This window comes from Lolium rigidum, chromosome 3 (assembly GCF_022539505.1).
Source record: "Lolium rigidum isolate FL_2022 chromosome 3, APGP_CSIRO_Lrig_0.1, whole genome shotgun sequence".
NCBI classification, from domain to species: domain Eukaryota; kingdom Viridiplantae; phylum Streptophyta; class Magnoliopsida; order Poales; family Poaceae; genus Lolium; species Lolium rigidum.
Window position 1 is genome coordinate 113,722,965 of NC_061510.1, and position 72,089 is coordinate 113,795,053.

A 72,089-nucleotide genomic window follows, 5' to 3' on the forward strand; every position below is an offset into this window, starting at 1 on the left:
GTCAAAGATAAAAGCATCAAAGTTATACCACAATCAATCATATTTTGAGACAAGCATATTATACTAAGAATGACAGTTGTGCTCTCAAGATAGTACTCAAAGAAATAATGGAGACTCAATATAAAAGTAAAAGATTGACCCTTCGCAGAGGGAAGCAGGGATTAACATGCGCTAGAGCTTTTCATTTGTAAAGCAGGAGTAAAATTATTTTGAGAGGTGTTTGTTGTTGTCAACGAATGGTAATGGGTACACCAACTACCTCGCCAACCGGACTTTCAAGAGCGGCTCCCATGAATTATTGCATATTTATGTGGCACTCCTTCCAACCTTTCTTACACAAACCATGGCTAACCGAATCCTCGGGTGCTCGCCAACAATCTCATACCATGAAGGAGTGCCTTTTTATTTTAGTTTTATTATGATGATGACACTCCCCCCAACCTTTGCTTACACAAGCCATGGCTAACCGAATCCTTCGGTGCCGTCCAACAATCACAAACCATGGAGGAGTGTCTATTTAAGTTAATTAATTCGGGACTGGGAATCCCATTGCCAGCTCTTTTTGCAAAATTATTGGATAAGCGGATGTGCCACTATTCCATATGAGAGTCCGTCAAAAGTAAATGACAAGGTTGAAAGCTAAACACCACATACTTCCTCATGAGCTATGAAACATTAACACAAATTAAAAAGCATTTTGAAGGTTTTAAAGGTAGCGCATGAGAATTTACTTGGAATGGTTTGAAATGCCATGCATAGGTATTTATGGTGGACACTCTGGAATAACTTGGTTTTCATGTGTTTGGAAGCACGAGCAGCGTTCCCGCTCAGTACAAGTGAAGGCTAGCAAAAGACTAAGGAGCGACAAATCAAGAGAGCAAGAATCGTCATAATCATGCTTGCGGCAAAATAAATTAACCGAGGCATAAAAGTGATACAAGAACTCTGAAGCAATGTAAATCATTAAGGCTTAATTGACTTTTGTTCAGTCATATGCATGCGTGAGCATGTGCCAAGTCGATATAAATGAATTATTCAGAGGAGGATACCACAATGCCATACTTACTTATGAATAAAACAATGCAAGCAAATATCCATGACATGCTACTCATATTAATAGATTGGAGCTAAACATGAGAGATCATAAACTACTAGACTTTCTCAAATAACATATACCTCACATGAACCAACTAAGCATGCTCACATGGATGAGTATATGTACAAAAATGAAAACAAATAGAGTTCATACCAGCCTCTCACCGCAATCAGATTGTCGTAGATCGTCATTATTGCCTTTTCACTTGTGTAGCTTGGATAATATGAAATGAAAACCACGCTCCAGCCACCGAAGACCATTGAACTCATGATGAACTTTACAAACCAAAGAAGAACAGCAAATATTTTTGGTGTTTTCGAATTTGAGAACAAGAACAAAAGGAAACAAGCAAACAAAGCAAAATCTTTTTGGGTTTTCTTATAACAACTAGCAACAGCAAATAAAGCGGAACAAATGCAAAAACCAAGATAAAGAAATGGTGAAGAGAAACAACAGAAATATTTTTGGTCTTTTTGTGTTTTGGGAAAGAAACAAAGCGAAAGCAAGAAATAACAAACTAAAAGAAACACAGAAAAGCAAGATGACAGAAATCTGCCAAAACCTGACAGCAGTACAGAAATCGATTTTTACAAAAATCTTACGTTGCTCAGTTCAAAAAGTGTTCAACTAATGAAAGTTAGATAACAACCTGGGGAACATGCACAAAAATTTTCAACTCAAAATACTGTTCTGGCTGGGCACACGAATTTTTACGGTAACAGCCCAGAATCTGTTTTCAGGCAGCACTTCCCCAAATATCATCTTCCTCTTATTAGAAAACCACTCAAAGAGACTAAACAAGTATACACCAGTATCCAGCAATCATAATATGCAAAGAATGAGTGATGCCGGTATACCTCCCCCAAGCTTAGGCTTTTGGCCTAAGTGGAGTTCAACCCCATCGAGGGTCTGGATTCCATGCCGGTGGATCATATGTGGAATAGTCATAATAAAGCTCCTGCGCAGAAGAAAAGCGTGGAGGCTCCGCATATCCATCATGTTGGCGCGAGGAACTTGCTGCATCGGATGATGAGTCGAGGTGCTCCTCGACCTCTATGTCGTCTCTTGCATGTTGGCCTCCTCTCTCTATATGTGCATCTAGTGCACCTTCTGTGACCGACCAATCTCCCCTGAGAAACTCCTTCCATCGCAAATCATCTTGTAAAGATCCGAGAGTTCTTGCGGCGATCCCCTTATCTTCTCGCACGACCCCCATTGCGGTATTCTAATTGCTGCACAAAAAGCACTAAATGGCAAGTTGACAGTTTTATTGTAAATTTTATACTGGACCGTGGGGTTAGATCGCGACCAATTAAACTTGAAGTCCTGCACAAAAGCCATAGTTGATTTTACATATTGTCTTGGTTCTCCTTCAACAAAGTCACTCAGCCCTGCACGAGAAATTAGAGTTTGAACATCTTCAAATATCCCCGCGCTTCTCATGAAATCCGCGCACGGGTAGTAAGAGGGGTATACTCCCTCTTCACGATTGACTATCATAACTTGTTGGACTTCCAACTCTTGCTGGTTCAAGTGGTATCTATTCCGTTCCATTTTCTGAAATTTCAACAAACAATATAAAACTTGATTTGGTGACATACAATTGAGGGAAACTACCATAAGAACTTGCTAGAGTACTAATCATGCCTCCAAACTAGTTTCTACCACTTAGAACAAGCATGCAAGCTCACTAAACATGTTACCTACAGCAGCAAAATATTCAAGATATACTCAACCAAACAAAATTCTACTTGGATGGGTGGAGGAGTCACATACCGAAGAGCAAATGTGCCAAATTTCAGACAGAAACTGGGCTGAGCAAAGAGATCGAAAAATCTGGAGCTCCGGAGCAAAAACGCGAGAGAGATGAACTTGGTACGAGTTTTTTCGGGAGAGAGAGTGTTCGGGCGAAAGAGATGACGAAGTGGGGCGGAGGGGAGCCCACACCACATGGTGGCGCGGCCACCTTGCGGGCCGCGCCGGCCTGTGGTTTGGCGCCCTCCGGTGCCCCACGAGTTATCCTCCGGTACTCCCAAGTGCCTCGTCGAAAAATAGGACCAACGGTATAATTTTCGCGAATTTTTGAAAACTTCGAAAAATGCACATTTTCTGGGTATTAAGTTTATTATTACTGGCCAGGAAAATTTTTGAAATCTCAAATCAATTAAGAAACTTTGCAAATTAAAAATGCTACAGCAACTAAAACAAGTGGAGGAAGAAAGATATGTTGTCTACCTCCTCTATGCATATAAAAGGTATTTGTTAACAAGGTTGATCAAGTCTTGCCACCAAATAAATTTTACATAGCATATGAAGAAATAAACCTCAAATCAATCATGTTACCTTGAATTGTATTGATATGGATCCAATAACAAGAGTTTGATATTCTTCTTTAGGCTCATATATAGGACAATCAATGGTTCCCACTTTGATAGTTCTCACATGAGAAATTGTATTAACTCCGCACGCTTTTTCAATCCTCTTGGGGAAATAGACGGTGTGTTCCCTATCATCAACATTGAAAGTAACCTTTCCTTTATTGCAATCAATAACAGCCCCTGCGGTGTTAAGAAAAGGTCTCCCAAGAATAATAGACATATTATCATCTTCAGGCATTTCCAACACAACAAAATCAGTTAATATCAAGCAATTAGTAGTAACTTGAACAGGAACATTCTCACATATACCAACAGGAATAGCAGTAGATTTATCAGCCATTTGCAAAGACATATCAGTAGGTATCAACTTATCTAAGTAAAGCCTCTTATAAAGAGAAAAAGGCATAACACTAACACCGGCTCCCAAGTCACATAGAGCAGTTTTAACATAATTATTCTTGATAGAACAAGGAATAGTAGGTATACTGGGTCGCCCAACTTCTTTGGAATTTTTCCATTGAAAGAGTAATTAGCAAGCATAGTAGAAATTTCCTCATTGGGGATTTTCCTTTTGTTAGTAACAATATCTTTCATATACTTGGAATAAGGTGGCAATTTAATAGCATCAGTTAAAGGGATTTGCAAGAATAAAGGTTTCATCCAATCACAAAATTTATTATAGTGTTCCTCTTCCTTTGATTTTAGTTTCTTAGCAGGAAAAGGCATTGGCTTTTGCACCCAAGGTTCTCTTTCATTACCATGTTTCTCAGTAATAAAATCTTCTTTAGTATACTTTTTATTTTTAGCATGCTTTTCGGGTTCCTTTTCAACCTCTTCTTTATCGGAGTATCATTCTTATCATTATCTTCATTATTATCATGTTCATTGCCACTTTCGGTTTCAGCATCGAAATAGAAATACTATTAGGATCATTAACGAGGTTCAGAGGATTCTACAACATTTTTATGTTTCTTCTTCTTTTTCTTCTTAGAATGAGCACTAGGTTCAATGCGTTGAGAATCTTGTTCAATTCTTTTGGGATGCCCTTCAGGATATAGAGGATCCTGGGTAGAGACACCACCTCTAGTTGTTACTTCATAAGCATGTTTCTCTTTAGAATTATTCCCTAACAAGTCATTTTGCACTTTAGTGAGTTGATCAATTTGAGTTTGAATCATTTGAAAATGTTTAACAAGCATCTTAACATCATTGGAGGTTCTCTCCACAATATCATGCAATTGACTAATAGCTTGAGAATTTTCCATTAGATGATTCTCTACTCTCATATTAAAATTTTCTTGCTTAACAATATAATTATCAAACTCATCTAAGCATTGCGCAGAGGTTTCGAATATGGAATATCTTCCCTAGTAAAGCGTTGAAGCGAGTTTACCTCAATCATGGATGAAGGGGGAATTATCTCACATATATCTTCTATTGGAGGTAGATTCTTCACATTTTCAGATTTAATACCTTTCTCCTTGAGAGACTTCTTGGCTTCCCTCATATCTTCATCATTCAATTTAATTAAACCCCTCTTCTTCACTATTGGCGTTGGATTTGGTTCAGGCGTATTCCAATCATCATAATTCCGGCCTATTTTAGCCAATAATTCTTCAGCGTCGTCTGGAGTTCTTTTCCTGAAAACACAACCAGCACAACTATCCAGGTATGCCCTAGAATCAATGGTTAGTCCACTATAAAATATATCAAGTAATTCATGCTTTTCTAAATCATGGTCAGGCAAAGCTCTAATAAGAGAGCAAAATCTTGCCCAAGCCTCAGGCAATTTCTCTTCATCTCCCTGATCAAAACTATAAACGCTCTGCAAAGCAGCATGTTGAGCACTAGCAGGAAAGTATTTGCGGAAGAAAACATCAAGCAATTCTTTTGGACTTTTAATAGAACCAGGTGGCAAATTATTATACCAAGTTTTAGCGTCATCCTTCAATGAGAATGGAAATATTTTAGCAACAAAGTAAGTACGCTTCTTAACATCATCAGAAAACAAGCTACTCAAAGTAGATAACTCAGTCATGTGTTCAACAAAGCACTTTCTTTTTCAGTACCACAAAAAGGTGTTTTCTCAACAATAGCTATATGAGATAGATCAAGAGAAAAGTCATAATCTTTATCCCTAATGTTTATAGGAGATGTGGCAAATTTAGGATCGGGAGACAGTTTATATCTAACGAGTGTGTTCCGCAAGCAACTTTTTAATTTTTCTTGCATCGGTAGTAGCATGGCATTTTTCAATAAAATCATCATCAAGCTCCACATAATCTTCATCAAGATCATCACTAGAATATTCAAGTTCGGGTGAATTAACAGGTGTAGTAACATCGAGAATTTCAGCATTTTCAATTTGTCTAGACCTAGCAATGGAAGCATCTAGAAAAGTTCCCAATGACCCACTATCATCAAGCACAGCAGAAATATTATCAGTATTATGAGAGTGTTCAGATTCAGCAGATGTACCCGCATGCGAAGCATGTGGCGGTGAAACAAGTTTATCAATCACAGATGGTGAATCAAGTGTAGCGGAGGTACTCGGAATTGTACCTTTTCTTGTAGTGGATGGTAATATGGCGATCTTAGTATCGCGAGTTTTACCCATAATGGAGAATTTGCAGCGAACAATATCAATCCAAGTGAACTTCCAAATAAAGCTATGCTCCCCGGCAACGGCGCCATAAAATAGTCTTGATGACCCACAAGTATAGGGGATCGCAACAGTCTTCGAGGGAAGTATTACCCAATTTATTGATTCGACACAAGGGGAGACAAAGAATATTTGAAAGCCTTAACAGCGGAGTTGTCAATTCAGCTGCACCTGGAAACAGACTTGCTCGCAAGAGTTTATCAGTAGTAACAGTTTTATAGCGATAGCAGTAGTGAAATAACAAGTAGCAGAGTAACAAAGACAGCGAGTAGTGATTATAGTAAACAAGCAGGATTAAAATACCGTAGGCACGGGGACGGATGACGGGCGTTGCATGGATGAGAGAAACTCATGTAACAATCATAGCAGGGCATTTGCGGATAATAATAAAACGGTATCCAAGTACTAATCAATCAATAGGCATGTGTTCCAATTATAGTCGTACGTGCTCGCAATGAGAAACTTGCACAACATCTTTTGTCCTACCAGCCGGTGGCAGCCGGGCCTCAAGGGAAACTATCGGATATTAAGGTACTCCTTTTAATAGAGTACCGGAGCAAAGCATTAACACTCCGTGAACACATGTGATCCTCACATCACTACCATCCCCTCCGGTTGTCCCGATTTCGTCACTTCGGGGCCATCGGTTCCGGACAACGACATGTGTATACAACTTATAGGTAAGACCATAAACAATGAATATCATGATGAAACAATAACATGTTCAGATCTGAGATCATGGCACTCGGGCCCTAGTGACAAGCATTAAGCATAACAAGTTGCAACAATATCATAAAAGTACCATCTACGGACACTAGGCACTATGCCCTAACAATCTTATGCTATTACATGACCAATCTCATCCAATCCCTACCATCCCCTTCGGCCTACAGCGGGGGAATTACTCACACATGGATGGGGGAAACATTGCTGGTTGATGGAGAGGCGTTGGCGGTGATGGCGGTGATGATCTCCTCCAATTCCCCGTGCTCCCGCGACGGAGTTTCGCGATGTGGCGGCGTTCTGGAGGGTTTCTGGCGACTTCGACTTCTCTCCAGGCGTTTTTAGGTCGAGGCGAATAAGTAGTCCGAAGGAGGGCGTCGGAGGCCGGCCGAGGGGGCCACACCACCTGGCCGCGCGGGCCCCCCCTGGGCCGCGCCGCCCGGTGGTGTGGGGCCCTCGGGCCTCCACTTCAATTGCCCTTCTGGCTCCTTTAGTTTCCTGGGAAAATAGGGCCTTCTGCATAAATTCCGAGGTTTTTCCCGAAAGTTGGATTTCTGCACAAAAACGAGACACCAGAGCAGTTCTGCTGAAAACAGCGTTAGTCCGTGTTAGTTGCATCCAAAATACACAAATTAGAGGCCAAACAATAGCAAAAGTGTTCGGGAAAGTAGATACGTTTTGGACGTATCAAATACCACCACCACCATTCTATCACATTAATTATATAAATGAGTTGCACCAAAAAGATTTTCAAAATTCGAACAAAACTTTCATGCGGCCATTCTGTCGAACAGTTGGCAGGCAGCATTTCAGAATTGTGTTACACCTCAATATCCAGTGGGTTTTGGCCTAAACCACTTTTAATTCGTGATGATGAGCATCTACTGCAACTCCTGCATCAAGCCCCGTCCTTGCCCTCTTCGTTTAAAGTGGAGAAAAGGGGAGAAAAGCTTCATGCCGTATCCATGCCGGCCCCAAAGCACTTGATCTCTCTGGCCTCCCTCTCTCATCAAATCCTTGTCCTGGAGCATCTACACAGCACAAGGACCCTGACGGTGCACGGCCCTGGCTCGCGCGCGCACGGCATTGGCCAGGAGAGGCGCGTCCAAAACCATGCCAGGGCATGCCAGGCCACGCGGTGAGTGTGCTCTGGACGCGCCAGAGCGTCGCGCGCTCGATCTCTCCCGTCCTCTTCTGCAAAGGCTACCGCTGCATCACCCGTCTCCTCGCCATCCTCTAGCAGCTAGACATCCTCCATAGCCCGCGCATGCACCATCGCCGTCGTCCTCATCAACTTTTGGCCGCGTGTACTGCCGCGATCATCACACGCTCCCGATCGATCCCATCCTCTTTTCTCTGCGCCAGCTGCACCTTGAGCATCGCCAGGATAACGCCTACGCATAGCCGTCCTTCACTTGCCTCTTCGAGCGCCGGAGACGTCGCGCCATGATCGGCTCTTCACAGCACCCGCGGCACCACCTCCAGCCTATAAATAGAGGAGCTCCGAGCACACATCCTTCACACAATCTCATCCCCTCTCTTCACTGGTTCTTCCCACACTGGTAGCTAGTCCAATTACACTCTACATCGCCGGAATTGCAAGATCACCGCCGCTGGAGCCCGCAGAACATCGCCATCGACTGGAGCCTCGCCAAGCTCCGCCGCTGTACCAGGAGATTCTTCACCCTCGCCAACGTCGCCTCGTACCTCTCCATCGACCGCCGGAGGCTTGGTACGCTCGCCGACCCCCTGGGCACGCCGCCAGCACGTCGGGATCTCGTCGGAGACGACGACGATCCTCGACCACCCGATCTGTTTCTAATCCGACGGTTTATATCACGCGTACCGTTTCGCTCGTCTAAGAGCCACTGACGGGTGGCCCCCACCTCGTCAGGGCGGCCCACTCGCACCAGATGCTTGTTGGGCTGCGCAGTGCTGTTTAATTTCGTTTCGGCCCATTTCCATTTCCCGCCTAGCCCAAGTATTCAAATATAGATTTGGGAATAATTCATATAGCCTGCAGATGCTTTAGTAAAATTTGAATAGTTTGAAATCTACAACTCCAAATCTAGCAAACTTTATATCTCTGGAAAGCTCATGAAATTCTCTACACTTTGCCACTGGTCCCACCTCCAAATTCGTAGTAGAATTAATCTGCTAAAAATGACAAGGCAGGGACTTGTGCAAATTGAAAATTTATTTAAAATTCAACCATAATTGATTTTGAGTTGTTTCCAACTCTCATAAATCACAAATGTTGTACTCTAATTGATTATGCAATAATCTAGCCAGGTTGTTTGTATGATCATGGACTAGATCAAAATAGTGGCTATGGAGCCATTTCTAGTGCATTTAAATCTTGGAATTCAAATTCTTTAAATAGTATGAGAGCTACTCTCGCATTTAAATCTTGATCTTAAGTAATACAAGAAGAGGTAATGAACTTAGGTTAATAAACCTCTCATTGCTATTACTTAGAGATTTGAAATCATTAGTATGTTAGTCTTAAATTGCATGAGGTGTAGCACCTCATTTAAATTATTGCTCCCTCATAATAGATATGAAATGTTGACCTTGGTCAACTTATATTTCATACCTTATTATTATTTGTGGAGATTAAATCTTGATAGGATTTAATGAGAGGAAATTATTTTCTCCAAAGACTTAAATAGCAAATCAAATCAATACTTATAATGAGAGGAAATTATTTTTCTCTTAAATAAGAACAAACCAAGTAATTCACCATGCCATGTTTGAAGTGATGCTAGAATTAGTTGTGTGAACCCTTGTGTGTGTTTTAGTCTAGCATGTAAGATTGGTTTGGTGATTGTATACCTCGTATTCGTATATAGACGCTAGTAACGAGGAGTATCAAGAGGAGGAAGCCTACTCCCAGGAGGAGGAGGAGAACTTTGACCACTACCCTACTCAAGGCAAGCTAAACTCTTGCCAACCACCAAGTGCATAGCTCTACAAGAGCAAGGCACCATCACACCTTATGTTATGTCTTACCTATCCCATATTTTTTATCTTGCAATTATTTTTGCTTATTTATTTCAAAGTACTTTTTGATTTATGATTCACTTGGTCTAGAGTAGAACAAGATTTAAAGTTAGCTTAGAACAAATCAAAGCTAGATAGCACCCCTCATGAAATAGTTGCTAGTGCTAATCAAATAAAACTTGACTACTCTAGATGGGAACTTGGTGAAGTGAAATGAATTTGAAAGAATGTGAATTTGAAGGTGACATGGTTGACTTGGTGAATTGAAATGAAAACTGATGATTGGGTTTGAATGCGATACCCTTCCAATTATACAAGTACCCCCACAATACCTGATTATGGGTAGGGCTTAACTAGAAACTTGTGTATTTTAGTATGGTTCCCTCTAAACAAGCATCATAGGGGTCATGCCGAGGCTGCCTCCGTTAAGTGAAATGATGTGAATATGAGGTGAATGTACGACCCAAGCCCTGTGCAGTTCCCGGGTTGACAGTTGGTTTTCACCGGGAGGCCAAGCTCATGGGGAGAGGTGCCTATACTAGTATATATAAGTGAAAGGTTAAGGTTGATGATCCGTGTACTGAGTTACGATGATTCGGGGTTATCCTCGACGGATGTAATCAAAAGTTGTGGCACAAGAGTACAACCTCTGCAGAGTGTTAAACCTATTCGAATAGCCGTGTCCACGGTTACGGACAATTGGAAAGACCATACTGTTCCGTTGTCAGAACTTTTATCTTAAAAAGGAATGGTGAATTGAAAGGTGATTTGACTTGAATCATATGTGAATTGTGGGAATGACACTAATGTTCCCACTTGAGTTAGTTAGTTAAAATGAGGAGTCTTTACTAAATGTTTATGAAGTAAACATGGCTTTACGCAAATAAACCTAGAGCTTAGCACCCTTTATTAATGTGATAAGTATTTACATTAGTATTAGTTTGCGAGTACTTTAAAGTACTCATGGCTGTGTCCCTGGCTATTCAAATGCCAGACTATGAAGAGGAGCCACAGTATCAGGATGACGGACAGCATGACGTCTACAATAACTAGGATCATCTTCTAACGACAAGCGTTGCCTGTGGAATAGATAGTCCACTACTACTACGCTTCCGCTACTTATTTGTGATGTTGAACAATCTATTTGTGTAATATTGGATCATGTGATCCATTGTTGTAAGACAAGTATGTGTTGTAATAAATGATGACTCTGTACTACTTACTATTATGTCTCGCAAAAACAATCTTCCTGGGATTGCGATGTATGATATAATAGGCATCTGGACTTAAAAATCCTGGTGTTTACAAGTTGGTATCAGAGCCATTGTTTGACCTTAGGAGACCCTAGTTAGAATGGACGATTGACAAATTTAGTTTCAGATTTAAGGAATTGAATAGTTATGAAAACATATTCACACCTTACCTTTGAGATCTTTTCAAATAGCAAATTCATGCTCTTTCTTATAAGTTACTTAAAATTTTGAACACTTGCACTTCTCTAACTTACTCATCAAATTCCTCTACAGATGGAGCCTATCATCCCGATGGAGCCTTTCATCCAAACCGAGGTGTACGCGCTGGGAAACGGGGGTGACATGATCTTTGAAAGGGACCTGCATGCCCTCACAGAGTTTCTTGGACGCTCGCCTCCTGTGTTCTACGGGGGTCAGGTCAATGACCAGCCCGGGGGACAGCTTCAATGGGTCAGCATGGCCAACCTCCCCGGAAAGCCCGAGTCACCCATGTTCCGGCAGATCCAGTTCTCTCTCAGGGAGAACAACTGGGCCGACGGACTCACACGCGCTCCGCGGAAGCCCTCGCTCGTCTGTGCGGGCAGAACTCGATGGCTATTGAAGGGGAGCGCTTTGCACACTTTGCAAGGCACACCTCTCTTGGGCTACCCATCAACCTGCCATTCCACCCCGTGATGAGACACCATGTGGATCATCTCGATTTCATGCTGTTCGAGACTCGCACCGAGCTGGACAACTCCCGCGCATACGCCAACCACACCTACCTCCAGCTGGCTCAGCAGGCGGAGACCATCAAGGTCATCGCCAAGGAGCGTAGGACTCTTCGCCAGCTGGTCTCGAAGAAGGACTACACCATCCACCGCCACAAGGCCAAGATCGCCGCACTGAAGGAGACCGTCGCCACCCAGGCGGAACAGCTCCAGGAGCTGGAAGGAGAAGGCGAGGGAGAAGACATCCAAGGGGATGGCTACTCCTACGTGAGCAACGACAACGACTATGAGGAGGAGGAAGATGAAGACCTGGACTTCCAGGATGGCCACGAGCACCTGACCGCCGGGATGGATACCACCTTCCCGATCAACATCGATGAAGAGTAGTCCCCCCTATGAGCACTTGCGTAGCATGAGTTGTATCGGTCCTTTGTATCACCCCCTTGTATCGTAGGTTGTTGAAAGGGTTCTTCAAACCCTCCGGTTGGTTGGTTTGTAATATTTGCTACTTGAATAATTATGTTTGTGTGTTTAATTCATCATATGAAGTTTTCAAGTTTTAAAATTTGTGAAACCTTATCCAAAACAAGCCATAGAAATTTCCCTCTCGTCTCATGATCTATATCCATGTTCAGATGGCACCCCCGACTCGCAATGCCAATCAGGATGCGATGATGCAAATGCTGCAAATGCTAATGGCAGATCGAGAGGTTGAAAGAGCCGAGAGACAAGCCAACATCGCTGCCATGCAACAGATTGCACAGAACAACCAGGGCCACGGAAACCATGACCACCCTGGGTCAAAGCTGAAGAACTTCCAGAACACAAATCCACCGGTGTTTAGCAAGACGGAAGAACCCCTTGACGCTGACGATTGGCTCCAGACTATGGAGAACAATCTTGAAGTTGCCGGAGTGGAAGATAACGACAAGGTGCTGTTTGCCACCCACTATCTGGCAGGACCTGCACGTGCCTGGTGGACAAGTGCCCGCGCATTGAATGCGGGGCAAATGATGACTTGGGCAGATTCAAGCTCAAGTTTAGCAAGTACCATGTGCCACCGGTTTTGATCAAGAAGATGAGGGATGAGTTCAGGGAACTGAAGCAAGGCCGTCTAACCGTGGTAGAATACCGCGACAGATTCCTCACCCTGTCAAGGTACGCCCCGGATGAGACCGACACTACTGAGAAGAGGAAGGAGAGATTCCTGAATGGACTGCATGATGAGATGCAGACTGTTCTGGTCAACATCCCTTTTGCTGACCTCGAAGCCCTTGTTGACTCCGCCATCCAGATGGAGGGGAAACTCAACCAAGCCAATGAGAACCGCAAGCGCAGAATGATGAATCAGAGTGGGCCCAGCAATACCCACAAGTATCGCCCCAGCTCAAGTGGCGGGTTCGCCCCAAGAAACAACAAGCCCCCGATGTAAACTTCACGCCCGGGTTATCAGAACCGGAGTGGAGGAAACCCTAGGCCAGGAGGCCACAACAACAACAAAAACAACAACAACTTCAACCGCGCTCCACCCCGAGCCCCCAACCACCACAACAACAACTCCAACACTGCTCCGAGGACTGGGAGCAACGCTGTTCCCATTACCCCCAAGGACAAGTCCACCATCACTTGTTACGAGTGCGGAGTGGTGGGGCACTACTCCAACGAGTGCCCCAAGAGACTCGCCAAGACTGCCGCCAACACCTCTGGCACTGCTCAGCAGCAACGCCGTGTCGCCAACGGCAAGAAGTTCACCCCCCACAACCCGAACAACCGCAGCGGCCGCCTCTTTCACATGAGTGCGGAAGAAGCTCAGGAAGCCCCAGATGTCGTGCTGGGTATGTTCTCTCGTTAACTCAATACCCGCAAGAGTGCCGTTTGATTCTGGAGCATCGCATTCGTTTGTTACGTAAGATTTTGCATGCACTAGTAAGATTCAACCCATCAGTTTGAAGCATGTCATGATAGTTCAAATACCTGGGTCAACAACTAAAGCTAGAAAAATTTGCAAAGATGTGCCTATCAGAATACATGAAATAGAACTTTATGCAAATTTGATTGTTCTGGGAACAAAAGGTTTGGAAGTAGTACTCGGGTATGGACTGGATGTCGAAACATCATGGACTGATTGATTGTGCCAAGAAGGCCATCACCATGACTAGTAGCACCGGAGTGTTAGTCGAGCACATATCCGAAAGATCGCCCGTAAAGTTTACTCGCAACCGCAGTTTAGCCAAACCCACCTAGGATCGATCGTGGTCGTTTGTCGATACCCCGATGTGTTTCCGATGATCTACCCGGTATGCCCCCGGATCGGGATATCGAGTTTATCATTGAGTTAATCCCCGGAACCGGACCTATAGCCCGGAGAGCCTATAGTATGAACCCGGCAGAGTTAGTGGAACTGAAGAAGCAACTGGACGATATGCTATTCAAAGGTCTGATTCGACCAAGTGCGTCGCCTTGGAGATCACCAGTTTTGTTTGTGGACAAGAAGGATGGTGCCACTCGTTTATGTACGGATTATCGTAAGCTTAACGATGTCACCATCAAGAACAAGTATCCTTTGCCAAAAATAGAAGATCTGTTTGATCAGCTGACCGGTGCCAAAGTGTTCTCGAAGATTGATTTGAGGACTGGTTACCACCAACTGAAGATTCGTGCCACCGATATCCCCAAAACTGCCTTCACCACCAGATATGGATTGTATGAGTACAATGTCATGTCATTTGGATTAACCAACGCCCCCGCTTACTTCATGAATCTCATGAATAAGATCTTCATGAACTTCCTGGATAAGTTTGTCGTTGTATTCATCGACGACATCCTTATCTACTCCTGATCCGAAGAAGAACATGAGCATCATTTGGAAGTTGTCTTGGATACCCTTCGGGAGCATCAGTTGTACGCCAAGTTCAGCAAGTGTGAGTTCTGCTTGAAGGAAGTAGGATTCCTGGGACATATCTTGTCTGCAGGAGGAATTGCCGTTGACCCCTCAAAAATCAAGACCGTTGAAGAATGGAAAGCCCCAACCACCCAGACTGAAGTCCGTGCATTTCTCGGATTGGCGGGATATTACCACAGGTTCGTTGAAGGATTCTCGAGCATAGCAAGACCGATGACTCAATTATTGAAGAAGGACAAGAAGTTCGAATGGACGGACAAATGTGAAGAGAGTTTCCAACAGCTCAAGAGCAGACTGACCTCAGCCCCAATATTGATCATGCCGGACATCACCAAGCCATTTGACGTGTACTGTGACGCCTCCAAGATTGCTCTTGGATGTGTGTTGATGCAAGAAGGCAAGGTGATATCTTACTTGTCAAGGCAACTGAAGCAACATGAGCAGAACTATCCAACCCATGACTTAGAGCTAGCAGCCGTGGTTTTAGCACTGAAAGTGTGGCGTCATTACCTCATGGGTAATCGATGCGAGATCTATTCAGATCACAAGAGCTTGAAGTATATCTTCACCCAGAAGGAGCTGAATATGAGGCATCGCAGATGGATAGAGTTAATCAAGGATTACGATATGGAAATTCACTATCACCCCGGCAAGGCTAATGTGGTAGCGGATGCTCTGAGTAGACTGCCGTGTCAGTTGAACTCCATGATCGCAATCGAGCAACCCAGCCTGTTTCAAGAGTTTGAACATTTCAGACTAGAGCTAGTTAGCGAAGGATTTCTCGCAAGCATTGAACTCCAACCTACACTGATTAGTCAGATCAAGGAAGCCCAGAAGGGAAATGCTAGCATTGATGGGATCAAGAGCCAAATAGCTGCAGGAAAGGCACCGGGATTCACCGAAGATGAAGAAGGAGTGCTATGGTATAACGGACGCCTTTGTGTGCCGTCAGATTCAGAGTTGAAGCAAGTTCTCCTGAAAGAGGCCCATGACACCCTTTACTCCATTCACCCCGGAGGAACCAAGATGTACCAAGACTTGAAGGAACAATTTTGGTGGCATGGAATGAAGAGAGAAATCGGAAGCTACATCGCCAAATGTGACATCTGTCAAAGAGCCAAGGCAGAACATCAACGACCTGCAGGACTGTTGCAACCCCTACAGATTCCCGAATGGAAGTGGGGTTCCGTCGGAATGGACTTCATCACCGGACTGCCCAAATCTAGTAAAGGGAATGATTCTATTTGGGTAGTGGTCGACAGATTGACCAAAGTCGCCCATTTCATCCCCGTCAAGACCACCTATCAAGGACCGAGACTCGCAGAGTTATATATCTCAAGGATAGTCAGCTTACACGGAACACCTAAGTCAATAGTGTCAGATAGAGGATCCCAATTCACCTCCAGATTCTGGCAGAAGTACATGAAGGACTCGGAACTTGGCTGAATTTCAGCACCGCCTATCACCCGCAGACGGATGGACAGACTGAACGAGTAAACCAGATCCTGGAAGATATGTTGAGAGCATGTGTGCTAGAGTATGGATCCAAGTGGGAAGACTGCTTGCCATACGCAGAATTCTTGTACAACAACAGCTATCAAGCCAGCTTGCAGATGGCCCCCTTTGAAGCACTGTACGGAAGGAAGTGCTGTACCCCTCTGAACTGGTCGGAAGTCGGAGAGAGTCAAGTCTTTGGGCCAAATATTCTCCGAGAAGCTGAAGAGAAGGTTCACAAGATCCGAGAGTACCTCAAGACCGCCCAATCAAGACAGAAGAGTTACGCCGACAAGAGACACCGAGAGATGACCTTCGAGATCGGAGATTTCGTATATCTCAAAGTGTCCCCCCCTTAAAGGAATGCAGAGATTCCAGCTTAGAGGAAAGCTTGCACCCTGATATGTCGGACCCTTCAAAGTCCTGAGTTGCCGAGGAGAAGTGTCCTATCAACTGGAGTTACCAGAAGAAATGTCAGCAGTGCACAATGTGTTTCACATCTCGTTACTCCGGAAGTGCTTAGAAGTACCAGAGAAGACCGAGGTTTTCAAGAACATCGATCATCGAGCTGTGGATATCAACTCCGATTTGACATACCGCGAAGTACCTATTCGCATCTTGGAAGAAGCTTTCAGAACCACCCGCACCAGAAGTATCAAGTTTCTGAAGATTCAATGGAGTAATCACACCGAAGAAGAAGCCACTTGGGAGAGAGAGGACTTCATGAAGACTGAGTACCCAGATCTCTTTAGTACCTAGTTTTCTTTAAGATCTCGGGACGAGATATTTTGTAAGGGGGAAGGGTTTGTAACATCCCAAGTTTCAACAATAATAAATCAAGAGAGAGATTTTCAATTACTCAAAATTCTCAACAAACAAAAACTTTTCTCATGCATATAGTGTTACATATAGTTTTATGCATAGTGTGCATTTCTATTGTGCAATTGCCATGATGAGTGTTTATTGTGGGTCAAGTGTTCTTAAACCCTAACACAAGATCACTAAACCCTAATTTGAGAAGAAGAAAGGATTTAGAAAAGAATTCATTTTCTCACTCACATACACATAAGGCCAATTTTGCAAATCATCACCAAAGGCCACCATTGCTTGATCTTTGGTTTGTAAAACACTTGTATAACATAAACAAACACAATTGCATCAAAGAACCCAGAATCAAATCAAAGAAAATCTCAAAACCATCATACATATGATAATGGTCATATGTCTCCTTTTTATTATCTTCACTACTTTGCACCCCTGGTTATATCTTTTCTAAAACCAAACTTGGTCAACCATTGACACCTCATCCAAGACCTTGTCAAAGTGAACAACTTTGTTGTTGACCACCCATGCATGCTAACTTTGACCAGGTTGACCAGAAACAATTTGACAAGATAGGACTTTGAAACAAAGTGAAGATGACCACATTTTGGAAACTTTGCAAATCAACTCCAAAATGAATACCACCACCACCATTCTATCACATTAATTATATAAATGAGTTGCACCAAAAAGATTTTCAAAATTCGAACGAAACTTTCATGCGGCCATTCTGTCGAACAGCTATGGTGCAACATTCCAGAAATGTGTTACACCTCAATATCCAATGGGTTTTTGCCTAAACCACTTTTAATTCGTGATGATGAGCATCTACTGCAACTCCTGCATCAAGCCCCGTCCTTGCCCTCTTCGTTTAAAGTGGAGAAAAGGGGAGAAAAGCTTCATGCCGTATCCATGCCGGCCCCAAAGCACTTGATCTCTCTGGCCTCCCTCTCTCATCAAATCCTTGTCCTGGAGCATCTACACAGCACAAGGACCCTGACGGTGCACGGCCCTGGCTCGCGCGCGCACGGCATTGGCCAGGAGAGGCGCGTCCAAAACCATGCCAGGGCATGCCAGGCCACGCGGTGAGCGTGCTCTGGACGCGCCAGAGCGCCGCGCGCTCGATCGCTCCCGTCCTCTTCTGCAAAGGCTACCGCTGCATCACCCGTCTCCTCGCCACCCTCTAGCAGCTAGACATCTTCCATAGCCCGTGCATGCACCATCGCCGTCGTCCTCATCAACTTTCGGCCGCGTGTACTGCCACGATCATCACACGCTCCCGATCGATCCCATCCTCTTTTCTCTGCGCCAGCTGCACCTTGAGCATCGCCAGGATAACGCCTACGCATAGCCGTCCTTCACTTGCCCCTTCGAACGCCGGAGACGTCGCGCCATGATCGGCTCTTCACAGCACCCGCGGCACCACCTCCAGCCTATAAATAGAGGAGCTCCGAGCACACATCCTTCACACAATCTCATCCCCTCTCTTCACTGGTTCTTCCCACACTGGTAGCTAGTCCAATTACACTCTACATCACCGGAATTGCAAGATCACCGCCGCCGGAGCCCGCAGAACATCGCCATCGACTGGAGCCTCGCCAAGCTCCGCCGCTGTACCAGGAGCTTCTTCACCCTCGCCAACGTCGCCTCGTACCTCTCCATCGACCGCCGGAGGCTTGGTACGCTCGCCGACCCCCTGGGCACGCCACCAGCACGTCGGGATCTCGTCGGAGACGACGACGATCCTCGACCACCTGATCTGTTTCTAATCCGACGGTTTATATCACGCGTACCGTTTCGCTCGACTAAGAGCCACTGACGGGTGGCCCCCACCTCGTCAGGGCAGCCCACTCGCACCAGATGCTTGTTGGGCTGCGCAGTGCTGTTTAATTTCGTTTCGGCCCGTTTCCATTTCCCGCCTAGCCCAAGTATTCAAATATATATTTGGGAATAATTCATATAGCCTGCAGATGCTTTAGTAAAATTTGAATAGTTTGAAATCTAGCACTCCAAATCTAGCAAACTTTATATCTCTGGAAAGCTTATGAAATTCTCTACACTTTGCCACTGGTCCCACCTCCAAATTCGTAGTAGAATTAATCTGCTAAAAATGACAAGGCAGGGACATTTGCAAATTGAAACTTTATTTAAAATTCAACCATAATTGATTTTGAGTTGTTTCCAACTCTCATAAATCAAAAATGTTGTACTCTAATTGATTATGCAATAATCTAGCCAGGTTGTTTGTATGATCATGGACTAGATCAAAATAGTGGCTATGGAGCCATTTCTAGTGCATTTAAATCTTGGAATTCAAATTCTTTAAATAGTATGAGAGCTACTCTCTCATTTAAATCTTGATCTTAAGTAATACAAGAAGAGGTAATGAACTTAGGTTAATAAACCTCTGATTGCTATTACTTAGTGATTTGAAATCATTAGTATGTTAGTCTTAAATTGCATGAGGTGTAGCACCTCATTTAAATTATTGCTCCCTCATAATAGATATGAAATGTTGACCTTGGTCAACTTATATTTCATACCTTATTATTATTTGTGGAGATTAAATCTTGATAGGATTTAATGAGAGGAAATTATTTTCTCAGAAGACTTAAATAGCAAATGAAATCAATACTTATAATGAGAGGAAATTATTTTTCTCTTAAATAAGAACAAACCAAGTAATTCACCATGCCATGTTTGAAGTGATGCTAGAATTAGTTGTGTGAACCCTTGTGTGTGTTTTAGTCTAGCATGTAAGATTGGTTTGGTGATTGTATACCTCGTATTCGTATATAGACGCTAGTAACAAGGAGTATCAAGAGGAGGAAGCCTACTCCCAGGAGGAGGAGGAGAACTTTGACCACTACCCTACTCAAGGCAATCTAAACTCTTGCCAACCACCAAGTGCATAGCTCTACAAGAGCAAGGCACCATCACACCTTATGTTATGTCTTACCTATCCCATGTTTTTTATCTTGCAATTATTTTTGCTTATTTATTTCAAAGTACTTTTTGATTTATGATTCACTTGGTCTAGAGTAGAACAAGATTTAAAGTTAGCTTAGAACAAATCAAAGCTAGATAGCACCCCTCATGAAATAGTTGCTAGTGCTAATCAAATAAAACTTGACTACTCTAGATGGGAACTTGGTGAAGTGAAATGACTTTGAAAGAATGTGAATTTGAAGGTGACATGGTTGACTTGGTGAATTCAAATGAAAACTGATGATTGGGTTTGAATGCGATACCCTTTCAATTATACAAGTACCCCCACAATACCTGATTATGGGTAGGGCTTAACTAGAAACTTGTGTATTTTAGTATGGGTTCCCTCTAAACAAGCATCATAGGGGTTATGCCGAGGCTGCCTCCGTTAAGTGAAATGATGTGAATATGAGGTGAATGTACGACCCAAGCCCTGTGCAGTTCCCGGGTTGACAGTTGGTTTTCACCGGGAGGCCAAGCTCATGGGGAGAGGTGCCTATACTAGTATATATAAGTGAAAGGTTAAGGTTGATGATCCGTGTACTGAGTTACGATGATTCGGGGTTATCCTCGACGGATGTAATCAAAAGTTGTGGCACAAGAGTACAACCTCTGCAGAGTGCTAAACCTATTCGAATAGTCGTGTCCACGGTTACGGACAATTGGAAAGGCCATACTGTTCCATTGTCAGAACTTTTATCTTAAAAAGGAATGGTGAATTGAAAGGTGATTTGACTTGAATCATATGTGAATTGTGGGAATGACACTAATGTTCCCACTTGAGTTAGTTAATTAAAATGAGGAGTCTTTACTAAATGTTTATGAACTAAACATGGCTTTACGCAAATAAACCTAGAGCTTAGCACCCTTTATTAATGTGATAAGTATTTACATTAGTATTAGTTTGCGAGTACTTTAAAGTACTCATGGCTGTGTCCCTGGCTATTCATATGCCAGACTATGAAGAGGAGCCACAGTATCAGGATGACGGACAGCAGGACGTCTACGATAACTAGGATCATCTTCTAACGTCAAGCTTTGCCTGTGGAATAGATAGTCCACTACTACTACGCTTCCGCTACTTATTTGTGATGTTGAACAATCTATTTGTGTAATATTGGATCATGTGATCCATTATTGTAAGACAAGTATGTGTTGTAATAAATGATGACTCTGTACTACTTACTATTATGTCTCGCAAAAACAATCTTCCTGGGATTGCGATGTATGATGTAATAGGCATCTGGACTTAAAAATCCGGGTGTTTACAGACGGTGTCACCTCACTTGGTGGCTTCTCCTCCGGTACCTGCTCGGTCTTCTTCGCTGTCGCGAGTCCGCACCTTCATGCAAGGTCGTACTCGACCCGTTCCTTCACGCTCCGCTACCTCGACCTTGCAGCAGGTGGCTCCGGTTCCGTCTTCTACTTCGACTCAGACGGGATCGGAGCATCGGGGAGTTTCGACGATGCCGATGGCGCCGCTGACTCTACCTTCGTTGACGCGGCAGGAGGCCGGGTCATCGGGGTCGCAGCGGCTAGCTGCGGGTCTGGCCACGCCGGGTCTGCTGCCGGCGTCGGGGCTGGCTACGCAGCCGCTGCAGCCGGCGTCGCCGGTTTTGCAGCTGCAGCAGCAGCATGGCACGGCCACGGTGGGGTTGCAGCAGCAGCCGGGTTCGGTACAGCCGACCTCGCCGAGGGTGCACGAGCAGCTGCCGGACACGCTGCTCGCGACGCAGCAGCAGCCGGGCACACCGTCGTCACTCGCGGCGTGGCAGCAGCCGGACACGCTGCTCGCGGCGCAGCAGCAGCCGGGCACGCCGTCATCTCTCGCGGCGCAGCAGCAGCCGGACACGCTGCTCGCGGCGCAGCAGCAGCCGGCCTCGCTGCATGAGGAGCACCACCATCCGGCCTCGTCGGCCACAGCCACGCCTACGGAGGCATCTCCACCGCGGTCAGGATCGATGCAGGGGGCTACACCGCCTCCTACCCCTGCATCGAATGACTCGGCGCCAGCCTCGTCGGCGACTTCTCCGCGCTCGACTTCACCTTCGCCGGTTCCCACCTTGGAGCAGCCTCGTCCCACTTTTATCCCACCTGTTGTTCAGCCGACGGTGCGGAGGAGTGGGAGGTATGCGCTCGCAGAGGACGGGACCGGGGTCACGGACGAGGACGTCATGCAGAGGGCCATGCGACGTAAGGCGGAGATTAATCTCGACACGGCAGGTACTAAACATCCGTCCAAGTCTAGTGCCCTTGGGGTCTCATTGGGTAATACATCCGATGAGATCTCGGTTTCGGTTGATGTGTTGAGACAGACGGAACTTGATCGTTTAACGGTTGTTCCGAAAGTTTCCACTGGGCCTGAAACGTCCGTGATAGTAGATGATGAAGAGGATGACATCCTAGATGGTCAGCTTCTCTCGGCTATCATTGGCAATATCTCAGAAGTAGACTTAGAACACTCGGAGCTTAGTTCAGTCTATGATCTAAAAGCTTCAGCACGTGGTTCTCGGTCTTCAGCTGGAAAGAAGTCTCGTAGATATTGCAAGAGTTCTAAATCTAAAATAGTTTCTCAATGAATGGCATGTTTCGGAATAGCAGAGGTCTTGGAGACTTGGCTAAGCATTCTCACATTGCCGACGGTTGTAGAGATTATGATTTAGATTTTATTGCAATATCTGAGACGGGTAGGCGGAATTTCTCACAGTGTTTCCTCGACCGTTTATCAGGCGGGATTAACTTTCAGTGGTTTTCTCGCCCGCCTCGTGGTAGGTCTGGTGGCATTTTACTTGGCGTCCGCATAGACACCATGACTGTTCTAGCTAGTTCTGATGGTGAGTATCACATTAAGCTCGACATCCAGAATAAAGCTGACGGATTCATGTGGAATCTGGTTGCTGTGTATGGTGCTGCCCAGGACGCTTTTAAGGCTGACTTCTTACGTGAGTTGGTAAATCTTACTAAAGATAATCCCTATCAGATTTTGATCGGAGGCGATTTCAATCTATTAAGATTTCCTCATGAAAAAATAAAGGTCTTTTTGATGGACATTGGCCTTTCTTGTTTAACGCTGTCATTGATAGCCTTGACTTGAGAGAGGTGTTTATGTCCGGTCGACAGTTTACTTGGGCCAACAGCTTGCCTGAACCCACATACGAAAAGCTAGATCGCGTGTTGATGGATACCGAATGGGAAGATAAATACCCTATGGTGCTTGTCCGCGCACTAGAACGTATTGAAAAATTGTCTGACCATGCTCCTATCCTCCTAACTACTGGTAATCCCCGATCTGTTTATAAGAGGCCATTCAAATTTGAACTTGGCTGGTTACATAGAGAAGGGTTCCATGAAATGGTTAAGACGGTTTGGGAAAGACCGGTTGGTGGTGCCACTCCTATCTTGAGATGGAATAATAAAATGCGCGCAATGCGCAGACACCTCTCTGGTTGGGCGGCCCATATGTCTGGTATTCTTAAGAAAAAGAAGACTCGCTTATCAACCTTGATTGATGAGCTAGAGGCGCTGGCTGAGGTGAGACCGCTGTCTTCGCATGAGATTGAACTTAAGAATCAGTCCAATGCGCAGATAGCGAGTATCCTTCGCGAAGAGGAACTCAAATGGTATCAACGTTCCAAAGCCCAATTCATATTGGAAGGAGACTCAAATACGCGATATTCTCATGGCATAGCCAATGGGAGACATCGGAAAAAACATATTCACTCTCTTATTCAAGATGAAGGGTTGATTGAAGGCCATGAGCAACTCAAATCTTACATTACAAATTATTATAAAGTCTTGTTTGGTCCTCCGGATAAAGTTCACTTTCTCTAAACGAGGACTTAACAGCTGATATACCCCAAGTTTCTTTAGAGGAAAATGGCTTACTAACTGCACCTTATTCTGAGGAAGAAGTGCAGAAGGCTATTTTCCAAATGGAATGCAACAAAGCACCGGGTCCTGATGGTTTTCCGGCGGAGTTTTTGTTATCACCAGATTTTGGCTAAATCAGGAGGTGGGCCGCGATCAAGATGGGCTTGGGAGGTTACATATGGAAGAACTATGAAGCGGCCTTGCACGGAGAATTTGGGCTAGTTAGCCCGTGTATCTTAATATAATAGATTGTGTATTGGTTTAGAAGTTAGAGTTTATCTCGTGCACGGTTTAGTGCACGCCCACGTTAGAAAGTCCGCTGGACTATAAATATGTATCTAGGGTTTATGGAATAAACAACAACTCACGTTCAACCCCAAAAACAAACCAATCTCGGCGCATCGCCAACTCCTTCGTCTCGAGGGTTTCTATCAGGTAGCGACATGCTGCCTAGATCGCATCTTGCGATCTAGGCAAGCACAAGCCCCACGTTGTTCATGCGTTGCTCGTATCGAAGCGTTTTTGATGGCGAGCAACGTAGTTATCATTAGATGTGTTAGGGTTAGCATTGTTCTTCGTTTAAGCATGCTTATGTAGTGCAACCCTTGCATATCTAGCCGCCCTCACGCCTATCTCAGGTGTGGGGGCGGCACCCGCTTGATCATTATTTAGTAGATCTGATCCGTTACGATTGCTCCTTGTTCTACAAGGATTAGTTTAATATCTCGCAATAGTTAGGCCTTACAAAGGGGGAGGATCCGGTGGCACGTAGGGTGGCGTTCGCAAGTCCTAAACGGGATGTTCCTAGGATCAACTTCATGTTGGTTTTTTGGCCTTGTTTAGGATCGGCTTACGAGCACCGTGCGTGGCCGCAAGGCCCAACTCTGGAGTAGGATGATCCGATTATGCGGTGAAAACCCTAAATCGTCGTAGATCTCATTAGCTTCATCTTGATCAAGCAGGACCACCAAGTATTCGTGCACCCCGTACGGATCATGGGTGGATCGGCTCTTTGAGCCGATTCACGAGGATAACCCGAGAGCCGATCGAGGCTCGTATTTAACGTTTACATGTATGCCCCTGCGGAAGCTAAGCGAGGCATCTTCATCACCTTCCTGACCAGGTATAGGTCAGGTGGCACGCCCTTGCACTTCGCAACGCCGCATGTGACCAGAAGAGCATTGCGGGCCGTCGCTCGGAGGGGTCTCAGCCAGCCGCAGCTCTAGGCTCTTCCCGGCTCTACGGTGTTGACAAGGCCGCTGCCCGCCGGTGGGTTTTGGCGAGTCAACACATTTCGGCACGCCCGGTGGGACACTCGTCTACATCAACCACATCGCCATCTACGTCTGAGATGGCGGACGGCGCGCCAGTCACATGCGACGAGATCAAAGCCATCCTCGAAGCCGCACTCTTCGGCTCTTCCCACCGAACCCACTCCCATGGCGTCAGGGGGAGGGGTTCCACGCCCGAAGGCGCACTTGATGGGAGAGATCTCTCCACCCCGTCGGAGGAGCACACCAGGTCTTTGAAGCATGGGGATCTGCCCAAGGAGCTCAGAAGGAAACATGACGGGATCAAGGCAACCCGTGGAACCGAACTCATCGGCTCCGCTGAGAAGACCCGGCCGCACGACATCAGGCTCGGTAGAAACCCACGTCCGGGTCCCGGTGTCGACACGGTGGATCTCAGCCACCCCATAGATCAGCCAAAGTTTTCCTTTGGTGTCAATGTGGCAGGATCTGCAAGCCGCCATGACAAAGAGGAAACAGAAAGCAGCCACTCCCGTGGCAAGGATGAAGAGGGGGCCGATCCGCGCGACCAACCCCGATGTGAGGACAGGCGGTACCTGGCAAGAGGGGGAATAAGGAGCATGCGGTATCAACGCCCACACTCCAAGCACCCTCTCAACAAATACGAGCAACACCACGACCGACGTCGGCGCTACGACGCCGACGATGAAAGGAATTTCCGGTCTGATGCCGAGGTCGGAAGGTACCGCCAACATGGTAGAAGCAACAACGGGTACGATCGTCGCGCCGAAGGGAAGCCAAGGGGCAGAGTGACATGGATAGGCACCGGGACTGCCCGTTCTTCAAACATTGCTGGGACTCAGGGATGAGCCGATTGCCAACAATCAAGGACTGCCCAGAATGCAAACAAAGGAAGAAGGGTGCCGCTAACGTGTCTGTGTTCGGCCGGCTAGGGCCTTTCCCGCATCGGAACAAGCGTGCTGAGTCCCCTCAGATGGAAGATCTCGAGGAGCTGGAGGACGGTGGTGAAGAATACAAATATCATCAGCCCAGATGGTGCCCTGATGGGCTCAGCCGTTCCCAGAAGCAAAAAGTCCAGCGTCCGCGTGAGTTGGAAGAAACCGAAAGATTATACCTGCGCACGCTAAGGAAGGCACGGCCTGATCCGGCCGCCAAAATTCTGCGAACCCCGGACGAGGAGGGTGAGCCACAAAGAAAAGAGTGGCGCCCGAGCGAGAGAAAAGCCGATGATGAAACATCGGCCGGCACAAATATGGTGTTTATCCTCCCGTCGGAGTTCGGTGCTCCGAGGATTAGATGAGACATCCGTGGCACAACTTGATCTGCGGCCCACGGCCGGTTATCTTTGAGAAGCCACGAGACGGGAGCTACGAGCATCCGAAGGCCCCGTACTTACGAGGATATATCGATGGGAGGCCTGTGAACGGGATGCTCGGTGGACACCGGAGCGGCGATTAACATCATGCCGTACTCTATGCTACGTCGGCCGGGGCGCTCGAGTTCGGATCTAATCAAAACCAACGTAACGTTGAGCGACTTCAACGGCCAAGCGTCCGAGGCACAAGGAGTTCTGAATGTGGATCCGACCGTAGGAAGAAAAACCATCCCTACGGCGTTCTTTATCGTTGATAGCACGAGCAGTTATGCTTTGTTTTGCTTGGGAAGAGATTGGATCCACGCCAACCGCTGCATTCCCTCCACGATGCACCAATGCATAATACGGTGGGATGGTGATGAGGTAGAGGTCGTCCAAGCCGACGACTCGGCCGAAGTTTCAACGGCCGGCATGAACGCATGGGAAGCAGCGAGGCCAAGAACCCCTCTCAGGCATCAAATTGGACGACTGCGAGCGCATCGACGTGACAAAGGGAAGGGTTAAGCTAGTTTTATCCACTGGCCTGACCATGTAGTTGAAGCCAAGCGATGTACAAGATTGTCAAGGCTGATCCTTGTGATCGGCCCCAAGGGTCTATGAAGGAACAGTACAAAACCTTCACTGAGCAAACAGCGTGGAGGCCGATTCCAGTAATCGGCCGTGAATATCCTCACCATCCATACTGCCTGGGTTCAACACATTCACGGTCCATCAGAGCCGATGTCATCAAATCTCTTGACAGAATCGGCTCGGGGGCGCCCAAGTGGATAAAACACGAGGGTATGCAGTAGAAGAGTCTCATCCTTTGATGGTGGATATTGGAGCATGGGGGCCGATACACAAGTCGGCCGAAAAAATTCGAAAATTTTCAGGAATAGCCGATGCATAGACATCGACTTAAGAGCAGGGGGCTAGTTCCCTCCAAGAGTCTGGAGGGTGTCAGAAATGCGAAGACGTTCTCACCGGAAGTTGCTTCAGCCTGCCGAAGATGATGAGCCGATCTGATCAGCAAGGCGCAAGGTTTGGACTGAAAAAGCTCGGGGGAGGGCGGCTCGCCCTGAAATTCCCTCACTCTAAAGAGCCGATTTGTTCTGAATCGGTTGATACGGCGTTGCGAGTTGGAAACCAAGGATGATTGACGTGATCAGCTCGCTGCTATTCTCACCTTGAAGGCCCGGGGGCAGCTCACCTTGAAGGTCTGCTGCTCCGGGAGCCGATTTCGTTGGGATCGGCCGAACTACGCACCACAAGTTACCTGAAGAATGGTGCTTATGTTGCAAAATTATCATAGCCTGCTGGATCGGCTGTATGGACCCTCAACGGAAGGGAGGTGATCGGCTGGAGGCCCTGCGGGATAGCTCTCTTGGACAAGGTTGAGCCCGCCCCGAAATCTCAATGGTGATGATCCATCCTTTATCCTCGCCTTGGCTGAGGCTCGGGGGGCAGCTCGCCCTCGAGGTCTAACCAACTCTGTCGAAGTGGGCCCACTCTTCGTGACGGCTCGTTCAAAGACGGTGTTTATTGTAGAAGGAAGGCTGTCGGAGCTGAACGAGCAGAATTCGGAGAGGATAATGAAAAGGAGACCGACATTATTTCGGGAGTTACGCCGCTAGGTTCAACATGTCATCTTGAGTGAGATCCGTGGATTCGCGCGAGTAAGGCTTGGCCTTGTGTGGCAAGGAGTTTGGGTGCGGGTGGATCTATCTCGAAATTTAGTGTGGGAGACCGATGCGATGCCATCGGCTTGTTTGGGCATTGTCCGGGGTGGCAATCGGCGAGAATCGGGGAGGGAAGACAATCGGCTAAATTATCATAAAGGGAATCGGCGAGAATCGAGTTGGGGAATTTCTTCATTGATAAGCCAGATTTCTTACGAGAGAAGAGCTGATTGCTCTCAAAAGGAAAGACCAGGGGGATACATTGCCCCGTCGCGCTACTGCTAGCCCTATGCTAAGACCCTATCTAGGGGCCGGCTGCCGCCCTCGTCGTCGTCGTCGTCGCCGTCATCGCCATCTGCCGGCGCTGCTCCCTGCCGGCTCGTCATCGCTGCTCCGGCGGCCGCCGATAGGACCCTCGTCGTCTTCATCCTCTTCGTCGGCATCGTCGTCACTATCGACGTCGGCTGAAGTTCCCGAGCCGAAGGTGGCGGCGTTTGGCCGGCGGCTCGTCGGAGGAGCTGTCTTCATCCTCCTCCTCCTCTCCCTCCTCCTTCACCTCCTCGGAGGTGGTGAAGTCCGCCCAGGAGAAGCGGTCGTCTTCGCTCTCCACCACCGCTTCCTCGTCAGCAAGGAAGCGGAGGTCGCTCTCCCCGTCGGTTTGGGATTTGTCATCCTCGGACCGGACGGAGGAGTCATGGTCCTCTTTGTCCCACTTTGTCGGGGCAAGGATGTCGTACGCCGCTTGCGTACCCCACGAGGGCGTCGACTCTCGGATGGGAGAGGACACGTGGGAAAGATCCGACGAAGAAGAAGAGGAAGAGGAAGATGACATGGTTGCGGGGGAGGGTTTTTGGAGTGCCACTGCGGAAGGGGTAAAGAAGAGAACTGTTCGTTGCGGCTAAATAAAAGGAGGTGGGGGTTTTTAATTTCCGAGCGGTTCTCGAGGACATGGTGCCAAAGCTGTCAAATCGTGCGAGAGAAGTTGGGAAGGCAAGTCGTCATGATGAGGCATGCTGCGACGGTTCCGCTCTGCCGTGATACGACCCCTGCGAGGAAAAAACGAGTGGTTTTGAAATTATCATTACCAAAACCGAGGGGGCATGTGTTATCACCGGATTTTGGCTAAATCGGGAGGTGGGCCGCGATCAAGATGGGCTTGGGAGGTTACATATGGAAGAACTATGAAGCGGCCTTGCACGGAGAATTTGGGCTAGTTAGCCCGTGTATCTTAATATAATAGATTGTGTATTGGTTTAGAAGTTAGAGTTTATCTCGTGCACGGTTTAGTGCACGCCCACGTTAGAAAGTCCATTTGGACTATAAATATGTATCTAGGGTTTATGGAATAAACAACAACTCACGTTCAACCCCAAAAACAAACCAATCTCGGTGCATCGCCAACTCCTTCGTCTCGAGGGTTTCTATCGGGTAAGCGACATGCTTGCCTAGATCGCATCTTGCGATCTAGGCAGCACTAAGCACGTTGTTCATGCGTTGCTCGTACTGAAGCGTTTTTGATGGCGAGCAACGTAGTTATCATTAGATGTGTTAGGGTTAGCATTGTTCTTCGTTTAAGCATGCTTATGTAGTGCAACCCTTGCATATCTAGCCGCCCTCACGCCTATCTCAGGTGTGGGGGCGGCACCCGCTTGATCATTATTTAGTAGATCTGATCCGTTACGATTGCTCCTTGTTCTACAAGGATTAGTTTAATATCTGCAATAGTTAGGCCTTACAAAGGGGGGAGGATCCGGTGGCACGTAGGGTGGCGTTCGCAAGTCCTAAACGGGATGTTCCTAGGATCAACTTCATGTTGGTTTTTGGCCTTGTTTAGGATCGGCTTACGAGCACCGTGCGTGGCCGCAAGGCTCAACTCTGGAGTAGGATGATCCGATTATGCGGTGAAAACCCTAAATCGTCGTAGATCTCATTAGCTTCATCTTGATCAAGCAGGACCACCAAGTATTCGTGCACCCCGTACGGATCATGGGTGGATCGGCTCTTTGAGCCGATTCACGGGATAACTCGAGAGCCGATCGAGGCTCGTATTTAACGTTTACATGTATGCCCTGCGGGAAGCTAAGCGAGGCATCTTCATCACCTTCCCGACCGGGTATAGGTCAGGTGGCACGCCCTTGCACTTCGCAGCGCCGCGTGTGACCAGAAGAGCATTGCGGGCCGTCGCTCGGAGGGGTCTCAGCCAGCCGCAGCTCTAGGCTCTTCCCGGCTCTACGGTGTTGACAAGGCCGCTGCCCGCCGGTGGGTTTTGGCAGTCAACAGTTTTATCAAACTTTCTGGGACACTAATAAAGTGGATCTTCTAGATTTGTTCAGTGCTCTGCATATGGGACAACTAGAATTATTTCGTCTAAATTTTGGTGAAGTAATCTTGTTACCGAAAGTTAATGAGGCAGAAAGGATTCAACAATATAGACCTATTTGCCTCTTAAATGTAAGTTTCAAGATTTTCACGAAAGTGGCCACCATTAGACTTAATACGGTTGCGGATCATGTCGTTCAGCCATCACAAACCGCTTTCATGCAAGGAAGAAATATTCTTGATGGAGTGGCGGTTTTGCATGAGACAGTACATGAGATGCATACTAAGAAATTAAACGGGGTTATTTTGAAATTAGATTTTGAAAAGGCTTATGACAAGGTCAAGTGGTCTTTCCTACAACAGACTCTCAGGATGAAAGGTTTTTCTCCTGAATGGCGCACTTTAATAAATGATTTTGTGTATGGAGGTAGTGTGGCAATTCGGGTTAATGATGACACCGGCCATTATTTCCAAACACGAAAAGGGTTACGCCAAGGGGATCCGTTATCACCTATGTTATTTAACATTGTGGCGGATATGCTGGCTATACTCGAAGAGCGGGCCAAGTCCGATGGTCAAATTGAAGGGGTGATTCCACATCTGGTTGATGGCGGTTTATCTATTCTTCAATATGCCGATGATACAATTCTATTTATGGATCATGATCTCGAAAAAGCTCACAACCTGAAATTAATCTTGGTGGCTTTTGAGCAGTTGTCGGGATTGAAAATTAATTTCCATAAAAGTGAATTGTTCTGTTTCGGTGATGCCCAAGATGATACAGCTCTCTATACAGAGTTGTTCGGTTGTGGGCAAGGCCAATTTCCTATTCGCTATTTGGGTATTCCGATTCATTACCGGAGACTCACGATTGCTGAATGGAAAATAGTAGAAGAAAGATTACAGAAGCGCCTTAGTAGTTGGAAAGGCAAATTGCTATCCCTGGGAGGAAGATTGGTACTCATTAATTCGGTACTGACAAATATGGTACTGTATATGTTATCATTCTTCCTGTTGCCAAAAGGAATTCTGCATAAACTCGATTATTATCGATCTAGATTCTTTTGGCAAGGTGATAGCGAGAACAAGAAATATCGACTGGTTAAATGGAGTGTAGTTTGTAGTCCCAAAGATCAAGGCGGGCTTGGAGTTCATGACCTGGAGGTCAAGAACTCAGCTCTGCTGGGTAAATGGCTTTTTAAGCTCCTTACCGAGGATGGGATTTGGCAAACTATTCTTCGGAGAAAATATATCGGCTCCAAGACGTTATCTCAAGTGGTTTGGAAACCTGGAGATTCACACTTCTGGGCTGGTCTAATGGCGACAAAAAATGTCTTTTTTCGTCATGGTACTTTCTCAATCAAGAATGGAACACAGATACGGTTCTGGGAAGATGCTTGGTTAGACAATGCACCGCTAAGTGAACAGTATCCTGCGTTGTATAGTATCGTTCGTCGCAAAGGAGATACCATTGCCACTGTAATGGCTACCTCTCCACCGAATGTGACGTTCAGACGTGTTTTGCTAGGACATCGGCTAATGGCATGGAATGCTTTAATTCAGAGGTTGGGGGATGTTAACTTAACGCCTGAACCAGATGAATTTAGGTGGAATTTACATGTAGATGGCTCTTTCTCGGTAAAATCTTTATACAGCGTCATACTTCATTCTGATTTACCGGTTGATAATAATAAGAAAATTTGGAAGATGAAGATACCATTAAAAATAAAAATATTTGGATGGTATCTTCGTCGAGGAGCCATCCTCACCAAAGACAATCTTGTTAAGCGGAATTGGCACGGAAGCACTCGATGTGTTTTTTGTCATCATGACGAAACTATTAAACACCTCTTCTTTCAGTGCCAGTTTGCGAGATCTATTTGGTCTGTCATCCAAGTAGCGTCTACCTTGTATCCTCCCACTAGTGTGGCCAATATCTTTGGTAATTGGCTTCATGGTATAGGTTCAAGGTTCAAGTTGCTTCTTAGAGTGGGGGCGCTAGCAGTTATCTGGGCACTTTGGCTGAGTAGAAATGACAAGATTTTTAATGACAAAAATTTCTCCTTGTTGCAGGTCATCTACAGATGTACAGAGATTCTTCGTTCATGGTTACCTCTTCAGCGCATGGAGAACCGAGACCTCTTTACGGAGGTCTGTACACGGTTGGCTACGGCGAGGGATACTTTTTCCCTACATGGGTGGCAGCATAGTCTACGGATTGAAGCTCCACCCACACCTTAGGCGTTATATGATTCATCGTTTCGATATGTATTTCGCCTACATATTTTTTAGTTTGGTATCTTTTTTGGACTTGAGACTCAAAAACGGCTGTGTGCATCCTGGTTATGCAGAGGCTGGATGTAATTGCTTTCCCAAAAGGTAATAAAGCATCCTTTATCGAAAAAAACCATTCAGTCCTAACTTTTCATATCAGATTATCTTATTTTCTTGATGTACCCATGTTTATGCTTCATCAAGACTGAACATATCCATGTGATTCTCGCTCGCGCGCCATGAGTAGTTTGGCAAAGGTTTCAGGCTGTGAAGCTTTCGGTTTGTGTTCTTTACTCCGATCGAGGGGAATCACAGCAGTCCAGCTAAGCTGGTGGTTAAACAAAGTTGTAAAGCTGAGGCCGTATAAATTACTCTAGTTGAGTTTGCAGCGGTAGGTGAGGTGAGGCAGGGCCGATACGAGCGCTCGGCATCGGCCCATACGATATACTCCGACACGGACGGCGATGCTACAGTACCACCACCACCACCAATGACGCGAAGCACACTCTCTGCACGAGCTCGAGCTCTAGGGACGACGGCGGCAGCACTGATGCTGACGCTGGTGGCCTGTGCAGCACCGAGCCGACCACCCGCCGTAGGGCTGCCCGGCTGCGTCACGTCGTGCGGGGACGTGGAGGTGCCGTACCCGTTCGGCATAGGCCCGGCCAACTGCTCCCTGCCGGGGTTCAACCTGACCTGCGTCGACGGCAGAGGCAGAGGCCAGGGCTCCCCAAGGCTGCTCCTCGGCGTCGGCGACCTTGAAGTCAAAGGAATCGGCCTCAAAAGCGCCCTCATGACAGTCGTCTACAGCGGCGGCATAGAGATGAGCGGGTCCGACGCCCTCGAGGGCCGCGGCACCTTGTTCGGCGGCCTTCCGGACGACGGACCCTACAGGCTGGCGGGCGATAACCAGCTCACCGTGCTGAGCTGCAACACGGCGGCGACGGTGAGGAACGGCAACGTCACCATGAGCGGCTGCTTCACCTTCTGCCATGAAGGCTGGAACCTTGAGCTGGCCAGCGGATGCAACGGCATGGGTTGCTGCCGCGCGCCCATCGTCACCAACCCGCGCGAGGAGGCGGAGGGGATGCTGGTCTACGGCGGCTCCTACGACGTGGAGATCAAATGGTTCGGTTTTGACCACACCGCTGACCTGCAGCTAGCTCCCGTGCACGTGCTGGTGGCGGCGCAGGGATGGTTCGACCAGCACTTCGGCTCCGACGTGCTCTTCGATAATCCGCCCAACCTCGCAAGGATGCCAGTTCCAGTGATACTGGAGTGGGAGGTCGTTGGGGACGCCGCCGTACCGGACACCGACGGCGACCCAACAAGAGAATGCGGCCGAACAGGGCGTAGACGAGGCTATACATGCTCCTGCAGCTATGGTTACCAAGGCAATCCCTACCTCCCCGACGGTTGTAAAGGTACCTTCTCCATTCTCCTTTAGTTTGCACTGTACTTTTCCCCTCCAAACTTCTTTCTTAGTCTTTCCTTAAAAAAAAACTTTTTTCGTTGTCTTATTATTATTGACTTATTTTCTAGACACTGACGAGTGCGAGGATCCGGCAAAAAAAGGCTGCTTCGGTCGATGTACAAACAAAAATGGAACATTTGAGTGCGTCTGCCCGCCTGGTACCCAGGGCGACCCCCACATGCCCGGTGGATGCGTCAATTCTTCCACGGTCACAGGTGACCTGCAACTTAATTTGGCACTTCTATTTTTTTAGGTCAAATTGATGGTTAAAGTTGGACACCAAAATAGTGTGTACGTGTCATGTATATATAGACGCAAGGATTACCAAACCCGTGTTGTAATGGTTATTCAAGTGTTGAGAAAATAGTCGCAACCATGATGATGACCTACTCCCTCCGTCCTCAAATAAGTGGACATCTAGTTCTAAACTTTGTCCACAAAAAAGTGTACTCATATCTTTCCAATGCATTTTAATTGGATAGAGATTTGGTGCACATGGGCACCAGTGATCCCGTTTTTAAAATAAATTAAATATCATATTTTTGAATTTCAAAAATTTCTGAAAAAAATATATGCATATAGCCAATAATGTATCCCACAAACGTGTAAAATATCAATTTCAAATACTTTATATTTTAAGCTACACAAAAAAGACAAAAGTGCAGATCTGGGTAGTCATTTTCAAATCTACAAAAATATGTCAGATTTTGTTATTTTTTTCTAGCTCAAATTAAAAATAATTTTGGGTTGAGATTTTCCATTATTGTGAGATGTATCACTAACAATCTACATAATTATTTTTCAGATTTTTTGATAACTAAAAAATATTTTTAATTTTTTTTTAGAATGGCGAGAGCACTGGAGCTCGGGAGCCAAATATACTTTTCGATTTTAATTGCTTCTCTCTCATCGCACGGAAATTAAACCCAATAATATTGAGCATATGTTCTCCTTGTTTTCTACATGCACTTAGCTCATTGGGGGTGAAAGTATTAAAGATGAGAGATGTATCTTCCGAATGCATTTTTCACTCCACTTCATAATTTGTCTTCGAAAACCCCCGTGTACACTTATTTGTGGACGGAGGGAGTAGTTACCGAACCATTAGGTGTAAATTTATTGATGTATAGTGTTGAGTGAAATTTTGCCATACACCTTGGTTAATATAAAGTTATCAAGATCTTTACTGCCTCCGATTCAATAAATAAGGCTTATCTTTAAAAAGTCAAAAACATGTAAAGTATGACCAAGCTTTCACAAAGAATAATTAACATGCATAATACAACAAAGGTATCATTAGATACATCATGAAATATATTTTTATATGATATCTATAGAATATCATATTTACTGAAAGATTTCCTAAAATTTGTTTGGCTTGAAGCTTTATTTATTAAAATGGAGGTAGTAGTAACTAATTAAGTTCCAAAAATATTCAATAATACACTCAACTATAGAAGGTGGTAACAACGCGTGAACTAGCAAACACATTACCATGGCGATAACTTATGACCTAAAAAAGGTCGCCAAAACATTTCAAATGACATAAACATGTGAGGTTGGTATCTTTTTAAGTTTACCATTGATAAGTTAACTAGTGCGGTTTGGTAACTTTTATCTCAAACAAAAAAAACTATTGAAACATATCAAGATGTGATCTAGTTTGGAAATTTTTGTAGCAACTAATTTATTGGTTAAAGTGAATCTTTAATCCATTTTTTTGTTTCATACATAGAATATTTTGAATTAGTAGAGAACCGTGGTGGTGGTGGTGGGGTGGGGGGGGGGGCGTTAGAAAAAATTTCTCCTGTACTTAGTTAAGAAAATAGAAAAAAATCAAATAGCTGAAGGCACCAAAAGTAACCTGAAGTGGACGATGTAGAACTTGGTAGCTTTTGAGGCTTCCACTTGTTGTGCTCCAAGCCCAAAGCTTTTGCAAAGTGGTGTTGCTTATCAAACAGTCGATCTTCTCAATTGTCCCTAAAATTAGAAATCTAGAAGTCTATATTTGGTTACCGAACACATGTTACCACGTCACCTGCGCATATGCAGCAGTTCTTCAAGGAGATTGTTAAAAGCCTGTCTGGAATACATATTTTAAAAGAGCATAAACTACAAAAAAACTTTTGAAGTGTTTATATGAACATATGGTGGTTCTTGAGATGGAGATAAGCTAGGCAGATGACCATGTATTTTCACTAGTAGCTTCTTTTTATAAGAGTTTAAATTAGAGCAAGCTTGTGAAGTGTTTATGGTGGTTCTTGTCATGGAAAATAATGCGGGTGGTAATGTATTTCCACTAGTAGTTTTATGTAATGGAGAGTATTTGGCTAACGTTTCCAAATCTAATTTGATGCAGGAGAATGCCAGAGGTTGTGCGGCAACATTCGTGTGCCACACCCATTCGGTATTCAGGGCACAACTGCAGGGACGGCGGGCAGCTGCTATATGCCAGGGTTCAACCTCACCTGCGACACCACAACCCACGGCCACCCGCGGCTGCTCGTCGGCGACACCGGTTTCTTCCGAGTCATTGAGTTTGACCTCCCTAACTCGGCGCTGCGCGTCGCACATTCCGGCCCCATTTTGAACATCAGCTCTCATGGTCATGGTCCCGCGTTCTATTTCGAGGGAGAAGCCACTAACGATGGTTCTGAGCCGCGGATCTTTGAACGCCGCGAGGCGCCCTACTCAGTGTCGACACGGAACGAGCTCATCCTCATGGGGTGCAACGCGATGGCGAGCATGTATGAAGACGACGGTGACCAGATCGCCATCAGCGGCTGCGCCTCCGTGTGCCCTGACAACGTGACGGACAGCAGGTATATCGACGGGGCGCTGAAGTGCTACGGCACGGGCTGCTGCCAGGCGCGCATATGCATGTCCACCAACGGCATGCTGCCCAGCTTGGTGTCTTACGAGCAGATTGACAAGAAGCGAAGCCCCATGCCTGCGTACGTGTTAATCGCAGAGGCGGGGTGGTTCGATGGTCAGCAGAATGTCTCAGGCAAGTCCCGGTCGGTAGCGGCGCAGGACGTCCCCATGGTTCTGCAGTGGGAGGTCTTGCCACTACCATCAGGCTTACCCACACCTGACGCCAAATCGCACCCGAATTGCACTCACCAAGTAAGGCAACAACTGTGCAAGAGCGTGCATAGCACCTGCAGAGCAGGAAAAAGAGGTTACACATGCCATTGCGAGGAGAGATACCAGGGCAACCCCTATAGCCCCGAAGATGATGGGTGCAGAGGTTAGCTTAGCATGTTAGATATATGCAGGTTAAGTTGTACTCAATTGATTTCCTTTCGTTCTCTGAAATCTCACTAATGGTTTTACCATTTTGTTTTTGACTCCAGGTCACCACGGCATCCAATTAACTACAGGTGAGAGCAGTAATGCTTCAGCTTTGCGACCATAATAAGTTTCTTTAAGTAGCAACTGTATCACTGCACTAGCTGCCATTGCTCCAGGTAGTACACAAAAATATCGGTGATAATAATTGTGCAATCATGTAATTTCTTAGGTGCATATATCGTTATTGGAGTTGCTATTGGGGCAGGACTCATACTTTCGGCTCTCAGTGTTGTCTTCATTTCCAACAAACTGAAACATAGGAGAGCAAAAATGTTGAAGTGGAAATTCTTCGAGCAAAATCGGGGGCGACTGTTGCAACAGTTGGTTTCACAGAGAGCTGATATTGCAGAAAGAATGATCATACCCTTGGAAGAGCTGGAGAAAGCAACGAATAATTTTGATAAATCCCGTGAGCTCGGTGGTGGAGGGCATGGTACAGTCTACAAAGGGATTTTATCAGACAAGCATGTCGTCGCTATCAAGAAACCGAAAAAGGTGATACAAAAGGAGATTGATGAGTTCATCAATGAGGTTGCCATCCTATCACAGATCAATCATAGAAATGTGGTGAAACTCTATGGTTGCTGCCTGGAGACAGAAGTCCCGATGTTAGTCTACGAATTCATATCCAATGGAACCCTTTATGACCACCTTCATGCCCAGGGCCCAAGTTCGTTGTCATGGGACAATAGGTTGCGGATTGCAACTGAGACTGCCGGATCTCTGTCATACCTTCACTCAACAGCTTCTGTACCAATCATTCACAGAGATATCAAATCTGGTAACATACTTTTGGACGATTCTCTTACATCAAAGATAGCAGACTTCGGTGCTTCAAGATATGTTCCAATCGATAGGTCAGGTGTAACAACAATGGTACAAGGTACAAGAGGGTATTTGGACCCTATGTACTTCTACACAGGGAGACTCACAGAGAAAAGTGATGTTTATAGCTTTGGAGTTATGCTGGTAGAATTGCTGACTAGAAAAAAGCCATTTTCATATTTGTCTTCTGAAGGAGAGGGCCTTGTTGTGGATTTTGCTACCTTGTATGCTGAAGGAAATTTGTCACAGATATTAGATCCACAAGTTATGGAGGAGGAAGACCAAAATGTACAAAAAGTCGCTGCACTTGCAGTAGAATGTATAAAGTTAAGACGGGAGGACCGTCCAACAATGAAACAAGTGGAGTCAACACTTGGAAGCATTCAATCAGACAAACAACATGTTCCAGATACTACCTTGGACAATGCACATGGCGATGGTATCGCAATGAATTATCCATCAGCTGCAGATGGAAGTGATGAATCGGCCAGAAGATATAGTATGGAAGAGGAGTTCATGTTATCTTCCAGGTATCCTCGGTAGTTCTGTCTAAGAGTGAGTTAAACAAACTGAATTCCCTATTTGTGTAACTTGTAGTGTTGACCTCCTGGATACTCCCCCTAGTGATGTATATACTGTGTGAGTGCAGGTACCACTAGTCATCAGGTCGTGCACAAGCATGGGGTAGTAAATTTTATCTATAATTACCACATGTATGTATTTATGGTCTCATTTTTTTACTTGATACATTTGTGGTCTTTTAATGCGTTAGTAAAGTGGACGAACATACTGACTTGCTTATCCCAATTACCTACTCCATAACAAAAAAAAGGAGGCTTCATACATGGTTTCCTCTATCTAACGCAGAAAACTATTGCTCGACACTTATTAACAACCAGAGTAAAATTTATCGGGTTGAATGCTAAATGTGTTCACATAATAAAAGGCAAATCTTACCACCCCTTTAGAGATGACAAAATTAAAGATAATGCACCAAAAAAATTTATTATTTAATACTCGTACAACTTCGTTTTCAAATCTGGAACTACAAAGGGAAATATAGATTTGAGCACATGAAACAAAAGTTTGTATTTTATGTTATGCACATAAATGTTTGGTTGAGTTTTGTTTGGCTTGATATGTAGCTGATTTCGATCTAATAGAGATAGAACACAGAAGCAATCATAACCAACGAAATCAGTTGGTCCATGTAATAATATTTAAACATCAGGATCAGAGCGTGTAAAAATTGATCAGTTCTATCGTGCAAGTAGGCAAGTACTGCTAGAAGCTTGTGTCTTGTTGCAATATATGAGAATGACATGAGTGAGAAATGCCATTCCACCCGAAGAATTCATAATGCTAGACAATCCTTGCAACTATATATAAAAGGGCTAGGATAAGAGCCCTACAGAAATATGTACGGGTAACAGGTAAGATTAGAGATGGTTATAAATATGCGGAGGATTTGAAGCACCAATGTGGTCTAAGAAAATACCATGACTCCATTCTCCAGATATAAACTTAAATAAATGTTGCAGAACTAACCTTCACCAATGACATATGGCTTTGAGCTGCTGATTGTTGAGTTATGCGTGCTTTTGCATGCCCCACCATAAGTTTAGAATTTCTATACTTACATTCGTATGGATATAAATAAGCTCAAGTCAGGTTCAATTGATTCTAGATAGATTTTAGTCAAAAAAATCCTAAATTTAAGACAATTAATTTAGATCGAATGGAGTATTTCCTTTTTTTTTTGCTTTCAGGTTTATTCTAAAAAAACCTATGTTTTTCCACATGCATCGCACCCACCGTATATCACGGAGGCCACCAGCTAGCAGGGCTAGCTTAGCAAATTGCTGAAACCTCTTTGCCCCTGTTATAAGAAATAAACACATCAGCGGACTGATGTGGAGAGGAAAATCAGTCACTACGAATTCGCTCATACAATATTACCAAAAAGAAATTCCATGATACAACAATTTGATTGTCCCAGATTAGACCATGGACAGAGTAGACAGGCAGCCGGAAAAGATCAATCAATAATGATGGAGCAGCTTACGAATCTAATTTGAAGAGAAATTGGACTGTTTACCTCTGATCGGTGAGACAACTCTCAGCGGCCCCCAACATTGCGGCAGATGTGAGGAAGCATGGAAACTCTCACAGTTTTTTTTTTTTTTTTTTTTTTTTTTTTTGAGATAACCAGCTGCGATCAATTAAACGGCACACTCAGATGCTAACACAGTTACAAGAAAGTCAGGAGGATCAATCCCCCACACCTCACAACACTTATTCTCGCAGCCAAAACGGGCTAAAGAATGCGCGACCTTGTTACCCGTACGACGCACATGCCTAACTGAGTGATCGGTGAAGTCCTTCAGCATCGATTTTATTTCCTGGACTAAAGGTCCATGTATGGACCTGTCCATGTCGTTGCTTCTGATCTCTCACAGTTGTTGTTGCTGAGGAACATGGCCGGCATGAAGGGTAGATGCGACCGGTACTGGATGACCGTGCCACAAATCAATGAGACGAAGATCAGTTGTTCGGTGAATCGCACAAATCAATGAGAAGAAGATCAATTGTTTGTTGAATCGCACGCCCTGCCTAATCGTAGGCGAGGTGATGCTGACATCTCTGTTTTTCTCCTTGTAGACAGAAAAGAGTCACGCCGGTAAAACACGGCACACGCCATCCAATGGCTAGCCATACATGATGTCTAGATCGGATGGATAACTTTTACCGTCTTCGGGAATAACTGTGGTAGCTCCTAGGAAGTCTCCAATTAGTAGTAATTGAAGTAAAGTAGATTGTATGTATTAAATCCAATATTATTGGCATCCTAAGAATTACTCAAGTTCAGTGAGACCAATCACATACATATCCTTTTTTTAAAAGCTTTACAGTAGGTTTACCCCACTGTTATTTTTATATATAAATTGCATACATATTCTCATGACCCTAGGTGCTATGCAAAATTAGGGTTCCTTTGATTTAAAGGATAGGAAAAGCATAGAAATAGGAAAGGTATAGGGTTGAAATGGCATGTCTACTTGAATCGTATAGAAAGATGAAGTGTGTTTGATTGTAACAAAAGAATTTTTTCGTGAGGTATGAGCTAATATTTTTTTTCCTGTAGGAATTACACTATAAGATTCCTATAGGATTTTTCCTATACGATATGTTCCTATGAATCAAACAACATGTATATGAAATTTTTTCATAGAAATTAAATCCTACACAATTCCTATGCAAATCCTTTAAATCAAAGGAGCCCTTAAAGAAAGTTGATCTATAAAGTTGTTACGCATTGGCTTCCTCGGTTCTTGCATGCTATATACGGTCATCCCTACAGTTACAAGTATTTTATTTAGTACATATTGGCATAGCTATTTAAATAAGTTTAATTATGTACTAGATGTCCAAATAAAATAAATACAGGTATATTTACATAGAAAATAACTCATCTTGGACTCAAAGAGAATACTGTGGTTTCACGACGTGAGGCTAATAATCAAACGCAATGCTTTTGCATATGTACCATCATGTCCGTACAATCAAGGCCAGGGGCTGACCACCTATCAGTTACGCCACCAGGATAGGACAAAACCAAGCCTTATAAGTAATATGCAAAATCAATCACTGAATGACATGATGACTAAGGAACCTAGACTGCATTTTTGTGTTCTGACGTTGGCCAATGGGTGAACGAAGCTGTAGGTGATTTGTTCAATCGGTGTTGGTCTGATTGGAAAATTACAACGTATCACATACCTGACATCAGCCAAAAATGGTACCGGAGCTGCAAAGCCTTGAGTAGATGGCCACATTTTATTTTGAAACGAGGCAAAAACTTTGCCTTTCATTGATATAGGAAAAAAAGGGTTGGTCTGTTTATAAGGAAACTGGCCGAAAAATCGTTACAACACGATACCACACGCCAATCCCGAGGCTACGCTCCACACGGATCGACGACCAACCAGGTCAACACCACACCTCAACGCAACAGGTGGAGACGAAAGACCAGAGCCACCGCTCCAACTACCACGCCGGCCCCAAGGCCGCGCCCCGCCTGGCCGAAGACGAACCCGCCTCCGCCGAACCACCAAAACACTCCACAAACCCCTCTATCCGGTGGACGTCCAAAGCAAGGCCTCAAGAGGCAAAGCGACACAAGAGCGCCGCCCACGCTCGATCCCGCGAGGGATCTAGGGTTCCCTGGAGAGCCCGGGCGGAGATCAAGAGACCCGCTTCGACGACACCTTCAAGAAGGATGCGGCGCCCACGAGCGTCACCGTCGTCGGTTCTGGCCGGCCGCCAAGACAAAACTTTCACCCAACGAAGAGTCCCAAAATCTCGCGCCCGTCCAACAAAGACCGGCACAGACCACCACCTGCATCCGCTGGATCGCGACCCCCCGGAGCCGTGCCTGTAGCCAACGGAGCACCGCCGGAAAGCACCGTGGGCGCTGCCGGAACGCCACATGTTGATGCTACATCATTGGCGAACTCTGCGTCCCCTGATCGTGCAAATTCCCATGCTGCCTGCAGTGAGGTGCTGTCAGCTGCATGTGCATGACACGGAAAATTCTGAGGCTACTTCCGCTGAGGTGCAGTCACCTGCATGATACGGCCAGCAAATGGGGACCAGGGAGAGGCACAAATCCGTCGGGGTCGTGGAGGCGGCTCGGGAGGTACGACCTTGCTTGTGGCTAGCACATGTCCGGCCCAAGGGGGCGATTAGAGAAATCTCTAGCAGAGCTTCTATTTTTCGAAATCGAAAAAAGTAAGTTCAGTCTTTCGAAAAATAAATTGTGAGTGTATTTAGTCACGGCAACAGAAACCGAAAAAGTGAGCTGAAAACGCGGAAATCAAACGCCGCGGGAAATCGAAACTCCCGATTGCACTCGATTTCATCCGATCAAGCTGAATTCATTCATAATTTACAATAATAGGGCAAAATACTTGCATCTTCCACCTACATTCGATATTAGGGACCTAAATTAGACTAGATTTAGTCCCCGGAGTGACTATACTGTCACCGGGGCGCTTAATGTCGCCGGCGGAGGGTTTTTGGTCGCCGGCTCTTCCTAGGCGACGATGAGCGCCGGCACCTCGACGGCCGCCGCCTCGGAGGTTCTCCCGCAGGCTAGAGGCGGCCCGTCGGCGCCGTTGTCGTCGTTGCCGCGCGGGGGCAGCGCCGGCAGCGGCGGGCTGCACGAGCCGGCAGCGGGGGGCGCCTCCGCTTCTCTTTCCTCAGCCGCCTCCTCGCGCGCTTGACGGCGCGCCATTAGTTCCGGCCACTTCCGGCAGGCCCGCTTCCATCCACCGTCGGAGCGCGACCACCTGGCGCGCTCCGCCGCCGCCCGTGCACCCGGCGGATGCCGAGGTGATCTTTCGCCGCCGATTCGGCCACCTCCCCTACCCACGTGTCTTAAACGGCCCATTTCGGTCGGAGGGGTGGTGGCCGAAGCGGCGGAGCTGCGTCGGAGGGGGCGGAATCGCTCGCCGGAGCGGCGGTGGCGGGAGTGAAAGCGGCGGAGGGGAGTAGGGTTTACGAACCGAACTCCCCTCCGCGGCCCCTTTTTATACGGGGCGTCCGCTCGATTTCTTGGGGGCCCGAACTCGTTTTACGGGCCAGGCCCCGAGTTCGGGCTCCGTTCTGGCCCATCTCCGAATCGAACCCCTAATCTCGCCGGACTTTTTCAGTTTCGGCCGCGAGTTCGGGCTCTGTTAGAGATGCTCTTAGGGAAGAAGAGTTCGGGTTAGAGCATCTGTAGCAACGCCGTATCGGATCCTCATTCGCATAATAGTCGATATTTTGCGGGTTTGGATGTAAGAAAAAGGCATGGAACAATATCCGACCCCATACGAAATATTTTATCTTGGTTATCCAGTTTCACGACGACGAAACCTCAACTACCCAGTTTCGGGAGGCTGCGCGAGCGTGAACCCTATCTCCTCCCCCGTGTTGGCGCGAAGGAACTTTCAGCTTCTCCATACTTTATTCTTTCCCACCAACCGCCGCCGCGCGCTGACGCAAATCCCGGCCGCTGCGGGCCCTCCCCTTCGAATCTGTCCGGCAAAAATACTCGCGCCGAGCCGCCGCGTCCGTTCCGCCCGTCGCTGCGCCCGCATCCTTCGGAATCGGCCGCGGATTCAGTGCCATCGCGGACGCCTCGCCGCGCCGAGGTATGGCACCCTCGCCACCATTCCAATTTGGTCACTAGCCGCGGATTCACCGCCGCCATGGACCCGTTACTCGTTCGCTGGTGCCGCTTTGTAGATGGACCCGTGCACGCTGTTCTTGATGGAGGATTCTTCCTCCTCCGATGACTTTGATTTGGAGGATTTCCTCGACAATGACATCGAGCAAATAACTGTAATCCTTGCGGCGAAGGAGATCTTGGACATGAGGCCGAAGAGGCAGAAGGGGTAGTCCATGGGGCTGCTGTGCATCCCCCGCAACCATGCTCTTGGGCACAATATGCTCATGTGGGATTACTTCGCCGAGGTACCTACATACCCGCCTCATCTATTGTTGAATACTTAGATCTTTGTTTAACAAGATCGTTGATGCATGCGAGAGCAATACACGCTATTCAAGTGCAAGATGAATGCGGACGGGCTCGTAGGATTTAGTGCTCGCCAAAAGATATCCGCCATCATGCGCATCTTTGACTACTGCATTCCGGTGGACTATGCCGATTAGTATCTTCGCATAGGTGAAGATATGACCATAGAATCCATTGGTCGATTTTGCAAGGTTATGATTCGTTTCTTTGGGCCGACGTATCTTTGAGCTCCCAATGAAGAAGATACCATTAGATTAATGGCAGAGAACGAATGTCGAGGTTGGCCGCGTATGCTATGTACCATTGATTGAATGCATTGACATGGAAAATTTGTCCAAAAGCTTGGCAAGGCTTCTACTATGACAAGAGCAAAGAACCGAGGATCGTGCTTGAGGCAGTTGCATCCTAGGATATTTGGATTTGGCACAACTTTTTGGTTTTGCTAGGTTCTCTCAATGATATCAATGTGTTGCATAGACCCCACTTTCTTGCCCGGCTAGCTAAAGGTGATGCCCCAGCTTGCAACTACACCATCAACAGGGAGTATACGATAGGGTACTACACTGCCGATGGTATATACCCGGATTGGGTTACATTTGTGAGGAGCATCAAGGTTCCAATGGCCAGAACTGAAGCTGAGTTTGCAAAAGCACAATAGGCAGCCCGAAAAGACATTGAGAGGGCTTTTGGTGTTTTGCAAGCTAGATTTGCAATATTCTGAGGTCTAGCCCGATTTTGTAATATGCAAACCCTCAAGGAAATCATGACCACTTGTGATTCTACACAATATGATTATCGAGGATGAGAGGGGTTTGAACTTATAATTTTTCTTTTATAATGTTGACACTCGGGTAAAACCAGCAAGAAACTCGGATACTATTGCGGCATTTCTTAAGACATACCGGGAGATTGAGAATTTCGGGTCAGCAGAACAATTTCAGCTTGATCTCATTCACCACCATTGGCAGAGGCACGACAACTAGAATTTATTTGTATTTCAAACCATTTATTATTCATTGAATTATTGTTGTATTTGTGTGTGGCTAAACATTTGTTGTAATTCAGATTATTGTTGTATTGTATGGCACTAAAACATTTGTTGTATGATTTGATCCATTGTGATTGATATGTCAAATGTTGCAAAACGCGTTTGGGGTGGCCTCCATACGCGTATTTAGGGTTTGCGGTTTACGGTATCTGCTGGAGATTCTATTAGCGATTAGCATTGAGCGGGCGGCTGGTATGCCACTTCATCCCACGGTTATGCATCCATGATGATTATGATCTGATGGACTGTTATCACCAGATTTTGGCTAAATCAGGAGGTGGGCCGCGATCGAGATGGGCTTGGGAGATTACATATGGAAGAAGTATGAAGCGGCCTGGCACGGAGAATTTGGGCTAGTTAGCCCGTGTATCTTAATATAATAGATTGTATACCGGTTTAGAAGTTAGATTTTATCTCGTGCACGGTTTAGTGCACGCCCGCATTAGAAAGTCCCCTGGACTATAAATATGTACCTAGGGTTTATGGAATAAACAACAACTCACGTTCAACCCCAAAAACAAACCAATCTCGGCGCATCGCCAACTCCTTCGTCTCGAGGGTTTCTATCGGGTAGCGACATGCTGCCTAGATCGCATCTTGCGATCTAGGCAGCACAAGCCCCACGTTGTTCATGCGTTGCTCGTACCGAAGCGCTTTTGATGGCGAGCAACGTGGTTATCATTAGATGTGTTAGGGTTAGCATTGTTCTTCGTTTAAGCATGCTTACGTAGTGCAACCCTTGCATATCTAGCCGTCCTCACGCCTATCTCAGGTGTGGGGGCGGCACCCCGCTTGATCATTATTTAGTAGATCTGATCCGTTACGATTGCTCCTTGTTCTACAAGGATTAGTTTAATATCTGCAATAGTTTGGCCTTACAAAGGGGGGAGGATCCTGTGGCACGTAGGGTGGCGTTCGCAAGTCCTAAACGGGATGTTCCTAGGATCAACTTCATGTTGGTTTTTTGGCCTTGTTTAGGATCGGCTTACGAGCACCGTGCGTGGCCATCTGGCCCAACCTGGAGTAGGATGATCCGATTATGTGGTGAAAACCCTAAATCGTCGTAGATCTCATTAGCTCCATCTTGATCAAGCAGGACCACCAAGTATTCGTACACCCCGTACGGATCATGGGTGGATCGGCTCTTTGAGCCGATTCACAGGATAACCCGAGAGCCGATCGAGGCTCGTATTTAACGTTTACATGTATGCCCCGCAGAAACTAAGCGAGGCAATCTCATCACCTTCCCGACCGGGTATAGGTCAGGTGGCACGCCCTTGCACTTCGCAACGCCGCGTGTGACCGGAAGAGCATTGCGGGCCGTCGCTCGGAGGGGTCTCAGCCAGCCGCAGCTCTAGGCTCCCCCGGCTCTACAGGTGTTGACAAGGCCGCTGCCCGCCGGTGGGTTTTGGCGGTCAACACATTCTCGGCACGCCCGGTGGGACAATCGTCTACATCAACCGCATCGCCATCTACATCCGAGATGGCGGACGGCACGCCGATCACATGCGACGAGATCAAAGCCATCCTCGAAGCCGCACTCTTCGGCTCCTCCCACCGAACCCACTCCCATGGCGTCAGGGGGAGGGGCTCCACGCCCGAAGGCGCGCTTGAGGAGAGGGATCTCTCCACCCCGTTGGAGGAGCGCACCAAGTCTCTGAAGCATGGGGATCTACCCAAGGAGCTCAGAAGGGAACATGACGGGATCAAGGCAACCCTTGGAGCCGAACTCATCGGCTCCACTGAGAAGACCCGGCCGCACGGTATCGGGCTTGGTAGGAACCCACGCCCGGGGCCCGGCGTCGACACGGTGGATCTCAGCCACCCCATAGATCGGCCAAAGTGTTCCTTTGGTATCAATGTGGCGGGATCCGCAAGCCGCCATGACAAAGGGGAAACAGAAAGCAGCCACTCCCGTGGCAAGGATGAAGAGGGGGCCGATCCGCGCGGCCAACCCCGAGGCGAGGACATGCGGTACCTGGCAAGGGAGGGAATAAAAAGCATGCGGTATCAACGCCCACACTCCAAGCACCCTCTCAGCAAATACGAGCAACACCAAGACCGACGTTGGCGCTACGACGCCGACGATGAGAGGAATGTCCGGTCTGATGCCGAGGTCGGAAGGTACCGCCAACATGGTAGAAGCAACAACGGGTACGGCCGTCGCGCCGAAGGGAGGCCAAGGGGACGGAGTGACATGGATAAGCACTGGGACTGCCCGTTTTTTAAACATTGCTGGGACTCAGGGATGAGCCGATTGCCAACAATCGAGGACTGCCCGGAATGCAAACAAAGAAAGAAGGGTGCCGCTAACGTGTCTGCGTTCAGCCGGCTAGGGCCTTTCCCGCATCGGGACAAGCGTGCCGAGCCCCCTCAGATGGAAGATCTCGAGGAGCTAGAGGACGATAGTGAAGGATACAAATATCGTCGGTCCGATATGGTACCCCGATGGGCTCAGCCATTCCCGAAGCAAAGAGTCCAGCGTCCGCAAGGGTTGAAAGAAACTGAAAGATTATATCTGCGCACGCTAAGGAGGGCACGGCCCGATCTGGCCGCCAAAATTCTGCGAACCTTGGACGAGGAAGGTCAGCCACGAAGAAAAGAGTGGCGCCCCGAACAGAGGAAAGCCGATGATGAAACATCGGCTGGCACAAATATGGTGTTTATCCTCCCTTCGGAGTTCAATGCCCCAGGGTTAGACGAGACCTCCGTGGCACAACTTGACTGCGGCCCACGGCCAGTTATCTTTGAGAAGCCACGAGACAGGAGCTACAGGCATCTGAAGGCCCTGTACCTACGAGGGTATATTGATGGGAGGCCTGTAAACAGGATGCTGGTGGACACCGGAGCGGCAGTTAACATCATGCCGTATTCTATGCTACGTCGGGCCGGGACGCTCGAGTTCGGATCTAATCAAGACCAACGTAACGTTGAGCGACTTCAACGGCCAAGCATCCGAAGCACAAGGAGTTCGAATGTGGATCCGACCGTAGGAAGAAAAACCATCCCCACGGCGTTCTTTATCGTTGATAGCACGAGCGAGTTATGCTGTTTTGCCAGGAAGAGATTGGATCCACGCCAACCGCTGCATTCCCTCCACGATGCACCAATGCATAATACAGTGGGATGGGGATGAGGTAGAGGTCGTCCAAGCCGACGACTCGGCCGAAGTTTCAACGGCCGGCATGAACGCATGGGAAGCAGCGAGGCCAAGAACCCCTTTCGAGCATCAAATTGGACGACCGCGAGCGCATCGATGTGACGAAGGGAAGGGTTAAGCTAGTTTTATCCACCGGCCCGACCATGTAGTGTAAGCCAAGCAATGTGCAAGTCGGCGAGGCTGATCCTTGTGATCGGCCCCAAGGATCCGTGAAGGAGCGTTACAAGACCTTCACCGAGCAAACAACGTGGAGGCCGATTCCGATGATCGGCCGGGAATATCCTCACCCACCTTTCTGCCTCGGGTTCAACATGTTATCCAACGAGCCGATACCATCAATTCTCTTGACGAGAATCGGCTCGGGGGGCACCCGGTATATAAAATACGAGGGTGTGCAATGGAACCATTTCATCTTCCGTTGATGGGTATTGGAACATGGGGGGCCGATATACAAGTCGGCCGGAAAAAATAAAAAAAAAATTCGAAAAATTTCAGGCATAGCCGATGCAAGCGAGCATCGACTTAAGAGCGAGAGGGGTAGTTTCCTCCAAGAGTCCGGAGAGCGTCGAAACACGAAAACGTTCTCACCGGAAGTTGCTTCAGCCTGCCGAAGATGATGAGCTGATCTGATCAGCAAGGCGCAAGGTTTGGACTAAAGAAGCTCGGGGGAGGGCAGCTCGTCCTGGAATTCCCTCATTCTAAAGAAGCCGATTTGTTCTAAATCGGTTGATACGGCGTTGTGAGTTAGAAACCAAGGATGATTGACGTAATCAGCTCGCTGCTATTCTCACCTTGAAGGCCCGGGGGCAGCTCACTTTGAAGGTCTCTCGCTCCGGGAGCCGATCTCGTTGGGATCGGCCGAACTCGCACCGCAAGTTACCCGAGGAACGGTGCCTATGTTGCAAAATTATCATAGCTTGCCTGGATCGGCTGTATGGACCCTCAACGGAAGGGAGGTGATCGGCTGGTGGCCCTGCGGGATAACTCTTTTGGACGGGGTTGGGCCCGCCCCGAAATCTCAATGGTGATGATCCATCCTTTACCCTCGCCGTGGCTAAGGCTCGGGGGGCAGCTCGCCCTCGAGGTCTAACCAACTCTGTCAAAATGGGCCCGCTCTTCGTGTCGGCTCGTTCAAAAGACGGTGTTTATTGTAGAGGGAAGTTGTCGGAGGTGAACGAGCAGAATTCGGAGAGAATAAAGAAGAGGAGACCTGACATTATTTCAGGAGTTTTGCCGCTAGGTCCAACATGTCATCTTGAATGAGATCTGTGGATTCGCGCGAATAAGGCTTGGACTTGTGTGGCAAGGGGTTTGGGTCTAGATGGATCTGTCTCGAAATCTAGTGTGGGAGGCCGGTGCGATGCCATCGGCTTGTTGGGCATGGTCTAGTGTGGCAATCGGCAGAATCAGGAGGGAAGACAATCGGCTAAATTATCATAAATGGAATCGGCAAAATCGAGTTGGGGAATTTCTTCATTGATGAGCCAGATTTCTTACAGAGAAGAGCTGATTGCCCTCAAAAGAGAAGACCAGGGGGATACATTGCCCCGTCTGCTACTGCTAGTCCTATGCTAAGACCCTATCTAGGGGCCGCTGCTGCCCTCGTCGTCGTCGTCGTCACCGTCGTCGCCACCGCCGGTGCTACTCCCCGCCGGCTCGTCGTCGCTGCTCCAGCGGCCGCCGATAGGACCCTCGTCGTCTTCGTCCTCTTCGTCGGCGTCATCGTCACTGTCGACGTCGCTGAAGTTCCCGGGCCAGAGGTGGCGGCGTTTGGCCGGCGGCTCGTCGGAGGAGCTGTCTTCATCCTCCTCCTCCTCTCCCTCTTCCTTCACCTCCTCGGAGGTGGTGAAGTCCGCCCAAGAGAGACGGTCGTCTTCGCTCTCCTCCACTACTTCCTCGTCAGCAAGGAAGCGGAGGTCGCTCTCCCCGTCGGTTTGGGATTTGTCATCCTCGGACCAGACGGAGGAGTCATGGTCCTCTTTGTCCCACTTCGTCGGGGCAAGGATGTCATACGCCGCTTGTGTACCCCACGAGGGCGTCGACTCTCGGATGGGAGAAGACACGTGGGAAGGATCCGACGAAGAAGAAGAGGAAGAGGAAGAGGACATGGTTGCGAGGGAGGGTTTTTTGGAGCACTACTCGCGGAAGGGGTAAAGAAGAGAACTGTTCGTTGTGGCTAAATAAAAGGAGGTGGGGGTTTTAATTTCCGAGCAGTTCTCGAGGACCCGGTGCCAAAACTGTCAAATCGTGCGGAGAAGTTGGGAAGGCAAGTCGTCATGATAAGGCGTGCTGCGACGGTTCCGCTCTGCCGTGACACGACCCCTCCGAGGAAAAAGCAGTGGTTTTGAAATTATCATTACCAAAACCGAGGGGGCATGTGTTATCACCGGATTTTGGCTAAATCGGGAGGTGGGCCGCGATCGAGATGGGCTTGGGAGATTACATATGGAAGAAGTATGAAGCGGCCTGGCACGGAGAATTTGGGCTAGTTAGCCCGTGTATCTTAATATAATAGATTGTATACCGGTTTAGAAGTTAGATTTTATCTCGTGCACGGTTTAGTGCACGCCCGCATTAGAAAGTCCCCTGGACTATAAATATGTACCTAGGGTTTATGGAATAAACAACAACTCACGTTCAACCCCAAAAACAAACCAATCTCGGCGCATCGCCAACTCCTTCGTCTCGAGGGTTTCTATCGGGTAGCGACATGCTGCCTAGATCGCATCTTGCGATCTAGGCAGCACAAGCCCCACGTTGTTCATGCGTTGCTCGTACTGAAGCGCTTTTGATGGCGAGCAACGTGGTTATCATTAGATGTGTTAGGGTTAGCATTGTTCTTCGTTTAAGCATGCTTACGTAGTGCAACCCTTGCATATCTAGCCGTCCTCACGCCTATCTCAGGTGTGGGGGCGGCACCCCGCTTGATCATTATTTAGTAGATCTGATCCGTTACGATTGCTCCTTGTTCTACAAGGATTAGTTTAATATCTGCAATAGTTTGGCCTTACAAAGGGGGGAGGATCTCGTGGCACGTAGGGTGGCGTTCGCAAGTCCTAAACGGGATGTTCCTAGGATCAACTTCATGTTGGTTTTTTGGCCTTGTTTAGGATCGGCTTACGAGCACCGTGCGTGGCCATCTGGCCCAACTCGGAGTAGGATGATCCGATTATGTGGTGAAAACCCTAAATCGTCGTAGATCTCATTAGCTCCATCTTGATCAAGCAGGACCACCAAGTATTCGTACACCCCGTACGGATCATGGGTGGATCGGCTCTTTGAGCCGATTCACGAGGATAACCCGAGAGCCGATCGAGGCTCGTATTTAACGTTTACATGTATGCCCTGCAGGAAACTAAGCGAGGCAATCTCATCACCTTCCCGACCAGGTATAGGTCAGGTGGCACGCCCTTGCACTTCGCAACGCCGCGTGTGACCAGAAGAGCATTGCGGGCCGTCGCTCGGAGGGGTCTCAGCCAGCCGCAGCTCTAGGCTCCCCCCGGCTCTACAGTGTTGACAAGGCCGCTGCCCGCCGGTGGGTTTTGGCAGTCAACATGGACACAATTAATAATCATTCACAATTAATAATCATTACGATTCAATGTGAAGGTTGTTAGTTTTTAATTAGTAAATATAAAATATAAGATAAAATATATTCACTATTAAATTAAAACAGGTGAATGCTTGATGTCACAAACATGCCAAAGAGTATTTTTTAGGCCTATATCCCAAAATATTTTCTCCTCGCTCAGCCGTCTCCTTAAAAATCCACCAGCATAATGTTTCATGATACGAGTATATTGCAGCAGCATCACTCGAAAAGGGGCCATGCGTATTCAGGTGAAACATGCAATGTCAAACTTCTCCATAATATCACACTTAGCACTATTTACATACCAAATGCTACCGCTAACAACTAACAACATAGTGGATAACAAATCTTATCTTATCTCTAGCGCCCTTATCCTGACTCCCCAAACCGGCCGTCACTTAAAATATGATCCACAAATATCTCATGTATTTTTTTTAAAAAACCTTTGACTGTGTGGGAGTCCCCCACAGCCTCCTTCATTAAACCCTTATAAAAACTTTACAAAAGCATATGTACAGAAACGAAAAGAAAAAAACTAAGGCAAAGAGGTGATCCAAGCTGATAAGGGATCAACAGAGGAAGCTTTCACCCTATATTTAAGCATGGTGACCTCAAAACAAAAACAAGCTTTCCAACTTCTAAAAAAATGGTCTAATTCCTTTGAAAATCCAATCATTCCTTTGCTTCCATATGCACCAACATGTCAAAATGATCACCTCAATAAAGCATGGTCCCTTGAAACCCTTTTTGAAGGCAGTAAGAACCTCAGTTATCTCTCCAAGTTTCCAAGGAATTTGGAGATAATTCCAGATTCTAGTGCTTGAACATGCAATTAAAGAAGAGATGCCTCCAATCCTCAAAATAACTGCCAGGACAAAGAACACAAGGATAGTCTGAGGTGACATTCCAGTGCCTTCGAACAAGCATATCCTTCGTATTAAAAATATTTCATGTATTGTTGAAATATAGTTTTTAGTAGGGAGTTACGATCCTAAAAAATCTCATATACTGTTAAAGATAGCGTGTCTTGTTGTGTAGCCGTTTATATACTCCAGTAGCCAATGTCTCATGCAGGCATCACGAGCGTTCGTGGTGTGGGCGGCGAGTTGCTGCATGGTGCTGTAGTTGAGATACAATGTATGATGGTCCTGATGGTTTTGTGGAGGTGAAAGAACATGTCCATTGCCCCATGTGTGGTTTTGGTAATTGATGACAATCCCTATGAACTAACGGTTGCATTGAGAATCTATCTTAGATCAAGTCCATAGCCATGTGTTGGTCTCAAGGTTACAAGATGGAGAAGATGGAGTACTATGATGAAGACGGTGTCGAAGAGAGACGAAGACAGTGTTGAAGATGAAGAGAAATGAAGACGGCGTAGAAGATGGATGAAGACGGTGGCGTGCGTACAAGATGGAGACAGTGGCGTGTATGTTAGAGGAAGACGGTGGCATGTACAATGATGAAGAGGGTGAAGATGGAGCTTGCCGACTCGAGAGGAACGCGCAAGGATAAGGTTTGTGCTCGATAGGATAGTGAGTCACATCATCGGAGAGAGCTCAAACCTTGCATGCATTGCATCGTGTTTCTTGGTTGTTCTTGGTTCTTATCCATGAGATGAGTTAGAGCTTGTGTTCATTCTCATGATAAGCTCTAGCTCATCGGAAACAGATTCCGGTTGCATCGCATGTTGCATGTGCAAGGGTGATGATTTTCCCGATATACCATATTAAAAGGTTACACCTCTATGACCATGAGAAAATCATCATCCACTCTTTTCCATGATTTCATCATGTGAGAAGGTATCTCTTGTCGTCCTCTTTTCAACAAAATTGATTTCACTGCATTCCGAGTTTCCTAGCTCAAGTTATGAATTTTACAGTTGATGCATATTTATAAAAAGAAAAAGAAAAAACATTATTGGGCCGGGCGGTACTACCGTGGGCGGTACCAGCCAAAGTACCACACGCACAGTTTTGTATGCTGGATCGCAAGCGGTACCAGGCCGGTACCGGCCCGGTAGTACCGTAGCCCATTTACGGTACCGGCCCGGTACCAGACCGGTACTACTGGCCGGCCCGCCTAGTTTTTTTCTTTTTTTTCGAGCCTCCTTCTCTCTCCACCTGGGCCACACTCAGCTGACCGGCCCACCCAACTGCGCCCGCCTGGATCGCTCCAGGCCGCCCCGCGCCTTGGGCCGCTCCAGGCCGCCTCGCCTTGGGCTGCCGTGCCCCGCACGGGCCAGCATCACCGAGCCGCTGCCGCTCGCCCGTGCTAGCCTCGCTCCCACCCAGCGCTGCGTTGACCTCCCAATCGGGAGGGACCCAAATTCCCGCACCGCTGTGCTGCATGCGTGCAGCTGCTGCTGCGTGTTCACACACGCGCGCAGTGAAATCCATGCTGCCATCTGCTGCTCTGCTGTTTCTGCCGCGCTGCTGATCCGCTGTCTCCTCTCTCTCAGTTCTGCTTTGCTCTATTTTCAGCACACCGCTCCGCAGAGCGGTACTACCGGTTTCGGGCATTTTTCGTCTATTTTTTCCACAGTTCGCGCGCGAGCGGTGGTACCGCTTTGACAAGCGGTAGTACCGCTCGGGCGCGAATCTGACCGTTTTTTTAGCCCAACGGACATATTTTGGAGCCCCCTATTTATACCTCTCTTCCACCTCCGACCCAACCACTTCTCCCCACTCATTCTCTCTTCTCCATTGTTGACCTTGGAGAGCTTCTTCCTCCTCTTGATCCCCCACTATTTCTTGCATATTTTTGGGGGAAAGGAGAGAGGAGATCTAGATCTAGAGCTTCACCAATTGAATCCCTCTCCAAGTGAGAGGATCTTGCTAGATCTAGATCTTGGAGTTATTTGGTGTTTCTCCTCATATTTTTTCTTCCTCCCTTATTCCCCCAATAGCTTTTGTAGCTTTGTTGGAATTTGGGAGAGAAGAATTTGGGCATCTTAGTGGTGTTCTTAGCCATTGCATTAGGTGCATCGGTTTGGGTTCTCTCCAGGGTTTCGGTCTCGTAGAGGGCGTGTTTGACCTTAGTGGTGTTCTTGTAGCCTTTTGTGGCCTTGTAACCTTTGTGGCCTTGTCGTCTTTGTGGCGTGGTAACCTTAGTGGTGTTGTTTCCTTTGTGGAGTGTGGTATCTTTTGTGGTTTTGGAGCTGGTTGTGGCGCGTTCGTGTCTTGGTGGCTTTGTTGCCGGTGTGGCGTGTTGTAGCCTCTTGTGGCCTTGTACTTGAGAGCCTCCGTGTTGTGGAGTTTCCTCAAGCTTGATACTTGGGAGTTTGCCCAAGCTTGTACGGGTTCGGTGACCATCCTCAAGGGTCCCTTAGTGGATCGAGGCTTTCCACTTGGTGGAAGGGCTCGAGGAGAATACGGTGGCCCTAGTGGCTCATTGGAGTGCCTCGTGCCTCCACAGCGCTCCAACGGAGACGTAGCACCCTTGGGTGTGAACTTCGGGATACATCGTCGTCTCCTCGTGTACCGGTTACTTCTCAACCCGAGCTCCTTTACCTATCTTGCTTGATGTGCTATACCTAGCTTGTTATCACCTTGTTGCTCATCATGCTAGCATAGGTTGTTGGTGCACTTAGGCAAACCCCTAGTTGATAGGCTTTGAGCTAAACTAGTAAACACTTAGTAGTTTTATTCCGCCTAGTTTAGCTCTCAAGTAGAAGTTTTTATACACCTCCTATTCACCCCCCCTCTAGGAGACGTCCTTGTACATTCAATTGGTATCAGAGCTAGGGCTCTCTTATCTTGTTGGGCTTCACCGCCTAGAGAGTAATGACGTCGGCTAGACGATTAGTGCACATTTCCACTTTTACATTTGATGGCACTAATTATGATGCTTGGAAATTCTACATGCTTGGTTATTTTAGGGGCATGCACCCACATATGGAGCAAATTCTTGATATGGGTTTTTCTCCTCCTAAGGATCCACAAAATCCAACCTTTGAGGAGAAGAAAAACTCTTATCTAGATGCTCAAAATACTAAAGTGCTTTGCCATGTTGTGAGTCATGTAGTGATTTCCTCCATCGCGCCTTTCCGGAGTGCTCATGAGTTTTGGACAAAGCTTCAAGATACATATGGTGGGTCCAAGACCATTGAGGATGATCGCACTCCTTCCACTTCACCAATGTGTGGTAAGACACAAGGTAATGGCATGGTGAGTGGTGATGAACATTGCATTGTTGATGGTGAGCTTTCTCTTGATGATTCTTCATCCCTATCCCATTGCAATGCTTCATCTTTGGACTTGAACACTTGTAGCACTATAAATGCTTTACATGCTAGTGTTGGTAGTCCTTGCATATCTTCATTCCATGATGATATGCTTGCCTTGTCTTGTTGCCATAATGAAAATACTTTGCTTTCCTCTAGTATTTGTGTGACTAACAATGTAGAGGGAACCAAGGATACTATGGGCCAAGACAAGATCTTTGATGGAGCTTCAATTACTTCATCCTCTTCATCACCTCATGGTTCCTACACTTGCCTTATGGCTAAGGCTTCTAAGGTATCTCCTTCCTTGGAACACTATCTATTTAGTGATGATGAGGATGATGATATGGAAGAACTTAATGTTGCTTCCTTAAACATGATGGGTGAGTTAGTATTCCATGCTCTCCATGATGTCGCCGGCGGAGGGTTTTTGGTCGCCGGCTCTTCCTAGGCGACGATGAGCGCCGGCACCTCGACGGCCGCCGCCTCGGAGGTTCTCCCGCAGGCTAGAGGCGGCCCGTCGGCGCCGTTGTCGTCGTTGCCGCGCGGGGGCAGCGCCGGCAGCGGCGGGCTGCACGAGCCGGCAGCGGGGGGCGCCTCCGCTTCTCTTGCCTCAGCCGCCTCCTCGCGCGCTTGACGGCGCGCCATTGGTTCCGGCCACTTCCGGCCGGCCCGCTTCCATCCACTGTCGGAGCGCGACGACCTGGCGCGCTCCGCCTCCGCCCGTACACCCGGCGGATGCCGAGGTGATCTTCTGCCGCTGATTCGGCCACCTCCCCTACCCACGCGTCTTAAACGCCCCATTTCGGACGGAGGGGTGGTGGCCGAAGCGGCGGAGCTGCGTCGGAGGGGGCGGAATCGCTCGCCGGAGCGGCGGTGGCGGGAGTGAAAGCGGCGGAGGGGAGTAGGGTTTACGAACCGAACTCCCCTCCGCGGCCCCTTTTTATACGGGGCGTCCGCTCGATTTCTTGGGGGCCCGAACTCGTTTTACGGGCCGGGCCCCGAGTTCGGGCTCCGTTCTGGCCCATCTCCGAACCGAACCCCTAATCTCGCCGGACTTTTTCAGTTTCGGCCGCGAGTTCGGGCTCTGTTAGAGATGCTCTTAGGGAAGAAGAGTTCGGGTTAGAGCATCTGTAGCAACGCCGTATCGGATCCTCATTTGCATAATAGTCGATATTTTGCGGGTTTGGAGGTAAGAAAAAGGCATGGCACAATATCCGACCCCATACGAAATATTTTATCTTGGTTATCCAGTTTCACGACGACGAAACCTCAACTACCCAGTTTCGCGAGGCTGCGCGAGCGTGAACCCTATCTCCTCCCCCGTGTTGGCGCGAAGGAACTTTCAGCTTCTCCATACTTTATTCTTTCCCACCAACCGCCGCCGCGCGCTGACGGAAATCCCGGCCGCTGCGGGCCCTCCCCTTCGAATCTGTCCGGCAAAAATACTCGCGCCGAGCCGCCGCGTCCGTTCCGCCCGTCGCTGCGCCCGCATCCTTCGGAATCGGCCGCGGATTCAGTGCCATCGCGGACGCCTCGCCGCGCCGAGGTATGGCACCCTCGCCACCATTCCAATTTGGTCACTAGCCGCGGATTCACCACCGCCATGGACCCGTTACTCGTTCGCTGCTGCGCTTTGTAGATGGACCCGTGCACGCTGTTCTTGATGGAGGATTCTTCCTCCTCCGATGACTTTGATTTGGAGGATTTCCTCGACAATGACATCGAGCAAATAACTGTAATCCTTGCGGCGAAGGAGATCTTGGACATGAGGCCGAAGAGGCAGAAGGAGTAGTCCATGGGGCTGCTGTGCATCCCCCGCAACCATGCTCTTGGGCACAATATGCTCATGTGGGATTACTTCGCCGAGGTACCTACATACCCGCCTCATCTATTGCTGAATACTTAGATCTTTGTTTAACAAGATCGTTGATGCATGCGAGAGCAATACACGCTATTCAAGTGCAAGATGAATGCGGACGGGCTCGTAGGATTTAGTGCTCGCCAAAAGATATCCGCCATCATGCGCATCTTTGACTACTGCATTCCGGTGGACTATGCCGATTAGTATCTTCGCATAGGTGAAGATATGACCATAGAATCCATTGGTCGATTTTGCAAGGTTATGATTCGTTTCTTTGGGCCGACGTATCTTTGAGCTCCCAACGAAGAAGATACCATTAGATTAATGGCGAGAGAACGAATGTCGAGGTTGGCCGCGTATGCTATGTACCATTGATTGAATGCATTGACATGGAAAATTTGTCCAAAAGCTTGGCAAGGCTTCTACTATGACAAGAGCAAAGAACCGAGGATCGTGCTTGAGGCAGTTGCATCCTAGGATATTTGGATTTGGCACAACTTTTTGGTTTTGCTAGGTTCTCTCAATGATATCAATGTGTTGCATAGACCCCACTTTCTTGCCCGGCTAGCTAAAGGTGATGCCCCGACTTGCAACTACACCATCAACGGGGAGTATACGATAGGGTACTACATCGCCGATGGTATATACCCGGATTGGGTTACATTTGTGAGGAGCATCAAGGTTCCAATGGCCGGAACTGAAGCTGAGTTTGCAAAAGCACAATAGGCAGCCCGAAAAGACATTGAGAGGGCTTTTGGTGTTTTGCAAGCTAGATTTGCAATATTCTGAGGTCTAGCCCGATTTTGTAATATGCAAACCCTGTAATATGCAAACCCTCAAGGAAATCATGACCACTTGTGATTCTACACAATATGATTATCGAGGATGAGAGGGGTTTGAACTTATCATTTTTCTTTGATAGTGTTGACACTCGGGTAAAATCAGCAAGAAACTCAGATACTATTGCGGCATTTCTTAAGACATACCGGGAGATTGAGAATTTCGGGTCAGCAGAACAATTTCAGCTTGATCTCATTCACCACCATTGGCAGAGGCACGACAACTAGAATTTATTTGTATTTCAAACCATTTATTATTCATTGAATTATTGTTGTATTTGTGTGTGGCTAAACATTTGTTGTAATTCAGATTATTGTTGTATTGTATGGCACTAAAACATTTGTTGTATGATTTGATCCATTGTGATTGATATGTCAAATGTTGCAAAACGCGTTTGGGGTGGCCTCCATACGCGTATTTAGGGTTTGCGGTTTACGGTATCTGCTGGAGATTCTATTAGCGATTAGCATTGAGCGGGCGGCTGGTATGCCACTTCATCCCACGGTTATGCATCCATGATGATTATGATCTGATGGACACAATTAATAATCATTCACAATTAATAATCATTACGATTCAATGTGAAGGCTGTTAGTTTTTAATTAGTAAATATAAGATATAAGATAAAATATATTCACTATTAAATTAAAACAGGTGAATGCTTGATGTCACAAACATGCCAAAGAGTATTTTTTAGGCCTATATCCCAAAATATTTTCTCCTCGCTCAGCCGTCTCCTTAAAAATCCACCAAGCATAATGTTTCATGATACGAGTATATTGCGGCGGACATCACTCGAAAAGGGGCCATGCGTATTCAGGTGAAACATGCAATGTCAAACTTCTCCATAATATCACACTTAGCACAATTTACATACCAAATGCTACCGCTAACAACTAACAACATAGTGGATAACAAATCTTATCTTATCTCTAGCGCCCTTATCCTGACTCCCCAAACCGGCCGTCACTTAAAATATGATCCACAAATATCTCATGTATTTTTTTTTTTGAAACCTTTGACTGTGTGGGAGTCCCCCACAGCCTCCTTCATTAAACCCTTATAAAAACTTTACAAAAGCATATGTACAGAAACGAAAAGAAAAAAACTAAGGCAAAGAGGTGATCCAAGCTGATAAGGGATCAACAGAGGAAGCTTTCACCCTATACTTAAGCATGGTGACCTCAAAACAAAAACAAGCTTTCCAACTTCTAAAAAATGGTCTAATTCCTTTGAAAATCCAATCATTCCTTTGCTTCCATATGCACCAACATGTCAAAATGATCACCTCAATAAAGCATGGTCCCTTGAAACCCTTTTTGAAGGCAGTAAGAACCTCAGTTATCTCTCCAAGTTTCCAAGGAATTTGGAGATAATTCCAGATTCTAGTGCTGAACATGCAATTAAAGAAGAGATGCCTCCAATCCTCAAAATAACTGCCAGGACAAAGAACACAAGGATAGTCTGAGGTGACATTCCAGTGCCTTCGAACAAGCATATCCTTCGTATTAAAAATATTTCATGTATTGTTGAAATATAGTTTTTAGTAGGGAGTTACGATCCTAAAAAAATCTCATATACTGTTAAAGATAGCGTGTCTTGTTGTGTAGCCGTTTATATACTCCAGTAGCCAATGTCTCATGCAGGCATCACGAGCATTCGCGGTGTGGGCGGCGAGTTGCTGCATGGTGCTGTAGTTGAGATACAATGTATGATGGTCCTGATGGTTTTGTGGAGGTGAAAGAACATGTCCATTGCCCCATGTGTGGTTTTGGTAATTGATAACAATCCCTATGAACTAACGTTTGCATTGAGAATCTATCTTAGGTCAAGTCCATAGCCATGTGTTGGTCTCAAGGTTACAAGATGGAGAAGATGGAGTACTATGATGAAGACGGTGTCGAAGAGAGACGAAGACAGTGTTGAAGATGAAGAGAAATGAAGACGGCGTAGAAGATGGAAGAAGACGGTGGCGTGCGTACAAGATGGAGACAGTGGCATGTATGTTGGAGGAAGACGGTGGCATGTACAATGATGAAGAGGGTGAAGATGGAGCTTGCCGACTCGAGAGGAACGCGCAAGGATAAGGTTTGTGCTCGATAGGATAGTGAGTCACATCATCGGAGAGAGCTCAAACCTTGCATGCATTGCATCGTGTTTCTTGGTTGTTCTTGGTTATTATCCATGAGATGAGTTAGAGCTTGTGTTCATTCTCATGATAAGCTCTAGCTCATCGGAAACGGATTCCGGTTGCATCGCATGTTGCATGTGCAAGGGTGATGATTTTCCCGATATACCATATTAAAAGGTTACACCTCTATGACCATGAGAAAATCATCATCCACTCTTTTCCATGATTTCATCATGTGAGAAGGTATCTCTTGTCGTCCTCTTTTCAACAAAATTGATTTCACTGCATTCCGAGTTTCCTAGCTCAAGTTATGAATTTTACAGTTGATGCATATTTATAAAAAGAAAAAGAAAAAACATTATTGGGCCGGGCGGTACTACCGTGGGCGGTACCGGCCAAAGTACCACACGCACAGTTTTGTATGCTGGATCGCAAGCGGTACCAGGCCGGTAGTACCGTAGCCCATTTACGGTACCAGCCCGGTACCAGACCGGTACTACTGGCCGGCCCGCCTAGTTTTTTTCTTTTTTTCGAGCCTCCTTCTCTGTCCACCTGGGCCACACTCAGCTGACCGGCCCACCCAACTGCGCCCGCCTGGACCGCTCCAGGCCGCCCCACGCCTTGGGCCGCTCCAGGCCGCCTCGCCTTGGGCTGCCGTGCCCCGCACGGGCCAGCATCACCGAGCCGCTGCCGCTCGCCCGTGCTAGCCTCGCTCCCACCCAGCGCTGCGTTGACCTCCCGATCGGGAGGGACCCAAATTCCCGCGCCGCTATGCTGCATGCGTGCAGCTGCTGCTGCGTGTTCACACACGCGCGCAGTGAAATCCACGCTGCCATCTGCTGCTCTGCTGTTTCTGCCGCGCTGCTGATCCGCTGTCTCCTCTCTCTCAGTTCTGCTTTGCTCTATTTTCAGCACAAGCGGTAGTACCGCTCCGCAGAGCGGTACTACCGGTTTGGGGCGTTTTTCGTCTGTTTTTTCCACAGTTCGCGCGCGAGCGGTGGTACCGCTTTGACAAGCGGTAGTACCGCTCGGGCGCAAATCTGACCGTTTTTTTAGCCCAACGGACATATTTTGGAGCCCCCTATTTATACCTCTCTTCCACCTCCGACCCAACCACTTCTCCCCACTCATTCTCTCTTCTCCATTGTTGACCTTGGAGAGCTTCTTCCTCCTCTTGATCCCCCACTATTTCTTGCATATTTTTGGGGGAAAGGAGAGAGGAGATCTAGATCTAGAGCTTCACCAATTGAATCCCTCTCCAAGTGAGAGGATCTTGCTAGATCTAGATCTTGGAGTTATTTGGTGTTTCTCCTCATATTTGTTCTTCCTCCCTTATTCCCCCAATAGCTTTTGTAGCTTTGTTGGAATTTGGGAGAGAAGAATTGGGGCATCTTAGTGGTGTTCTTAGCCATTGCATTAGGTGCATCGGTTTGGGTTCTCTCCAGGGTTTCGGTCTCGTAGAGGGCGTGTTTGACCTTAGTGGTGTTCTTGTAGCCTTTTGTGGCCTTGTAACCTTTGTGGCCTTGTCGTCTTTGTGGCGTGGTAGCCTTAGTGGTGTTGTTTCCTTTGTGGAGTGTGGTATCCTTTGTGGTTTTGGAGCTGGTTGTGGCGCGTTGGTGTCTTGGTGGCTTTGTTGCCGGTGTGGCGTGTTGTAGCCTCTTGTGGCCTTGTACTTGAGAGCCTCCGTGTTGTGGAGTTTCCTCAAGCTTGATACTTGGGAGTTTGCCCAAGCTTGTACGGGTTCGGTGACCACCCTCAAGGGTCCCTTAGTGGATCGAAGCTTTCCACTTGGTGGAAGGGCTCGAGGAGAATACGGTGGCCCTAGTGGCTCATTGGAGTGCCTCGTGCCTCCACAGCGCTCCAACGGAGACGTAGCACCCTTGGGTGTGAACTTCGGGATACATCGTCGTCTCCTCGTGTACCGGTTACTTCTCAACCCGAGCTCATTTACCTATCTTGCTTGATGTGCTATACCTAGCTTGTTATCACCTTGTTGCTCATCATGCTAGCATAGGTTGTTGGTGCACTTAGGCAAACCCCTAGTTGATAGGCTTTGAGCTAAACTAGTAAACACTTAGTAGTTTTATTCCGCCTAGTTTAGCTCTCAAGTAGAAGTTTTTATACACCTCCTATTCACCCCCCTCTAGGCGACGTCCTTGTACATTCAATTGGTATCAGAGCTAGGGCTCTCTTATCTTGTTGGGCTTCACCGCCTAGAGAGTAATGACGTCGGCTAGAGGATTAGTGCACATTTCCACTTTTACGTTTGATGGCACTAATTATGATGCTTGGAAATTCTACATGCTTGGTTATTTTAGGGGCATGCACCCACATATGGAGCAAATTCTTGATATGGGTTTTTCTCCTCCTAAGGATCCACAAAATCCAACCTTTGAGGAGAAGAAAAACTCTTATCTAGATGCTCAAGCTACTAAAGTGCTTTGCCATGTTGTGAGTCATGTAGTGATTTCCTCCATCGCGCCTTTCTGGAGTGCTCATGAGTTTTGGACAAAGCTTCAAGATACATATGGTGGGTCCAAGACCATTGAGGATGATCGCACTCCTTCCACTTCACCAATGCGTGGTAAGACACAAGGTAATGGCATGGTGAGTGGTGATGAACATTGCATTGTTGATGGTGAGCTTTCTCTTGATGATTCTTCATCCCTATCCCATTGCAATGCTTCATCTTTGGACTTAACACTTGTAGCACTATAAATGCTTTACAAGCTAGTGTTGGTAGTCCTTGCATATCTTCATTCCATGATGATATGCTTGCCTTGTCTTGTTGCCATAATGAAAATACTTTGCTTTCCTCTAGTATTTGTGTGACTAACAATGTAGAGGGAACCAAGGATACTATGGGCCAAGACAAGATCTTGGATGGAGCTTCAATTACTTCATCCTCTTCATCACCTCATGGTTCCTACACTTGCCTTATGGCTAAGGCTTCTAAGGTATCTCCTTCCTTGGAACACTATCTATTTAGTGATGATGAGGATGATGATATGGAAGAACTTAATGTTGCTTCCTTAAACATGATGGGTGAGTTAGTATTCCCTGCTCTCCATGATAAGAAATTTCTTGCTCTAACTTCATGAAAATCTTGGCTTTTGCCATTGAGAGCACAAAACTTATCGAGAAAATGGAAGGGCATGAGCGCGAGTATGCAAACGAGATTGCAACTCTTAGTGAAGCTCTTGAGGAACAACAAACCACCAATGAATCTCTTGAGGAGACCTTCACTCTAGAGCTATCTAAAGTAAAGGAATCTCGTGATAGAGCTTTAGAGGTGGCACATTATTTTCAAATTAAAAATGATGAGCTAGTAATTGCTCATGCTAAACTCCTTGAGGATTTTGAGCTTCTCAAAAATGGCTCTAGGACCATTGAGAGTGAGCTCATCAAACGCACCGAGTCACATGAGCAATTTAAGGCTTTCAACCTAATAGAGCTTGCTAAGTTGCCTTCTCCTTGTGCTATAATTGATAATGCTTGTGCTACTAACTCCCTCTTGTGACGCATCGATCTTGAAGGAGAATGTTGAGCTAAGGGCTCAACTTGCTTTGCTAACAAGCAATTATGAGAAATTGGAAGAAAGTCATGGAAAGCTTTCTAGCTCTGATGGCGTGTATTTCACACGTTCGTTGGGCAACCCCAAGAGGAAGGTATGATGCGCACAGCAGCAAGTTTTCCCTCAGAAAGAAACCAAGGTTTATCGAACCAGGAGGAGCCAAGAAGCACGTTGAAGGTTGATGGCGGCGGGATGTAGTGCGGCGCAACACCAGAGATTCCGGTGCCAACGTGGAACCTGCACAACACAACCAAAGTACTTTGCCCCAACGAAACAGTGAGGTTGTCAATCTCACCGGCTTGCTGTAACAAAGGATTAACCGTATTGTGTGGAAGATGATTGTTTGCAGAGAAAACAAGTAAAAACAAGTATTGCAGCAGATTTGTATTTCAGTATTAAAGAATGGACCGGGGTCCACAGTTCACTAGAGGTGTCTCTCCCATAAGATAAAAGCATGTTGGGTGAACAAATTACAGTCGGGCAATTGACAAATAGAGAGGGCATAACAATGCACATACATGACATGATAAGTATAGTGAGATTTAATTGGGCATTACGACAAAGTACATAGACCGCCATCCAACCGCATCTATGCCTAAAAAGTCCAACTTCGAGGTTATCATCCGAACCCCTCCGAGTATTAAGTTGCAAAGCAACGGACAATTGCATTAAGTATGGTGCGTAATGTAATCAACAACTACATCCTCGGACATAGCGCCAATGTTTTATCCCTAGTGGCAACAGCACAACACAACCTTAGAACTTTCCGTCACTCGTCCCGAGTGTCAATGCGAGCATGAACCCACTACCGAGCATAAATACTCCCTCTTGGAGTTAAAAGCAAAAACTTGGCCAGAGCCTCTACTAGTAACGGAGAGCATGCAAGATCATAAACAACACATATGTAATAACTTGATAATTAACATGACATGGTATTCTCTATCCATCGGATCCCGACAAACACAACATATAGAATTACGAGATAGATGATCTTGATCATGTTAGGCAGCTCACAAGATCCAACAATGAAGCACAATGAGGAGAAGACAACCATCTAGCTACCGCTATGGACCCATAGTCCAGGGGTGAACTACTCACTCATCACTCCGGAGGCGACCATGGCGGTGTAGAGTCCTCCGGGAGATGAATCCCCTCTCCGGCAGGGTGCCGGAGGAGATCTCCGGAATCCCCCGAGATGGGATCGGCGGCGGCGGCGTCTCGGTAAGGTTTTCCGTATCGTGGTTTTTCGCATCGGGAGTTTCGCGACGGAGGCTTTAAGTAGGCGGAAGGGCAGAGTCGGGGCCGGACGAGGGGCCCACACCATAGGGCGGCGCGGGCCCCTCCTTGGCCGCGCCGCCTTGTGGTGTCGCCACCTCGTGGCCCCACTTCGTATGCTCTTCGGTCTTCCGGAAGCTCCGTGGAAAAATAGGCCCCCGGGTCTTCGTTTCGTCCAATTCCGAGAATATTTCGTTACTAGGATTTCGAAACCAAAAACAGCGTAAAACAGGAACCGGCACTTCGGCATCTTGTTAATAGGTTAGTTCCGGAAAATGCACGAATATGACATAAAGTGTGCATAAAACATGTAGGTATCATCAATAATATGGCATAGAACATAAGAAATTATCGATACGTCGGAGACGTATCAAGCATCCCCAAGCTTAGTTACTGCTCGTCCCGAGCGAGTAAAACGATAACAAAGATAATTTCTGAAGTGATATGCCATCATAACCTTGATCATACTATTTGTAAACATATGTAGTGGATGCAGCGATCAAAACAATGGTAATGACATGAGTAAACAAGTGAATCATAAAGCAAAGACTTTTCATGAATAGTACTTCAAGACAAGTATTAATAAGTCTTGCATAAGAGTTAACTCATAAAGCAACAAATCAAAGTAAAGGTATTGAAGCAACACAAAGGAAGATTAAGTTTCAGCGGTTGCTTTCAACTTGTAACATGTATATCTCATGGATAATTGTCAACATAGAGTAATATAACAGGTACAATATGCAAGTATGTAGGAATCAATGCACAGTTCACACAAGTGTTTGCTTCTTGAGGTGGAGAGAGATAGGTGAACTGACTCAACATAAAAGTAAAAAGAATGGTCCTTCAAAGAGGAAAGCATCGATTGCTATATTTGTGCTAGAGCTTTTATTTTGAAAACATGAAACAATTTTGTCAACGGTAGTAATAAAGCATATGAGTTATGTACATTATATCTTACAAGTTGCAAGTCTCATGCATAGTATACTAATAGTGCCCGCACCTTGTCCTAATTAGCTTGGACTACCGGATCTTTGCAATGCACATGTTTTAACCAAGTGTCACAATGGGGTACCTCCATGCCGCTCGTACAAAGGTCTAAGGAGAAAGCTCGCATTTTGGATTTCTCGCTTTTGATTATTCTCAACTTAGACATCCATACCGGGACAACATGGACAACGAGATAATGGACTCCTCTTTAATGCATAAGCATGTGGCAACAATTATTATTCTCATATGAGATTGAGGATATATGTCCAAAACTGAAACTTCCACCATGAATCATGGCTTTAGTTAGCGGCCCAATGTTCTTCTCTAACAATATGCATGCTCCAACCATAAAGGTGGTAGATCTCTCTTACTTCGGACAAGACGGACATGCATAGCAACTCACATGATATCCAACAAAGAATAGTTGATGGCGTCCCCGAAGCATGGTTATCGCACAACAAGCAACTTAATAAGAGATAAAGTGCATAAGTACATATTCAATACCACAATAGTTTTTAAGCTATTTGTCCCATGAGCTATATATTGCAAAGGTGAATGATGGAATTTTAAAGGTAGCACTCAAGCAATTTACTTTGGAATAGCGGATAAATACCATGTAGTAGGTAGGTATGGTGGACACAAATGGCATAGTGGTTGGCTCAAGGATTTTGGATGCATGAGAAGTATTCCCTCTCGATACAAGGTTTAGGCTAGCAAGGCTATTTGAAACAAACACAAGGATGAATGGTGCAGCAAAACTCACATAAAAGACATATGGTAAACATTATAAGACTCCATACCGTCTTCCTTGTTGTTCAAAACTCAATACTAGATATTATCTAGACTCTAGAGAAACCAAATATGCAAACCAAATTAGCAAGCTCTAAGTATTTCTTCATTAATGGGTGCAAAGTATATGATGCAAGAGCTTAAACATGAGCACAACAATTGCCAAGTATCAAATTATCCAAGACATTTTAGAGTTACTACATGTAGCATTTTCCAATTCCAACCATATAACAATTTAACGAAGATGAAACTTCGCCATGAATACTATGAGTAGAGCCTAAGGACATATTTGTACATATGCTACAGCGGAGCGTGTCTCTCTCCCACAAAGTGAATGCTAGGATCCATTTTATTCAAACAAAACAAAAAACAAAAAACAAACCGACGCTCCAAGCAAAGTGCATAAGATGTGACGGAATAAAAATATAGTTTCGGGGAGGAACCCGATAATGTTGTCGATGAAGAAGGGGATGCCTTGGGCATCCCCAAGCTTAGACGCTTGAGTCTTCTTAGAATATGCAGGGGTGAACCACCGGGGCATCCCCAAGATTAGAGCTTTCACTCTCCTTGATCATATTGCATCATACTCCTCTCTTGATCCTTGAAAACTTCCTCCACACCAAACTCGAAACAACTCATTAGAGGGTTAGTGCATAATAAAAATTCACATGTTCAGAGGTGACACAATCATTCTTAACACTTCTGGACATTGCATAAAGCTACTGGACATTAATGGATCAAAGAAATTCATCCAACATAGCAAAAGAGGCAATGCAAAATAAAAGGCAGAATCTGTCAAAACAGAACAGTCCGTAAAGATGGATTTTATTAGGCCACCAGACTTGCTCAAACGAAAATGCTCAAATTGAATGAAAGTTGCGTACATATCTGAGGATCATGCTCGTAAATTGGCTTAATTTTATGAGCTACCTAAAGGGAGATAGACCCAGATTCGTGACAGCAAAGAAATCTGGAACTGCGCAGTAATCCAAATCTAGTACTTACTTTTCTATCAAAGACTTTACTTGGCACAACAAAACATAAAAATAAGATAAGGAGAGGTTGCTACAGTAGTAAACAACTTCCAAGACACAAATATAAAACAAAAATACTGGAGTAAAAACATGGGTTGTCTCCCATAAGCGCTTTTCTTTAACGCCTTTCAGCTAGGCGCGAAAGTGTAACTCAAGTATTATCAAAGGGTGGTGCACCTACAGCGGGGTTTGGAGTTTTCTCAACCATGCATAGTATATTGGATACATAAGTTTCAGCGTCTCCCTTTTCATTAGTCTTGGGCTTGCTACTCTCATCGAACAAATTTTCGAGAACAGAGCCAAGCATAGTTATTTTCTAGTGCATCATTCATAGCTAGGAGTTTGCATGGTATTGGTGCTTTGATCTCCCCACCATCATTAGCATTATTAGTATACCTTATCCTATCCATGTCCATTTTTTCAAGGAGACTAACAAAATTAGTATGAGAACCAAGCATATTAAATTTAGCGAAGACCTTTCTAGCCTCTCTTGCTAGACCACCAAATTCTCTAAGAAGGGTTTCTAAAACAAAATCTTTCTTTTCCCCCTCTTCCAAATCACCAAGTGTAAGAAACATGTGTTGGATTATAGGATTGAGATTAACAAATTTAGTTTCCAACGGGCGAACTAAAGCGAGCAGCAGCAATTTCATAAGTAGGAGCAAGTTCTACCAAGTGTCTATCTTCAAAATCTTCAACGGTACTAACATGGGTGAAAAATTCTTCTATATTGTTCCTCCCAATTATAGACCCTTGTCCTACCGGTATGTTTTTTGTGGTAAAATTGAAAGGAAACATGATGAATCAAGTAAAGTAAATGCAAGTAACTAATTTTTTTGTGTTTTTGATATAGCAAACAAGATAGCAAATAAAGTAAAACTAGCAACTAATTTTTTTGTGTTTTGATATAATGCAGCAAACAAAGTAGTAAATAAAATAAAGCAAGACAAAAACAAAGTAAAGAGATTGAGAAGTGGAGACTCCCCTTGCGGCGTGTCTTGATCTCCCGGCAACGGCGCCGAGAAAAAGAGCTTGATGGCGTGTATTTCACACGTTCGTTGGGCAACCCCAAGAGGAAGGTATGATGCGCACAGCAGCAAGTTTTCCCTCGAGAAAGAAACCAAGGTTTATCGAACCGGGAGGAGCCAAGAAGCACGTTGAAGGTTGATGGCGGCGGGATGTAGTGCGGCGCAACACCGGAGATTCCGGCGCCAACGTGGAACCCGCACAACACAACCAAAGTACTTTGCCCCAACGAAACAAGTGAGGTTGTCAATCTCACCGGCTTGCTGTAACAAAGGATTAACCGTATTGTGTGGAAGATGATTGTTTGCAGAGAAAATAGTAAAAACAAGTATTGCAGCAGATTTGTATTTCAGTATTAAAAGAATGGACCGGTGTCCACAGTTCACTAGAGGTGTCTCTCCCATAAGATAAAAGCATGTTGGGTGAACAAATTACAGTCGGGCAATTGACAAATAGAGAGGGCATAACAATGCACATACATGACATGATAAGTATAGTGAGATTTAATTGGGCATTACGACAAAGTACATAGACCGCCATCCAACCGCATCTATGCCTAAAAAGTCCACCTTCAGAGTTATCATCCGAACCCCTCCGGTATTAAGTTGCAAAGCAACGGACAATTGCATTAAGTATGGTGCGTAATGTAATCAACAACTACATCCTCGGACATAGCGCCAATGTTTTATCCCTAGTGGCAACGAGCACAACACAACCTTAGAACTTTCGTCACTTGTCCCGGTGTCAATGCGAGCATGAACCCACTATCGAGCATAAATACTCCCTCTTGGAGTTAAAAGCAAAAACTTGGCCGGAGCCTCTACTAGTAACGGAGAGCATGCAAGATCATAAACAACACATATGTAATAACTTGATAATTAACATGACATGGTATTCTCTATCCATCGGATCCCGACAAACACAACATATAGAATTACGAGATAGATGATCTTGATCATGTTAGGCAGCTCACAAGATCCAACAATGAAGCACAATGAGGAGAAGACAACCATCTAGCTACTGCTATGGACCCATAGTCCAGGGGTGAACTACTCACTCATCACTCCGGAGGCGACCATGGCGGTGTAGAGTCCTCCGGGAGATGAATCCCCTCTCCGGCGAGGGTGCCGGAGGAGATCTCCGAATCCCCCGAGATGGGATCGGCGGCGGCGGCGTCTCGGTAAGGTTTTCCGTATCGTGGTTTTTCGCATCGGGGGTTTCGCGACGGAGGCTTTAAGTAGGCGGAAGGGCGAGTCGGGGGGCAGACGAGGGGCCCACACCATAGGGCGGCGCGGGCCCCTCCTTGGTCGCGCCGCCTTGTGGTGTCGCCACCTCGTGGCCCCACTTCGTATGCTCTTCGGTCTTCTGGAAGCTCCGTGGAAAAATAGGCCCCTGGGTCTTCGTTTCGTCCAATTCCGAGAATATTTCGTTACTAGGATTTCTGAAACCAAAAACAGCGAGAAAACGAGAACCGGCACTTCGGCATCTTGTTAATAGGTTAGTTCCAGAAAAT

The 72,089-nt window shown here is 46.5% G+C and overlaps 1 protein-coding gene across 1 annotated transcript; it reads left to right on the forward strand.

Moving 5' to 3' along the window:
* Positions 1–21,497: 21,497 nt before the first annotated feature.
* On the forward strand, positions 21,498–38,994 carry LOC124695375 (wall-associated receptor kinase 4-like). The gene is made up of 4 exons (XM_047228228.1): positions 21,498–22,566; positions 33,188–34,222; positions 34,341–34,487; positions 37,796–38,994. The coding sequence occupies exons 1-4, from the start codon at positions 21,498–21,500 to the stop codon at positions 38,992–38,994; spliced, it is 3,450 nt and encodes a 1,149-aa protein (XP_047084184.1).
* The last annotated feature ends 33,095 nt before the right edge of the window (positions 38,995–72,089 follow it).

What these genes read in the sequence shown, in the direction of transcription:
- LOC124695375 (XM_047228228.1), top strand. Translation starts at nt 21,498, where the DNA reads ATGCCGATGGCGCCGCTGACTCTACCTTCGTTGACGCGGCAGGAGGCC. An exon ending in CCTCCCCGACGGTTGTAAAG is followed by an intron (nt 34,223 to 34,340) that starts GTACCTTCTCCA and finishes CTTATTTTCTAG; the next exon opens with ACACTGACGAGTGCGAGGAT. An exon ending in CAATTCTTCCACGGTCACAG is followed by an intron (nt 34,488 to 37,795) that starts GTGACCTGCAAC and finishes GTAATTTCTTAG; the next exon opens with GTGCATATATCGTTATTGGA.